The 72089-nt window shown below is 42.4% G+C and overlaps 2 protein-coding genes and 4 long non-coding RNA genes across 6 annotated transcripts in view; 2 read left to right on the top strand and 4 right to left on the bottom strand.

The window, feature by feature from the left end:
• Nucleotides 1–422: 422 nt before the first annotated feature.
• Nucleotides 423–8798, bottom strand: LOC111271927 (uncharacterized; the record flags this gene model as incomplete). Its single annotated transcript, XM_022852984.1, is given in 3 exon segments — nucleotides 423–674; nucleotides 880–1103; nucleotides 7521–8798. Coding segments are annotated over 3 exon segments (1032 nt in total), but the record flags the coding sequence as incomplete, so codon positions are not given.
• LOC147751922 (uncharacterized) lies at nucleotides 1120–4057 on the bottom strand. Its single transcript, XR_015315532.1, has 3 exons — nucleotides 3377–4057; nucleotides 2944–3042; nucleotides 1120–2737 (listed from the first exon to the last, which is right to left on the bottom strand). It is a non-coding gene; the product is annotated as an uncharacterized LOC147751922 (long non-coding RNA).
• On the top strand, nucleotides 4084–10146 carry LOC147751923 (uncharacterized). The gene is made up of 2 exons (XR_015315533.1): nucleotides 4084–4545; nucleotides 9906–10146. It is a non-coding gene; the product is annotated as an uncharacterized LOC147751923 (long non-coding RNA).
• Nucleotides 10147–14782: 4636 nt separating this feature from the next.
• LOC111271930 (uncharacterized) lies at nucleotides 14783–42228 on the top strand. Its single transcript, XR_002687217.2, has 2 exons — nucleotides 14783–15024; nucleotides 41361–42228. It is a non-coding gene; the product is annotated as an uncharacterized LOC111271930 (long non-coding RNA).
• Nucleotides 28398–33126, bottom strand: LOC111271928 (uncharacterized). Its single transcript, XR_002687216.2, has 3 exons — nucleotides 33018–33126; nucleotides 31149–31375; nucleotides 28398–30886 (listed from the first exon to the last, which is right to left on the bottom strand). It is a non-coding gene; the product is annotated as an uncharacterized LOC111271928 (long non-coding RNA).
• A 29832-nt stretch (nucleotides 42229–72060) lies between the features above and the next one.
• Nucleotides 72061–72089, bottom strand: part of LOC111271931 (uncharacterized) — a 1827-nt gene continuing 1798 nt past the window's right edge. The window contains exon 2 of the mRNA XM_022852985.2: nucleotides 72061–72089. This exon is cut by the window's right edge and continues 755 nt beyond it. The gene's annotated coding sequence lies outside the window, so the exon portion shown is untranslated.

Here is a 72089-nt window from a genome sequence, read left to right on the forward strand (position 1 = left end):
TGTATATATATATATTATGGTGAAAGCACGATAATCCATTAACCATATATCCCTAGCATACCTCAGGACGGTATCTATCCTCCGAATTCAAAAACGTCATGCGTAAATCAAATATATGGGGTACACATGAATCGATGTTATTGCATACAAGTTAATATTAATCGTGTGCGCTTTGCCCAACAGAAGCAAAGATAAGTTCGGAGCAAACCAATTCACGTCTAAGGATAATTTACAAAAAAAAAAAAATATGCCGGTTAACAATGAGCCCAGCTTCAATGTTTTTTGTGATCCGTGCAATGTTTGGTGCTTTTTGTGGAGGTTGCAGGTGTTTCTTAGATGCACAAGCTTACTTTACGAGATAAATAGGCTAAAATCAAATCCCAACTACTTTACCCTAGTTGCTTGATTTGTGTTTATCAAACAGTAGGTTTCTCCTCCTTTGGAAGGAGGGAAGAGGTGCTCCACTGGGCGAAATTGTTCGGCAAATTAGGACTCGCTGTGTTCGAATGCGGTGTTGTAGAACCTTGAAGTTGCAACGTCAATGGTAGTAACTGTTCAGCTAAATGTTGCGCTCCTTGGGGTGCTTGCTGCCTGAGGGACATCCGTCTCTTTTCGTCCTCGGCCTCTTTGAGGCGTTTTTCTTTGGCACGTCGATTTTGGAACCAGATCTTTACCTGGAAATAAGACGAAAATTTGACTGCTGCTCTCGCATAGTGAGTTAATAATTACGAAGATGCTGTATTCAGTACAACGTACTGCGGGTGTCCACAGAACAGAGCAAAGGTCCCCTAACAGTAGACTCCGAACTTCTGACGCACCCTGTATGTACGTATGGCAAAGTGAATGAACGTATCAGTGTCTCGTATTGCGGATATATACCTGGGTTTCTGTCAATTTAAGTTCATTAGCAAACTCTGCTCGTTCCGCGATAGACAGGTATTGCTTGGCGCGAAACTTCCTCTCCAGCGTTAAAAGTTGTTGCGTTGTAAATGGAGTACGAGGTTTTCGGTTGGATTTGTGCCGACGAAGTTGACAACGAACAGGTCCTGTTGGACCGCCTTGGCTAAATGCCTGCAATCGCAACTGATTGAGCACAGCGCTACCTGAAAAAATGGTGATCTGTTGCTTAGTCGGGTTGCCAACTCAAGACTACGTTTATTTATCTCTTGATGCTTATTTATGGTCCTATTAGAAAGCAAATTTTCGAATATCAGGATACCCATATCTATATGTGTATTTTCCTATGCGTTCATAAAAACTGACCTCTGTTAGCGCATTTAATTTTATGTCAACAGATAAGAGGGATCTATGTATGTTAAACTTTGTCACGGATATTTTGTATATCCGAACAAATATTGTTTGAATTCTCTAAGGTATTTAAGGGAGGTTTCTGTTTCCTATGCAGGATTGACTCTTTCTTATCTCTGAGGTCATGGTTGCATTATCCAGTTTGCTCGTACCTCGCTTGTCAGATCACACGTGAATAGCGTCTGAATGTTCAATGCAAACAAGACAGATAATTCTTGATTTATTTTCAAGATTGTAGAAATTCTTCGGAAGGAAAAGACTGGAGCATCACTAGTGATCACTTCTCTTTACGGACGTGCTTGACGCCGGTGCAGGCATTTTTATGAAATAAATTACGACACACAGTGAGACAACTTAGTAATTACTTATAAAGATGGTTATACTTTTGGAAAGCTCGCAAATTTTCACTTGCAGAGGTCCTGCATGTTCCGCTGTATGTATGAGAAGGAGCATCGTTGCGTGAAACACGACATTTTTTTAATGAGTGCCGAAATGGCATTGATATCGCGAAGGGTATTGAAAACACTAGGGCTACGTTTCTCCAAAACGAATTATAAGTTGACCACTTTTTATCGTAACAAAAACATCAAGTTAACCGAGATGTAAATATAAAAAAAAAACTGTACCAACGCTATAATAGTACCATAATTACAGTATAAGGTAACTTGATCTTTATTATATTGAATTAAAGTTCAGCTTTGACGAAACTGCGTTTCGAAGAATAGAGTGTAATTTTTATCATACATTGTATTGATTAAAAAGTCATTTGCTTTATATAAATGGCCTAAGTTAAAACACTATTTCATCGGAGGCTATACGAACCAGTAGTTTCGGTAGCATTTGACTATTTAAAAATCGGGTTTCAGGCTCTTCGAGAACCTCAAGGATCATCTGTTATTGACGCAGGCGATATTTTTCACTAGTGAAATTGACGTTTTCGTAACCTTATATTAACTTGACATAACTTTTTTTTGGAGAACCGTCTTCGCGCCATCGTCGTGACTTCACACCAACTTTTTTCAATTATAAATACATATTTTTCTATAATGTATTATATAATTTCTTGTCGTTAGCATAGAAACCTAGCAACCCTAAGTATATCCGTTCCTAACTATCATTCATTAAAAGACGTTTAATCTTTTCAAGCGAGAAGATTAAGGGAAATTTAGTGTAGTTTACTTCTATTAACAATCATCTCGTAAGGATAGTGGAAAGTGCAGCTTGCCCATCACGGAAACTTTCTTTACTCTCAAAAACCAAACGATTCTGCTAGCAATTTGCCACAGCGTCTCAAGTTAATAAAGAAACATATTGTTTAAGTGAGCTTTTTTTATTCTCTGTATTAATGGTTCTTGCCTACAAAACATCCTCGGTTCGCGTCATTTATAGGGGTTTGCGTCATTTTTAAACGGAACCCCTAAGCATCTCCCTGGTGGTGAAATACGGGCGCCGCAAGAAGTTTTCATTAGTTATAAAATTTTTAAAAAATTAAAATCATTAAATTTTTTAGCAAAATTACAAAAAAAAATTATAAATTTGGCGATAAAGCTCTTTGTTCGCTATTATCTTATCTGAATTTATACATTTTTTTTTTAAATATAATGAAATTTATGCTTAAAGTATTAAAAAAATTACCATAGTTATTCGTGAAGTTTTTTTTATGCACAGTTCAATGTGTCGATGCCGTCATTAGGATCCAGGATGCAATTTTTTGCCTGATACTGTGTGGGTGTGCTGTGGCGAAAAGTGAAGAGCGTTTGGAAGATCCAAGAATAAATGGCGGTTAAAAGTTGCTATTAGTTAATATGAAGAATTTATATTAGAGAATCATTACAGCTGTCCTATGACGACCGCGGACACCCCTGAGAGATAACGTTTTTTTCTTGTTAAATTGAGGCTGGGTGAATTCTCGCACGGCGCGGTCAGTCTTCGTTCGAGCTGCGCAAATGGAAGGTTTTCTTTGCGATATGTTCGTCTGGTGGTTTAGATTATACTTCCAGCAATATCTACATAAGAGCCCGTTAGAACTCATGTAAGGCCTGAATTTACTTTCGAGCCTTATTCTAACCTTTATTTACGTTGTGATGAAGTCTTTCCACTAGGTTCACAAGCGCAGCATCTCGACCACAGATACTTCATCAGTTGATTAATGGCTTCGTCGGGGTGCTAACGAAATAGACAAAAAATAAAAGCTGATCAATGGACTTTTTTTTTATTGGCCAATCTTCGGCGACCAATTAACATACTGAAGGTGTATGAGCAGAGTACTGGTAATTTGATTGAATGCTGAAGATCAATTACAAGAAATGGAGTAAATAATTTTTATTACGCACTGCGCATACGGATCACCAGTGCATATAGGTGCTTGAGGTCATCTCATGGGGCTTGCCTCGAGGTGACGATACATGTGCTCTCTCTAACCCATTTTATTATAAGGCTAACTAGCAGTACTGCAATTCGATTCGGAACTTAGAACTATAATCGGAGAGTACGTTCGTCAAACCGGCTGAATCGAAGAATCGTTTTCACGAACTGTATAAAAAGAAACCTCTGTCACACTGAACATTCAGTTTGACCTTTTACGAAGCAAGAGTAAGGAAGATTCGAACGGGAGTAGATCGAAACAATATGTTCAACATTATATGGCACTACATATAGACATATACAGTTATTTTGGGTGCCGTTTAACAGTACGTCGACAATCGCCAAACGGCGTCGACCGTCTCAGGTCTCCCGGCCGTGTTCGCCGATGCCGTCGGCATTCATTGCCCAATTACCATTTACAACCTTACGCTGGTTCAGTAACGTATCATCGGCGTATGTAAGTAGATATGTAGGTGTAATGGAATAGATAGTTTGGCCGCATGATCAACGGCAGTAGCAAAATCAGCAGTAGGAGTGGCCGACCAGCCTTGTCTAACAATCATTTCTATAGCGTATTTTTACAAAGTTGTCTCGCTTCCCGCCATGTCGCTTCGTTTTATTGCTGGCCCATCCCCGAAGACCTTCTTTCAACACTCCCCTTGGCCTCCCCCTGGCTTCTCTATTCCTTCGGTGTAACAGTTGTGCATTGTGGACTCTACTGTCAATCGAGTCGAACGAAGGACCGGCCGACCGATCCACGTTCCGACAGGTTGATTGGCCTCGTTATCTCGCTCTTTTAGACCAGTTATTGCTACCTTTCGATGATGATTCGGAAAACTCACCAGCGGCAAAATACGCTCGCCGCCTGGTACTGTAAGTACCGCATTATAGGTCTGTCATTATCAATAGGCGTTGCGCGTTATGAAATACTAGGAACAGTGGACTGAACTGTACTCGGATGGGCCGATGGCAACGCCGACAGCCACAAGTCCATAATAAAGCTGCTTATTTTTGCAAGTTTTTTTCACGAATCTCTCCTGTATCTGCAGGAAACGATAAGCTGGCTGGCTGGCTGGCTGGCTGGCCAGCTTACTTAACGGCGTTGTTTATAAAGGAGATGCGGGTATAGATTAGCGTGAACAGCCCTTAATTCTGTCATAAATGCATTGTAGGACAATATGGTGAAACTATTAAACTGTAGGAAAATCGAGCAGAATTGAGGATACGCCCGTTACATTGACTTTGCCCGAAAGGGACTAGAGCGAAAAGCAACGATATTCGTTAGTCTCGTATGTGTGTATGATACCTGATGAAGATTTCTAGACTGTCTGTTTACCATAGGTGTCGGCCTTGTTGTCCTACATTATTGATTAGGCATAGTATGGAAGTTCCTATGAAAAAGCAATGAAAATGGCTACAGCTTAACGTAGTTTATCCTCATACGTTCTTGTTTTAACTAGTCAAAACAGCTAAACGTATTGTGTGTTTAGACACATATGTGTTGACCACATTTGTACAACAGCTGATTTTTCAGATCAGTATCGAGAGCGATTGTACGATCGATTTCCTCCGTTCCTCATCTCAAGAAGATATTCTCTGCGCGTGCGCGGTATAGTTCATTAACTACAATTACAGTTTTTCCTTTATGTCAAAATTGAGTTCTGGCTCAATGGATAATTGTTTATTTCAAAGCTTCAAATTGACGCAGTTAACAGAAACAGGGCCTCAAGAAATGAGTATAATATCATAGCTAAATTAGCACACAGTAATCTATGATATCTGCACACAGAGCCAGGTGATTTCTCGTTATAAACTTATACGAGCCTGAGTAAGTTTAGGCTATAATTGAACAACGTACTATTTTTATCCGATTGCCGCACTTAGACAGGCTCTCTCATGTTGAGTATGGACGCAATAATGTGGTCACATCGTGCTGAAGTCGCTTTGGAATCAATCATGTGACGGGCAAAATTATGTTAACAAGTAACTCACTCTTCCTTGATAAAGCGTGTAATAACGCTTAATAATTTTGTAGAAATCGGAGCTTGGCAGTATTTAGAAGTCGTCCACGATAAACCGATACCGCTCAGAGGTTTTTCTTTTCCCATTTAGTTTATCTATTTATTTAGTTTTCTGATTCTTATGTGTATTTGATCGGGCAAAAGTGGCTTCCTAGAATGTTTAATCTACTGCCTATACAGGGGCTTGTCTAATATTTTACAGTAGGATAGGGGTTAGCTGGCATTTTTGATTTGATTTTCGAATGATTTTTGTTTGAGAATTTCTACAGCGAGTCATCTTTTTAGTATGTGATGCCTTTATCTATTTATTTGTCTGTTCAAAAGTGCGTGACTTAATACGCAGCAGACAATGTACAGCACCGTCTGATTTATACGGATGACGGACACAGCACTGAATGATAAGTTTCATTACAATTGTTAACAGTGATCTGTTTTGATGCTATCATCATGCTAGATCAGGTTCTGAGAGTTGGCTAATTTTTGTCAACGTCTGTAGCTAAATTAGTGTCTAGGATGCCCTCTCAGCTGCTAAGTAACAGCTAAGTTGAAGTTTACTCTTCGAAATATAGGGAGGTTGAACTGTGTTTCGGCGTCACAAATCACCGTTACCTTTAGCTCAGTCGTCGAAATCTTAGAGTAACCATCTAATAATTGAGACGTGGTACTGATACAAGGAACTTCTGTGATCGGATAGTTGTTCAAAAAAGATACGTTTGCAGGAGATAGATACATTCCCGATTACGGTACACATTCAGTACCTGTGATATCAACAAATATTTGCAGTCTCTTTCTTGTTCAAGTTATTGTGACGCTCTTACCCTAGTTTACCTTTACTTTACCCTAGCTAAGCCAAACATACATTGAAGAAAAACAAGTAACTAATGCCAGCTCATAAGTCTGAGCTTCGAAAGTGTCATTTTATGTACACCTGGTTTGAACAAAAGCCGCTTAAGGTAGCACCAATCCGCAAAACGTTCTGTTGGCCTCTAGGTTGGAGCCAGTTGCTGCAACAAAGAGGTATCACGCCGTTTTTTACGTGAACGTTTCGCGAATTAGAAGGAGACTTCTTTTCTCATAGACACTTCATTAACTAATTCAGTATGTTCAAAGGATAGCGCTGAACACTGCTGATATTGGCACGAAATGGTTACTTAAGGCTGCTTGTCATAGTGTCTTCATGTGCTTGTCTAGTGCCGGTTTTCCATTAATATGGACAGAAAAGGGAGCACTTGTTCTATAGGCGTTGAAATTTGCTTGCTGGTTTATAGCGCTCGGTTCGTGGTTAGCCCAAAGGGTGGCTTGGATATTTGGCCTGTGAAAAACCTGGAGGGATTGCTTTGAACCCTGGAAATTGATCTAGTTATTTACTAAAGCCTACTACAATCGGTAAGAAAGTAATGCTTCCGGACCGGTAACCCGTGCATACATCATAAGTACGATATGAAACAGGCCTTTTCATACTAGCGCGCGTCAACTAAGTGTTTCGAGTCTTACGCATAAAGCTACCGTTAAGCGGATTGCTTCGTGGAAACCATTGTTTGAAATATCTGGCCTCTCACAGCGCGAAATGCGGTGACTTGTTTACCTCCGAACCCATATTACCCTAAGTTTGCTATGCAAGTGTTTTGCGTTTCATGCCTAGTACCGGCATTAGACGTTCCATTAGATGGCTGGCTCCCAGAAAGAAAACAAGATGTGTCCATGATTGGGCTCGAACCCACACTACCACCATCACATGTCTCTCAAGATTAGCAGATAAACACGCCATTACCGGCACAACTTTAATAAGCAAACACATTATCACTGCACGAATCACTTGCACGATACCTGTCAGCAGTTGACTGGCGAATGGCGAGGTAATCCAGCCCGCGCTGAGGCTCTGTGTTGCCGTTGGAAGTAGTGCGGTAGCGCCGACAGACGTCACGTTCGGCATGCCACTAACTCCTGCGCACATTGTCGAAGGGAGGCCGGCCAGGGCTTGTACGTTATGCAGACCCGACACGCCTGGCAGTAATGGGTAAACATGAGTAGCTAGGAAGGGATTAGAGGTTGGAGGTGTCGGTGCAGGGCTCGGTGTACTGCTGAGATCATCACCGTCATCGTCGACATGAATCTCGGGCGAAGAGGGAGGGTGAGAATGGCCTGAGCGGGCAGACAGTGGAGAACTGGATCTTGGAGGGTCGAGGTTGTTTAGCGTGCACTCAATTGGTGATGACTCGGACTTACGGGCCAAAATAGAATCCACTGAGAAGATGCTTTTTAGCTTTCCAGATGGTCGTTCCTCGGACGATGTTTCACGTTCGGAGATTTCTTTTGGGGGTGGACTTCTAGGTGAAGGGGATTTTGAGTCCTCCTTATTCACTGTCGAACAACTTAGATCCATTATGGCCGAAACGGAACTATTCGATGTGGTCACAGTAACTCTGTGTTGCGTTTCGCAATGGAGGGTGAGAGTTTTAGCCAGATTAATTCAGACTCTCGTTAATCATATGACTCCAACCTACGTTCTGCAGTTTCATCTAAATTTAAATTGCACTTATTTCGCTCGAATGTTTCGCGTCGAGCTTGAAACTAAAACCCAGTTCACGGCACAATATCGAAATCGATGGAACCAACATTTGCATCGGCTATGGCTTGGTACACTTTAAATCATCGTTTAATATTCACTACTCCATGCGCTTCAGCACTTTGCAGGTCCAGATAGAGTGTACATGCTCACACTGTTCGATTTTGTCTGTAATCGCAGGACATTTGCTAACCTGGATCAACAAGTGTAGTTGTGTTTTTTATAAGTTACGTGACATTACTTTTTAACTCGATCGTCTGTTGCACAATTTCTCACATTAGTAGCAACCACGAAGAAGTAAAGTTAATACTAAGCGTAACTTGTCTGTTCTCCGTCCTTCCGGTACCTCAGTTCCACAGTATCCAAACAGTTTTTTTGTTATTGTTCCTGTGGAGAACACAGATCCTTCTCGTATTAGGCCGAGTTGTCTTCCGCTATACTTCGGCGCTTAGTTGTATCTGGCACCAGTTGTATTGGGCCAGTCGAAGGTCTATAACGTGGTTCGGTTGTTTTTCATAGGCCCGCTGCTGCCGGACCGGAGGGAACAGCGTATCTCCTCAACTGGCACCTGTGGCTGCGGCGCTAGTTAACAAGCGCGTCGACATCTTCGCGCCTGACAGAGGTGCCGCCATGGCTTGGTGGGCGGAGCTTCTGTCGAAGCTCCGCCCTCCGTGCGTCAACCCATCAACAGGCGACGTTATACCGGCGACAAAGGATGGACACTAAGGCAATTGAACGAGCGCTATCGACTTTGCGTCATGTTCCATTCGATGTCCCTAGAGGACAAACTGTATGCACAACAAATAAGTGAATATCTTCATAGAGCTCGACTTTCTTAATTGCTAATGCTGACCCGGCGTTTGTCAATAGTAGATCTATATAATTAGTACAGACTCTACGGCAACGATGAGGCTAGGCAAGAGAGCTGTACCGCTGACAACCAAGTATCTTCAAACAACACTCCTCAAGTTAATCAACGATATTATTAGATTGTTCATTAACATTTGTGCTTGTTTGATTTATGGGCAAAGCGGAATTGTGGACAACTCCGTGATACCGTGATGTCACTGCATGTCAAACTTACCCACGAAGAAGCCTAAGATTAACACAGATGTTACCGGGTTAGTATTATATATATATATATATATATATATATATATATATATGATGCTGGGTAAGCAATTTAAGATAACCTAAAATAACGACAGGATTGAGCTCAGGGAGAAAGACGTGTAGACGGCGGTGTATTTAGGACTCGAGGGCCCCATACAACCAAATGTCGGAAACCAAAGACATACAAAATGATCGGAAACGCTGGCGTCGTGGCCGATAAATTCCAGAGGGGTTCCTTTTCTTCAAGCAGCTTGGCTGAAGAAAGTGTTGGCTACAATACGAGCTCATCAACGAACTGGAAATCAACTTCCAGTACCAACAGATATATTCAAAACCGACACGCATAACGTGAATGTTATCGCGGTCTTTTTTGCGGCCGCTCATCCTCATGCGGTTTGTGCTTGGATGTCGACGTATCTTTTCGTTCATAGTTTTTCTGCTGATTGAAAAGCATAACTATTTCTGACATTTATGCGGATCGGAGCAGAAATCACACAAATGCGCGTTTTATTGTTTTTTTTTCTTTTTTGAAGACTTGCTTTCAGCAGCTGCAGTCGAAATAATTGAACAAATTATCTGGTTCAAGTGGGGAGCAACGAATAATTGTATAAGGTAATTTCATTCGTCAATCGTCAATGAGCTGGATCGAGACGCGTAATCGTCGGATCGAGGTGACAAAAGACTTCGTGCTAACAACATGAATTTGTAGGCATATACCTAGTTCCAAAAAATAAACCTTTCGAATTTTTACTCGAATTGCTCTAGATAACGAAATGAAGTGTGTTTTAGCTTGATTTTGAATCTAGACTGCCCCGTTTATCCTTAAGTTTGGTGGGCTAATACGTTACCATTAGCTGCATACTAAGTTAGTGCGATATGACTGACTGTTGGACAAACGTAATCTGTGCTCCCACCGCTCAGCATCACTGTTATGTACGAACTATCGCATTTATTTGTCTAGTATATTTACTATGTCAAAACAGGTTGTGATCAGCGTTTGGAACCGACTGAACTTCACAGTTTTCAGATCCTTAGCTCTCCGACGTCGATTGACCGTCAGTTGCCATACATCGGCCGATTGAAGGCAATTTTTTTGAAGGTGACGACTGCTTCATAGGCTAAAACGATAGCTAGCCTATGAAGCAGTCGTCGCCCGTGGCCATACGATGCTCGCTCAGTAAAAATTATTACAAAGCGTATAATAATAATTGCTCAACTTATATTATGATCATCGGCGACATTTTGTCGGATAGTACGTTTACGGTTAGTACTACAGTGGAGGGCGAGGTGTGTACGCCCGGAACGTGTTGAGGCTTCGTTAGGATAGAATTGTCCAGACAGGGAAGCGGTTCGTATAGGTCGCTTACGGCACTAATGAAGCTAACTCAAACTATGAGTAAAGCGATTAATTTACTTAGGCAGCTATCGTTACAAAATGAGCTGGTGATTACACTGAAACCTGCCTAATTTGGCCCTGCACTATTATAGAAATGAAGGGTTAAATTTGGGATTAGCGTCCTGTCGCAAAAGGACATACCGGATATTCGTCAAATTTCGGAAGCACATTTTACGCTACTGGCTAAAACACGGTTCGGCTGATCTCTACCGGATTTTTTTTCTGAGGAAGAGTAAACATCGATGCGGATCTGTTGCCCTTTATGGAAGCCATGTCGCCAAGTGAGCAGACTTACGCATAGAGAAAGTTAGTGAGAGGCCAGTAAATTACCGATGCATATGGTGGCGCGAGTTGCACAAGGGCGTGCATAAAGAGCAGAGTTTGAAGAAAAATTACCGAAGTGGATTTGTACCCTCTTCTTGAATTTCTCTAATTCCTGTCTTATAAAACCCACAGCAGCTTTGATTTCCCACTTCTGCGGAAACAGTACTAATGATAAGACTCCGGCTATTAGCGCGAAGCAAATATCACGGTCAGGAAATGCCAAATAGATATAACAGCAACGATTGTGTCTAAAAGAATCAGTATGTCTGAGCTCGTTGACAGCTACCTGATCGGAGGAGAGCTATACAGACGGGTTTAGATGATATGCATATTAAAAACATGTGAACGAAGAAGCAAGTAGGAGGTTACGCAGGCTATAAAGAATTAGTGGGGAAGATCGAAAGTATAACCTAACCTTACCTGGGATGCAGGTTAAGTGCTATCGATCGGAAAACTAACAAATCATTTGATGCAAGCGTGTTTTTTGTTCACGTATTTTACGAACAGATTAATTACAATTTTAATTGAGAACGCGTTTCTTTCAACATTTAGCGAGACGCGTTACTATGCGTGGGGAGGCGCCTAGTTGTCAGTCTATACCAGTCAGAAATCCAGTGACTTCTCTGCGCAAGATGAGTAGCAAAGCGTATTAGAATCTGATCACGAAATATGATTGGTATGGATGTTTTAGCTCAGCATCTTCTCGTCGCTGAGATATCCTATAGCAACAAAGAGACCTGGAAAAGGAATTCTCGTCTACACATGCTAGATAGTTTAATACGAAGATTTACAAACCATATAGCAATGGATCATCCGTTGTGCAGCCCGATTAGCTTTGATCATTGGAAGTGAGTATATAATAGATGGACGACACGGTATATTATAGTTCGGATTCAGACATAAGCTTACCTGTTCCTTCCTGTTTCGTTGGAAAGCTGGTTCTCCTGGCACTTGAGCTAATGCTATGAGATTTCTTGCTATTAGGGGGCGCCACTGTCGGAAATCGATACAAACCAATATCTGACCTTTCAAATGAAGGTCCCCAGAAAAGCATCGCTGATAGTTGGTGAAACTCTCTATTAGATCAGCTTTCTATTAAAGCTGATCTGATCCACGTGCACATAGCATTAGCTGTCGTGGTATCTGCACCCGCTGCATTAAAGCAAATCGGAGCAAAGGGGGCCAAAAGTATGAAATAAAAAAATATCGAATTGGTTTTTTTTCGATACATCTTAGATCTTTTACAAATACGCATATGCATTACTCTAAGTCGTTCTTTTAGGGCCATATATACAATCAACGTTTGGTGCTTACCGAAAGCTAGCCCTCTTTGCCAGAGAAACTCATCATACATTCCTACGTGTATACTAGATCTTGATTGCCGTCAAGCCACCCTCAGCCTCTACCAGGCTAGTTGGTACGGTATAATTTGTAGTCACTGACTCAGTCTGTCAAGCCGAGCAGCGATATCCAAGCGCTACGTGTCGAGCCGCTTCATCTATGAACGATATAGTACATTCCTATTTCCCCGTCGCCCCGGAGGGTCGTTGCTTTTTGTCATTTGGCCTGGCAATTGTTACTTTATAGTTTCTTTTCGTTCGCCATCGATAAAGTTCGGCATCTTCTCGGGCGTCTGATGGTGTATCCTCGTGGTCTTCGCTTTCGATTCTTTGCAGCGAAAGTGGGAATGATGGGTTCAAGCAATCTTTCGAGGGCCGTGTCGTTTCGGACCAAACTCGTCCAAATCTTTTGCTTATTCTGCTTTTTCAATTATGCCAGGCCCAGAGGACAATATTGGGTAGAAGCCTGGAGTTGTAGAACCATGCTCAATGACTGGCGAGGAAATCGGCTGCGCAGCCAGCGAACGCTCAAAGTGCTTGTTGAGCGACGAAGCATTCTCGTACCGTTCTGGTGCTACCGTCTCAACTGTTTGACTGACTGCAGTACAAAAACGCGGGCTTATGTCGGTTTGTATGCGTGTGTAAGAGTCTTCGATGCCTATACGAGCCAACAGTTTGCGCATCTCTGCCTGTTCCCTGTCGGGCATGTTAAGGCGGTCCTACTGGTGCAGCCTCCACAACTACGGGCTTAGGTTGGAGGGCGGTGTTCTAGCTCTGCTTAAATCTAGAAAGTTGGCCTTAGCCTAAACAAGCTATTCTGGCACCCTCCGATGAGGGTTACCCTTAATGCGAGTAACAGACAACTCGCGATTAGATTGTGACTCGGATGCCGACGGAAAGAACAAATCATGAACTCATGAGTTACTCCTGTGAGCGGGATGCCGTCACCGTTTCTCCTTCTTATAAGTGGGGTCTGCTGCGGCGCCTCAATCGGGTCCATATTATTAGCTGCCCACTATCGTGGTAGCGCTTCGTATCCTAATATATCCGCTTGTTCTTTCCAGCCTTTAGAAAAGCCATGCCACAGCATGTGACTTCGCAGGTAGGTGTGGTATAGCCATATGTGAGACTATTTTTAGGTCTGCTCAATTTGATAGAAAACGGTAAATAACGTTAGTGCACTGGTGCCAATAGTCTAGCGGTATGGTAAACTTTGAATAAGTATCTAGCCCCGTTCTTCACTGTAGTTTATCAGTGCCGAAGGTTATGATTGGTAATGTTGGGCATTGGAAAAATTGAATGTAGGCTATGCTGAATCCTAAGACAAATAAGCAAAAATAAAGCTGCCGTTAAAAATTATGTCATTTGATGTGATTGATTAGGACTTCAGGGCATTCTTACTCGTAAATCGTTTGTCATTTGCTTGTTGTATAGCGTACGCCGATGGTGGGCTTAAACTAGAGATCCCTAGGTCTATCGCTGCTTGTTTCTTTAGCTATAGGCATTCCCGACATACATATGTATTTGAAGCAAGAGAGCCTAGAGAGAGCTAGGTTAGGCTTAATTGCTTTTCAAAGAGACACAGTTGTTTAGTTAACAAGATCAAGTCGAAAGTTACAGGTTGAATGATGCTAGGGCCCAAGTGTTCTTGATTGGCCTTTTATACAGACATCAACCTATAGAAAAAATTAGGCTAAAAACTAGGGCTCTCGCAAGGCACCTAAATATGTTTTTGGAGACTTAGCAACGTCGTCGACTTGACAAGTTAAATTTCAGGCATGTAGGAGTGGAATGAGCATCTTCTGTGATACGAGTTTCGTTCGCTGTCATTCGTTAGATTGCTATGACAGGAGCTTTCTGGAAGAACGAAGTTCTTGATCGAAAATACGGAAGTCAAAAAGAATAGATATTAGCAAACGGGAGTTGAAGATAATTGTTTTGTCATGTTTATCTTTGTTCGAAAACTTCCTGCGAAACTTACTCGACAGGTGTAAGTTCTGATATTTCTGAAGACAGTACTACCGCAGTTTTTAATCAGAAGCTACATCAACTTACCAACATAATAAGCTGATAGCGAGTGAAACGAAAGGGTAGAAAAAGTATCTTTCAAAATCTATCTATCTATATATATATATATATATATATATATATATATATATATATATATATAGCGTCTCTACTGAAGTTTTCCGTGCCGTTTAACTTTCAGAATTGTACATGTGCGAAGGTACCGCATTTTCTATAGCCATTAACTATCAATATATTGCCTATAGAGAAAATCGCACCCATCTATATTACGGCTATCATCGTCGTTCATTACTTTTGTCACCCATGTAGAGAGGATGGTTAAGTGGCACTGCAGGTTCAGAACGTTAAATACTATTTCAGCTTTGAAGCTAGTTAGAGTCAACGACCGTTGATGGCGAGAATGGGTCGAAAGAGTCAGTTCTGCTACTTTTTCCAAAACAAACGTTCCTGCCTCATTTGCCTGCACGCACTTCCTGCCCGAGCTCAGATCTACATCAACGCATCTGGCAACACCGCTAGCCGTCACAACCAGTATCTTCACCAATGATCATCTTCAAGAACCAAGTAAGTACATTGAGATCAAAGTCTGTGTAGGTAAATGCTGCCTGAGGGTTGCTCAATGACAACAGTAAGCCACAAATCATCTGAAGGCATCCTAATGGGGATCGACCGTGCTGTATTACCAAAGATAATGGACATTCAATCCATCCAGTTTGTCACTTCTATGGAGATTTTCACAAGCAGCTTTTCGGTGCGCCCGCACTTTGGTAACAGCGAGATATGAAGAGAGATGGAATCACTTTACTGATGCCACGGGTTCTTGCTGATCGAGCCCTACAAGTGTTAGAGATTCCTTTAGCTAGCTCGAGCGACGTTTCGGTTACGTAGCAGAGAACGGTTCTATATAGCAACAGCGTTTTCTTACTAGCTAAAGGTTACTGTTTGCTAACGGGCGTGCCCTGGCCGATAGACGAAGCCAACAAACCAGTAAGCGTTGTCACTACGAAGACTGATTAACCGTTGCTTCGACCGTTGATCTGCCTCGAGTCGTTCTGCTTGAAGCCCAGCTCTTGAAAGATGGCTTAACATGCAAAGATTAAATACTTTTAAGTATTGATTCCTCGAGTTAGTATATTGTCGCTTGTGCAGTCATCAATCTCCCGGTAGAGAAAAAAGACAGGCAATCTATTCAGGAAATTTTTGCACTGACATCGTTCTAGGGACGAAATAATAATTGGATGTTACATTATCGCCTTTTTTTTTTTTGATACCATCACCTATCCACCCTATGTCAACAAACCTTTGGAATCACCTCTTTCAGGTATGACATTAAGCACTTGCGTCCTACTGAAAGTTCATCTAGGGCCGGTCTTGGTGGGCTGATCTGAGTTCCGCTAACACACCTATGAAAAGACAAGGCAACAACCTATTAACCTCAACAATTCCCTATTTTCCTTAGTTCCTCATTTTCCTAGTTAATAATTTCTGGTAACAATTTTTACCAGCTCTAACATTTGACCCAGCCTGGCGGCATGCTTATTAAAATAAAACCGCGCTGACAAAGGGGCGCTATCCATACTCTGCCGTCGTAATATTATTGCGAATATTTCGTTTTATTGATTTTCGACCCACGAAAATTTCAAGTAGGTATGCAGGGAACAATTGAGCTGGGTCGCTAAATTAATGACGAATTTCTGATTTACTGACAATACTGCCTTAGATGCAATTTCCGAGGCACCTTGTTTGCGCCAGCATAAGAGCATATATGCACTGATAACTAATTGGCCTGTACTGGCAGAGATAAACACGGAAGGTGATGGTGATAATGGACATATATGTAAATTACACTTGGATTATGTCTTTTTGCTAATGGCAGGAATGACGTAAACGTACAGCAAACTATATCCCGCGTACACAGTTCAACTTAGAATGATACACCATATACACATATATATGTCCATATACGAGTTTCACCGATACCTTTAGATGGATAGATTTATGGGTCCATGTATGCGTGCCCATTAACCCGTCTTGAAACCAACATACTGGCCCCGTTTCTTTGGCATGTGTGTGTATATGGCAATATAGGAGCTGATGGTCTTGCAGGCCCAAGAAAGAAGGCAGCCAGGCAAGCGTGGGTATCGACTCAAGCTAACTATTTTCTTATTCCGGGAACTATCAATCGTGATTCCGCCTAGTGCGTTTGTTTGCTGTTCGCTATACGTTGAGAAACAGTGGCTAACTACTCTTCCTTGTCGATCACCTTCGCCGGGTCCTTGTATCGCTTTTCCGGCCTCGCATTCGCGTCTAGCTAGCTTCAGCGTGTTCAGTTAGAACTGTCATTCACCCACGATCTGAATGTAGTTTGTGAAATGAACAGCAAAATGTGATGATACGAAAATCGGCGGTTGACAGAAGCGAGTACAGGGGCACCCATTGTGCAGCCGTATGGTGTGCAATACGGAGAATGGATCTTAAGGCTCGTTTTCACATATACACTTAACACATGGAGCTTGATCTATTTACAGTCTGATTAAGAAGATCACACGAAGGTGTTTCAACAGGCTGGAAAACATGCGACGGAGCCGTCCATGTGCCCCTGGTCTGTGTTGGTGTTTCATTTCCCCAGGACATCGAAGTTATTAGAAATGTCTTCTCAGGTCCTTAAAGCTATTGACTATTAGTGTTTGTGTTAGCCATGTGTGGCATTGAGTTGATTAGTAGCTACGGCCATTGCTATCACGGTGGACACTGACATACTTTTTTCGAGTCTGAAACTGTCGCATGTGGTGGAACTATCCTGCCGCGCTGAGTTCGGCGCTTGTTGGAGAAACTGGTAGACTTCCCTATTGAGGAGGCACCTCATGCCACTTTTCGCGCGTGACAGGACCCTTGAGTTAGTTTAGTCTGATCTAATCTAAGGCTAACGAACGTTAGAAGTATCGTTCGACAGTCTGAGCTTGTCGACTCCACTCTGTCCGCCTCGCTTACGCAGATAAGTGCAAACATATCCGGAATATATCAAAGTAAATGAAGTCGGGACCAACCACTAATTATTATTATTGCGTATGAGTAAACCTTAAAAGCGGTGGAAACAGGGCACATTGTGTGCCATACTGGCTGGATAAGAGCCTTCTAGATAGAGAAAACTGGTCGGTTTGTGAATTTCTGCGTTTGAAGATGTTCGATGACAGAAGCTACGCAGGTTACTGAGGCGTACGGTCGGCTGATGGCCTGCAATGAAAGTGCCTCCATTTTGCCTTTATCTTATCTCTTGTCCAACGCGAAAAGTTATTGTTAATAAAGTCCATTCAAAGCGCAGAGCTTTTGTTCCTAACGGTTAGGTCGTAAGTCGTCATAGAATAGTAGCTAATTACATGTATTAATATACGCTATTGATATTGCTAACCTAGTACAAATGTAACTAGTTAAATTGCACCCGAATGCTAACGGTTCTTCTTGAGGCATGTTACCGTAATGATTGAGTTTTTCATTGCTACTCGCAGAACCTCAATCAAAGCGGCCCCAAAACGGTGGGACTTTCCAAGCCAGCTCCCTGTCTCCTCGACGTTTACAGAACGAAAAACCTAGGACGAAAACGAAACTTTGGTCGAGAGCAGTGGTAATCTTAAATACGGGACCAAGGGCACTAGTATTTGACAAGCTAACTAAGCGAAACGTTTGGATGCACTTGACCGTTCGCTTGCTCGTTCGTTCGTTCGACGTCCAGCGGAGCCTCGTTTTGACTGAGCTTAATTGCAGCTTATTAAATGGTCCGGCTACAAAAATCATGACGACTCGCCTTCATTGCATGGGAGAGAAGTCAAGTACGTCGTGAGATTGGCACGACATACGTTATTTCTTCTAGAAACTGATCACAAGAAAAGAAAAACAATAATAGATAGCTCTCTAGCAGAGGTTTGTTTGTTGCCGACATTTAAATGAAAAAGTAGCTCATTGTCTCAATTTGTTGAGATCCTCTTCAGGTGTTATTCAGACTCGTTGAATACTGGTTATCAGGTTCCTCTGAGTAGACGCCGCTGTCGGATCGTTTTCCAACGGTGGGTAACCCTTTTTAGACGCCGCCGGACGGTGTTAGTTGAATATGTCACTTATACGTTAATTATCTTCAGACATTGATTTCTTGCGTACGATTTATGAAGTCTGTGCACACAGCATACGCCACATTGTAGTAACAGTGGCTCGAATACTCACTTTAGATCGTAGACTGCTATCTTCCTATTCTCACAGCTTTCACGATTACAATGAATCAGCCTTTTTGTACGCAGCATGTCGCTGCTCAGATCACTTGACCCCTGACGGTAACCACTTTTGTCGATATATAAAGTTCATTTACTCGTACTTTGACGAATCGTATCATCCTGTGGCATGACAATGTGGATGGCGAAAAGGTAGCTGACTGCACAGTTTCGAACCGTGTGAGAACGGTTTATCTACACTACCGCATATTTCCAATCTGTAATAGCTCTAAGCCTAGATTAGTCAAGGGTATCAGCAGCTCACGTAGCCATCACTTGATTGTTCGGTCTGTGACTTTGACAAGTCTACTTCTCGCCCACTATGAAATTAACTTATGGCAGATTCGCAGCTTAATAATTACTAGACAGTATAGATATAGGCATAAATAGAGAAGTTCGTATGCATGGTGTTCGGCCTACGACGTCCTTGATACTGCTATGGAGCATCATTAGCGAGCTGACCTATCCCATACTTTGTTTTGTAAAAGGCTGATTACTATATAATTAGTCCCTAGTGATAAATAGTTCGGAGACCTCATCTCTGCGCGCATTTGTTATGGCGGACGCCATTTCAGTTACACAGTCATTTGGTTTAAAAGAGACCTCAATACAGAGATAAGCACTTCATGAAGTTGTGTATAAAAAAACCCTTGGACTATACGCGTATGTGGCGAGTCGCGGATAAAAACATATGTCTCTTTCAAAGGGGTGTATGGGACTTGTCACGAGGAAAAGATCTCACAGTTTACGTTTCATACCTCGCTTTATTACATGCAATTTCCCGCTTACGGCAATACGCTTTACCTTCTCACCCCCAGCCCCAGAGGGATAGAATCTTTAGCGCCAGACGGATAGAGTCCTCTACCACAGAGTGAATACCTATATTGAGTTATGTCGAAGTTCCCCAAAGTGTATGAGCGTATCGTTCGACAGAATTTCTCACAGTCTTATTTTAGGGTCGTCGATTTCGCTTGATTTCGTGTAACGCTAAAGCTGCGGTTTACCGCATTCGCATACAGACCGCAGATTTGCCTCGATGCCGATCGTGCTTACCCGATACGCCTATTGTGGACTCATAGGTCGCCAATCGACAGCGATTGCGTATGTCATTTCCCATGGTCAGTGCAAATTGGAGGAACCGTCATGGAAGCATCATTCTGTCTGCCATTGTGTCGGTTATTGGCTATCTATCTCAATCCAGTCGGGTAGCAAGCCTCGAGTTGATTATTTTTTTGTCCGTGATGTTATTATTTCGTCGATGTTCGTTATCGTAGCGGTGTCAAAGGCAGGTTCCTGTCGTTGTTAGTGTTAGGGTGCAAATTTCCTCTTGTTGAGCCGCGGCAACCTTATTTACGGGTGGCTCGTCCTAATTCCACGGGTACTGATAGAAGAATTCTACGCAGATCAACTATGAACAGCTGACGTGGTCTGGTAAGCTAGGCATCAAGTGGTCCCATCAATTTGCCTTCTGCAGGTGGCCACAGACATGCATGTTATCTCTGCTTTCGTTTGCTACTGGCACGCGTACATACTCACCTTGTTTCCTGGGGGCTTCTTCGATCCGGCTTGCTCCATATTTTGACAGATGATAATTACGCGATTCGGTGAGGTTTGCGGGTATTGGCTCCGTGTCCCCAGCCGCCCTCCGTCACCGTCTCTTTGTTGTGCGATCGTCATATACATATCTATATATTCGAACAACTCAGCTTTCGTCCCCTGAACTACACGTCGGTCCGGCACTCCGCTCCTGTATACATGCCATATGTAGATTTGTTACGGTATCAGCTCTCATCATTTACAACACCTTTTTGAGAATTGCGTGCTTCTGGTTCCTCAATCGATTTTCATTGCTCTCAATACGACTCGATCGATCTCTTAATAGAGGAAGGAGAAGGAGTGGTGATTATTATGAAGAATAGATCGTCCATGATTGACTTCTGTTGCGATTACGCCGACGATGACGAAGGCTCATTCGGGCGCGTCCGTGTTTTTGTCGTTATTGTTGGTCTCATATGCAGTCGCCGTCGGATTGCTGCCGTCCACGTATCGACATTCAACAGCCAGACTAATAGAGATATGATCTGGTTCTACAGGCTATATACTTAGAACATGCACACATCTCAACCCGGGCATAAAGGAGGCGCAGGCTCTGAAGGACAAAAAGGAGCCGAACAGTCAAACAAGTGAAGTGACTACTGAAGAAGATCAGCAGGCGACACCAAACGACCGATTTTATTCATGTTCTACGGGGCGAGCCAATGGCGAATCGGTCGGTGCCAGTGGCCGCGTCGAACAGTCGATGGATCGATCAGATGATTGAGTTCTCTTGGCTGATCCATCATCGAAGGCGCCGTGTGATCGGTGTCGAACGTTGGCGTCGGTCTACGTTCAGATAAAGTAACGAAAACAATATGTGAGAAAAAAGGAGATGGAGACTTTCGAGCTTCTGTTGCCGCTACAGCCACTATTGCATTGTGACCTATTCGTTCACTATAATAGTTGCCTAGTTCAGTCGGGTCTTGCTACGAGCGCTAGACTGATGTGATGTTTCAATTGTTATTATCACTGCTGCTGGTGACCAAATGACTCTGATTTGATACTATAAAGCTGATCAGTAGTGGTCACAATCAACCACGGCGTTATTGTCAACATGGCTGATTGTCGCCCTGGACCGACTGCGAGCGGCCGAAGTAGAGTCTATCTTCGCCGCGGTGCTCCTCAAATACGTACGCACGTACGCATATACCTGAGGCAACAAGTCCATAGCCCCAGCTGAAATCAGATTTGCGACGACTGCTACTAGCACAGACGCAGAACGATAGCGATTCGAGTGATTAGGTTTCTACCGGCTATGACGTTCGCTGGTGGTAATAATGACGATTTGAAGTTCTGACGCAGCTAAGTACAATTATCTTCTACTTAGCTACTTTGGCAACGAACGAGCCGACACAATGGACAGGCTTGAAATCGAAACTCGATCCTGTAGATGGACCTTTCATTGTGAACTGCACGAAATATTAATCAAATGCTGTTTTGACGAGAAGCGCGTCAACGTGCTTGGCATTACCGTTTATAAATACGCTCTGCACAATAGAGTGGACCCGTGCAAAGGGTTCAACGTCATCCGGGTCGCGTAGCAGTCTAAAATAGGCTAAGTGTATCGGGTATAAGACGATAGCAGATATGTCTCCAGACGGGTTCTGCATCTGAAAACTGCGATAATTCCTTAGCAGTCCTTGTGAGATGTAGAGGATAGCACAGGTGCGAGTACGGCCCTTGATACTGATTTCAGATTTGCGAAGGTTGACGGCGGAACGAATGTGACCAAAAGGTTAACGTGATACGTTTGTGATTAGTAAGTGCCACAAAACGCTGTACGTAGCATTGGTAGCCAATTTATAGTCGTCAGCTTATGGCCATAACTCATACCGCTACTTCAACTATCTTCGCGACAATTCAGTATCGGTAACGATAACATTATTTGCATGTATATTTCTTAATACGAATAACCGACTCCCGCTGAAGTAGCTACTGCTGTTGCCCCACGATACACAAAAACACAATTTATGATTTTGCCCATCCGTATATTATTTTTCATAGTATCCGAAATTCCGAAGCAAGCGAACAGATCGCTGGGACAGCGGGCTGCTGGCCAATGCGCAAAAGTGCAGAGGCTAGAATAACATACAATTATCCATTTACGGTGTACCTTTGAAGAAAAAAGTAACAGTGGTCATTATAATATGGAAGACCTGAAAACGAGGCGACGCGAGATTTCAACTAAATTGACGCGGAGTAATGTTCATATTGCGGAAACGTTTTTGGTTTCGAGGGGTTTCACTGTTCTTATGCGAGATGCGGAATAAGTGCCCGGGTAGACGCGCGCGCAGACGTCCGGTGCTCATTATAACGTGTTCTACGTGCGTCCGATTGTGTTACAATGTATTTATATTTTGAGACACAAACGCCGTCCTGCGGAATGAGCACCGTAAACGTCAGTTTCCCATAGCTCAAAGACGAAGTGTGAAGGGAATGCAACATAGTGAAGAGGCTCAATTAAATAATTGCAGTTTTTTATATCATTTATACATCAATATATATATATATATGAAGTTTACCAAGTGACGTTTTCATTTAACATATTATGTAGACAAATATATATAGACAGCAATTTTTGTCTGGTGATAGACAAAAAAGAATGTGAAGGGGCTTGGCTTGTACATCCGTACGAGCACCGGACCTTCATCGTGCTCGACTTCGATACATTTATGTTCAATCATTTATGCGGGTTAATTGATTGATTAGCAGCTGTTAACGGCGTAGGCGTTTGCTTTTTTGTCTCGATTTCGTTCTGTTCACTGTTATTCATCAACTATATATATATATATATTTCAGTTTTCGAAAACTATTTCCTACAAGAGTCTATTGGTCTGTTTTTTTCTGGCAGTCCCGTTCTCACCATAAACCCCTGTGTACATTCGTTTGCGTATTTTTGTGCGTGTCCAGTCACTGATCTATCGATGGCCGCTATCCGCTGCTACTAATTAACGAACTTCACGATTGGGTGGCCTTCGCTTTTCTTAGAGTTGTCCTATCCGGACCACAGTTTCACCGGACCTATTTCAGCTAGCCCAGTCAATGATGCCGTTGCCCCCGTAATCATAACAAGAATATACTTCGTAGCTGCGGGACAATATTGACACACAGCTTCAGCGTTAATACAAGGCCGACAGTTCAGGCTGTACGAGCAAGGAACAAAACATAGGTCTCAAAAGTGCATTTCTCGAAGGACTAGGGAATGCTTCTTCATACACTTCTCGGATAGTGTTATATGTTCATACGTAGAGAAAATGGAACCGGTGGGCACAGATATGCCCTAGTGAATTGCACGACAGTCATACAATCTGCTCTATAATGAATGTTTCCGCGTAGGTGTAACTAGCAATAGCGAACCGATAGCTGAGCCGCTGAGGAAATTGTGCTTTTGGTGCTTAAGCAACGTCAGTTGAAGACGTTATTGTCGGCACGCTTTAGACTAATTTGCTTTATAACGCTGTTCTTTTCACGTTAATCTTATTTTCCTTCAACGGCACGTTATGCTATTGACGTTGATGTCGCTGCTGCTGCTATTCACGACGAAGTGCGAAATACGCATGGGGATGGTGACGGGCGTCGGCCGCCTTCACTGAAGCAAAGTGGCCAGCGTAGAGCATGTCGACGTCAGTACATGGGCGGTGTCTCATTTTTGACCTCTATTGAAACTTACGTTGTGCTAACCCTGTTTACTTCGTTACTACTTTTTGCGGCCATTAGCAGCAAAAATAACAGCATCATCATCAGCAACCAAAGGAGTGGTAGTGTCTTTCGGGTGCCCACGTATCGTGCGTATTTCGCCGTAGAGCAAAAAAGTCAGATTGAACATGAGGAAAGCAGCCAACGTATGAACCATAGAGGTCCTAACCTGCTAACTAACTGCGAAGTCTCCTAAATCGATGAAAAGAAACCGCCTCCGAAATTGAAAACCCAGCAGCAGCAGCAGCAGCAGCAACATAGAGCGTCGGCACGTATTGATGCTACGTGCAAGACCAGAGTTGGCGGGTCTCTCTGTTTACTTGTCTGTCTGTGTATATAGCGACTTAAAAGGTTGTAACTGCGATTGCATCTCACCTACCCGCAATCCGCAGATCGTGCGTTCGATTAAAGCGCAGCTGAAGAAATGTCCATAGTCAAAAATAGAAAAAAAAAAGCCTACTAAAACAATTCGTGTAGATCTTTACTACTGACGGCTGGCGGGTATTGAACTGGTGAAGCTCAGCAGATACATGTGGAATTACGTGTATCTGTAGATAAAAAAAATTTTAGTCCATGCCTAAACGGTGCAGATTGAAACAGCCAATGTGGACGCAAAAATGTGACCACCTACCTTTGAACAAATCGCGAAAAAAAAAACACAAGAAATCTCTATTTCTTGTGTTTTTTTCTTGTTAAATCTAATTATATTTTCTCGTTTCTAATCATGGAATCACCATTTACATGTAGTTTATATTTTTCGGATAAAGGATTTGCTCTGGATACAATACAATGCTGGGATACAAAAGCTTTTTTTAACTAAAAAAAAAAAAAAAAAAAATAGAACTCCGCCGTAGTATCGAAAAGCATTTACAAAATAGAAAGAGAAAAAACTGAACGTGTTGTGAAATATTCAATTGTGCTTAATGTCTGCTTATTACACCTATTTATTCTAGTATTTCCTCTTAAAAAATTCGTGTCGAGAAATTGAAAAGCGGTATTTAGGTGCAATAGGAAAATGTGTATAATTACGTAGTATTTACTGTGTAAACAGAAGACAAAGAAGTTTCGTGTATCTTTACTCTGTTCGATTTGGGAATTTCCTACCACAATGTTTCTATTCTCCCCTTAAAAATATAAACAATGTTTCGATTTTTTTTCTAAAATCTCCAGGCGAAACGTGGCAGTTGCCACAATCAAATCTACTATGTGATACAGTCTGAATTTTTTTGTCACGTTTTTTCCTGTAAAGTTCTAGTTGTCGTCGTCGTCGTTTGCCATGTGCTTATTGAAGCCATTTAGCGTCCTTGCCTGCAACAAAACCCACATAGGCCGAGCATCACGTGCTCCTGAACAAACTATCATTTTTAAAGCCTCCTGCAATCGACTTCGAAGCCTATTGAGTAGTTAAAAAAGTTAGCTGTACTTGCACACTATCTGCAGTAGGACCGAACTATTCTTTGAATTCGTTTAAGATTTAGCACCTATTTGTAGCCACTGCCGAATCACTTACAGTTCTATATATATATCGTCCGTGCGTTGCCACTCGGAGGCAACAGTGAAGTCAGCCTGAGTAAGGTCAGTCAGTGAACTCGGGGGCAGTGACGCTTTTAGCAATAGCAGACGCAAAAAAGAGAAAAATCGAAATACGGACGAAGAACGAAAATCGCTAACCAATTGACGAACCCACGGATATCGGCCTCAGCGAATCGAAGAGGAAGCGGCTAATCGATCCTGCCCTACAGATCACGGACCAGCAGAAGTCTCAAAGTCCGATCCTCACTTTTGAGGTTTACTCGCTCCTAGGTCTTCCTTCACATGAGCGCCACCTGATGTAGTCCTAGAAGTTTTGTGTAGATGTCGCTGGTGGTTCGTTTTTTTCGTGGATGCCTTTGAAAGAATATCCTAGTATAGCAGCTGATGTCATGTTGTGAAACGGCCGGCAGCAGAGCTGTAGGCAAGTCTCCTTTGGCTTCACCGATGTTTCGCAGGAACGAACCGAAATCCTGCTGTGTTTAGTAACTACCGCTCACTGTTGCCCTTTCTACTGACGCCATCGTTTTTAGAGATATAATCGATATTTATACGATTTCGGTATGCGGAGTTCTTCTTAGCGCTACCATTGAACACGCCAGTGCATCTCACGTCCGAATCCAGTACCAACTGCCGATTTCGGTAGCGATATATGTAACGGTCTTGGATGATACTCTCGTTCCCTAGCACCAATAATAAACTCGTGAACCCCAAAGAATACCTACGAGCTTCAAAGCGAAGTCGTTCCATTAAACGACGACCATCTTGATCTGTTTCTCGCTGTCGGTTCCGGTGGTTTTCTTACGTCACTCTTAGGCGTATTCCAATTGTCTGTGCGCATGCGATATAAGTGCGTGCGTCTCTATGTCCTTGACGCGGCCGACATATAAACAAGGCAGATAAGCTAACGTTTGGAATCTTACGTACCACACTGCCTTGGTTAAGCACTGCTTTAAATGGCTGGCTGTTCCCAGCACGAACCGATGTATTTACGTTCGATCTGAACCCTCGACAATTCCACATCTCTCTAAGTGTTACCATGAGCGCGCGTAACAGCCATGACTACACTATCGCAAAGCTACTAAAGTAGAAGCCTCTAGCCGTTGAATCGCACAACCAGTCGATGTATAGCAACAAATGCACAAACCCACCATGGAAAAAATGAACGCTGATACTTCTGCTGCACAGAACGAACTGGGTAGATCTAAGAAGCGCCGCATAAACAGAACAGCACCGGTTGGGCGGCATAAGAAGAGAATTGTTTTTTGGTACTTTTACGCGACTTGTTCTATGTTTTCTTTATCTATTTGTCTGTATTTGTGCTAGTATTCGGTGGTATGACTTATTTGCCGGCGTTGTACAGCCGCAAGCAACTTCTGCTCGCCCTCTCTGGCCACCTCTATGGTATCCCATCTACGTAGATCTGTTTAATCCGTCTGGTATTGACTGTGCTAGTTGTCGGGCGTGGATGCGTGTGTGTGTGTGATTCATTTCAATTAGAAAGAAGATTAATTAGGTGGGTTAATTGCATTCGGGTTTGCTCATTTCGTCCACGAGTGCTACGATTGCCGAGGCGGTGGTGGCCGCCGTCGTCGTTTCTGCCCCCTTCAGTATCAGTCGTCGAGCCAACGTCAGAAGCAGTGAGCGTAAGTAAAAGGACCAGCAATGGTGACTCGTTTAACGTTGTCGTTACACTGAAGCAAACAGCGAAAGACGGTAATCCTTGGTTGGGACATGAAGAGTTTCATACTGGTAGCAATACAACGATGGCTTTCAACGGTAGCTAAGCCGCTGGCTGTGAATGTGATAGTGGTCAGTCATGATGGGGCAGGCAACAGATAGTTGCGCCCCCCAGATCGTTGTTTTACTTACAATTAGCTTCCGTCGTTTGTGACGGCTGGCACTCCGGTAAACCCGCAAAGTCGGCGCTTTTTTACTTACGCCAGTAAATGGACGGGTAGATACAGATTTGACGTCGGAACGAGCATGAAAGAAAAACTGACAAAATGGCAGGGCCGGCGGACATCGTCGTACAAATGGTCTGAACAGATGCACACATGTATACAGGCACCCCCAGCGTCAGCAACTGGTAGCAGCTATAAGCTGGTAGCAGCGATAGATCAGGCAAACAAGTTTCTATGGGTCACTCGTCGGTGATTCGTTGCAAAGTCATGTTTGATTCGTGTCTCCTGCCTTCAGCCGGCATCGTGTCGTTCGTAGCTGTTCCCGTCCAGTCTGGCGACGGTGCTGATGGCTGTCGTAACGCTGGACGAATTAACGCTAGAAAAACAGAGCTTGAACAATTAACACTAGCTAATCAGAGGCAGGGGTGGCGGCAGGTCCACTATGCGAGCAGGGTATTAAACGAAAAATGTTCATTGCTTAATTGTACGCACATCGAGGTAGGAGGGAAAGAGGAAGAAAGCAGGGTAGGAAAACAGTTTTCGGTTCTCATCACTAACGGATTAACGGCTGAAAGATGTCAGTGCCGGTTTTATATTAACGATGCTAGCTTGAACGCGCCCGTCTAAATCGGCTGGCCTTTGTTCCCACTTGAGGGGTTGTGCATAGCTCGAGTTGCTACTGCACGGTTACAAAAGCAAAGTGTAACCACGGAAAACAAAAACGAGCGCTCACTCATCCCGCTGACACAGTACGGACATTTGTTATGTCGCAGAGAAATCTGAAGCTCTCAGACCTCTTCAGTTACTTCCTTACTACCGCCTCTTCTAATTAGGCTAGGCAGATTATACAGGAGGACGCAATGCTTCTTTTTGAAGATCGACGATCTAAGCTATTTGCGAAAGAGAGAGCGGAAAATTGTTATAATATATGGTTAAAAAAAGGTCCAGAGTGTTGCAACTGAGTTAACGGAACAGTCTTTCCGCTAACGTTTATTGATATGGGCGCTCATTCGACGAAAAACCACAGCAACCGCTTACTTTATCCCTTTTAGTAGCGGAACAAAGTGAACTAGGCTTGACAAAATTACTATATACTATAATTATAACAAGAATATTTAATAATAGCATTTCATGCCGTTCTGCACGCTTCAATTAAATTGAATTGTATTGTTGCATCGTTCGCAGGATCCTTCGTCTTCGCTCGTTCGATGATTGCATCGGCCTGTTAGGTAGTGGAGAATAGAATATAACAGAACGAGGTTCTCAGTGTTACCCTTAGTCAAAATTAGACCTCTGCTCTGTGATTCGCAGCTGATGCTCCATATTCGTTTGCTAGTTATCGAGCGGAATACGGTTCTTCGGTCGGCGTCCTGTTCTCATCTATGGAAGACCAGACTTCTATAGAAACTAGTAGACTTTGCGACGTAACAATCACCCACTGATCAACACATCATCAACGTCGTGTTTTTCATCGTTGACAACCTAAGATTCTATGGCCAGTTGAACCAGCACTGATTTTAGTTCCGAGAGAATCATAGCTAACAAAGTGATAATAATATCTTCGTTCCGATCTGGCTGTTGGTTGGTACAGCAGATCATGGCATTAGGTGATAACGACAGCAGCGGCTGCCTTGATGACATAGTAGAGCCACATTGAAGTTTTCCATTGACAACGGGCACACACGTATTGTATGGCGTAGCGGGCTATTTGCGTCGGTAGCAGCCGCAACGGCAAATGCGGCGCCGGGAATATATCTATGCGCGCATATGGGGAACAACATGGTACATTGACTGTGTGAAAAGGGAACTCAGATCGGGTTTAGATTACGTAGCGACCGTCGTGCCGCCGTAGGAGAAGAACGAACTGCGATGAATGTGTATATGTGTATTACGGTTAGCGCGAAACTGGCAAGATGGAGCCGATGAAGAATCGTTGACCAGAAGATAGAATCGCCGGTGGTCGCTGACACTCGATTTTGTGCGGTTCATCGGATGTGTACGAGACAACTGTCGTGCTGTTATCGTGACTGTTTTATAGAATAATGATGACCGTGTACCCGGGTAACATCACTACGATATGATAGATAGCAATGCGATCCAGCCAATGGCTCCATTGCTGATAATACGGCTGTATAAGTAGCAGCAAAAACAGGACGAACAATGTATTTGGCTACGGTAAAGCGGGGGATCTTCTTTTATGCCTTGAACGAAATGTCTCGTTAGGGTCGGTTGAAAAAACGAGTCCAATTGGATCTTATCGTTGGGGTTGTTATCGAGTTTGGGGTGTCGCTATACGGCTAAGTTCGAAAGCATAGGGCGTGTCACAATCCACACTGCCATATAAAACTTGAGACCCAGTTTCCTGACTGCTTATTGAGGCTTAATGCACCATAAAATATATGTGTGTGTACTTATGCAGATTTGTAATAACATAAAGAAAGATTATGAACGGGTACACCCACTAGCTACGTTTATGCTAAAATATTGACCATTACCCTACACTAGCATTTACATAATGCGTTCCATAAGGCGAAAATACACAATGTCCCGATCCTCCACTTTGATGTAGGTTTTATTATCTGTCGCAAGCCAGTACTACTAAGGGGCTAAGAGAAATCACCAACTCTAGAAAAATGCTCCATAATCATTTTACACGTCCGATTTTTGAACGAGGGCGACGTTACTTCTTGCAAACATAATTTTCTCTCCATTTTAGATGCTTGTGCAAAGCGTACCGCAGCTTTCAGATTATAGTTGGCCACGATTACCAAACACATTTGCCTGCCCCTAAAGTTCTCCGTCCAGCTCTCCTACATTTGGCCTTAGAATGAAAGAAACGTATTCTAGAATACGTTTCTTTCATTCTACGCTCCAGTTGATGGTATCACTATTTTCTAGCTCGCGCTCAGCGCTGCGAACGATACGCTTCTTAATAGCAAATAAAGTCATCGTCTACACGCAAGCTATACACATAAATATATAGTACTATATGTGAATCTGTTATAACTGCAGGTGATGCTGACCGCTAAGAGGTGTCAATTTAGATTTGTGCTGATAGATCTCGAGCTGGCCGTCACTTTAGATGTAGCTGTAGATCTTCATAGAAAGACTCTTTCCATCAGCCGCGGAAAACGCTGCTTGGTCGTTAAGAATTGAGCTTTTCTTCTGCATGATTGGAAATTTGGCCCATTTACCAAGCAATGATTCTCCAGCTGCCGTTCGTTTATTGCTACCACTGAAATCTCCTGGGGTATAGAGGTGTCCAGACGAAGATGGGGGGAAACATTGCTACCATATGCGAGATATAACTTCTTTACATTCACGACTATGGGAACGATATTGGTGTGCAGCGTAGGTAGGTGCTTACGTCGCTCCCTCATATAGACGGAAAACGACACCGCCGGTTCCGGATGAGATCGTGACTGCTCAAACAGTTCCAAGCTATAATATAACCGCAATCAATATTGTGACATTATCTTATATCGAGATGTCGCCAATTGTGACGATTTCGGGTACAATGTTGTTTTGTCATAAAATTATATTCACCATTTTATATTACTCATGTATATGATACAGACAACAGTAACGTCACAGAAATAGCAGGACAAATCGGTGTACGTGTATGTATATAGAAATTAACGGTGAAAGATATTTGAAAAATTGATCGCTTCTGCTCTATCCTCCCTGAAGATAAAATACGTACGTCTGAATAAGGCTCAAGCTGGCTGTGTTGAGTCAATTCGCAGGTCGACTGAGTCGAACGTAAAACGACAGTACATCGTCCTTTGCTTAATGCCACCATTTTTACCGTCGTTTGGAGGCCGGTCCTGGAGTGCTCCTACCATGCAATCAATGGCCTTGATTTCGTTGGCGTTGATTTTGAAGAATTGCTTGCTTTCAGCAGAATATAATGAGACATTTGGCGAAATACTGGAAAAAAGTTAGTCGGCATTGTACAGGTTAATGTATATTACACGTAGTAAAATCCAACAACTTAACGCATTGTGACCATAGATAGAAAATGGCGAAATCGTTAAATTTGCGTAAACGTCATGATGTCCATACGTATCGAGTCGTGAAGATCTGTTTTTCTCGTGCCTAGGTATCGAGGCAAGACCTGAAAGCCAGCTTCCATATACGAATAGCCTATACAAGTTAAACATCGAGATATAGCCAATCTGACAGATGTAAGTGATTTTAAAAGCGTCCTTTCGTCTCGCTTAAAACTAAATTGATTGTCCAATTACGAACAGACGTTTATGCCTTTACAGACTGAGAATAGACCCATCTAGCCATGTGTGCATAGCTAGGTAATGCTTAAATATGCGCTGTTAAAGCCTATCATCGTGGTTCGTTGTCGCTACCACTCCTCGTTGGCCTGTGGTTGCCGCTGAAGATTAAGAAGCATTGAGAAGATGAAAGATAAAATGGCTGATTTTCCTCTCGCACTAGTCATTTACTTGGATCGTGTTAGCCTAACAGTTCTTTCATTCGTCAATTTAAATCAGTGAATCTGTTATCGCCGAATCGTGAATATTCACAACTATTACTTTGGGCGTATAGCTTCGCTGTGCCGCTACCGCTGCTCCAGATGGCGGTCGGAGTCCTCAGCTAAACGAGCACCGTTTACGGAGTCGACGGTAAAAAAATGCTGGTCGATCATCGCCGCGCAAAGGGACAGCTCGCAACTAAAATAGAACTGGCGGCAAATGAGCCTAGTTTGATTAGCTGGCACCCACCCGACTTCGTGCCGGCTCTTGAAGGGATTTTGGACGCGCGGAAAAATTAGCTGAAGATTACTTTTATCGTTGTGATATGTCGCGAAGGCCAAATGCTTGATTGGAGCGTCCGATTTGCTGAAATATTGTATCAGCATGTTTCACGCTGAGAACTTGGATGGAAGTTAAAATAGATGGAGGGTAGGGACCAGAGAAGTTATACTTGAACAGAAATCTGCCAAATGCATACGCATATCGACATGTGTTTAGGAATACGACTCTAGACAATATCCTATTTAGTAGGCTATAAATAAGCATTTTTCGTACAACTACATACACATCGATAATCATAGTGAAACGTTCTAAGTTTGTGAGTAAAGTTCGATTCAAGATTGCGGCATCGTGTCGTTAAGGGATCGTTTGAAGAACGGAGCTCTGGGCGCCCCCAAAAAATAGCGTACCGTTAACGTAGTTGTGTTCGTAAAATGCACAACATTTTATCGAAATCAAACAACCCTAAAAGGTATACTCATCAGTGAGTGAAACTGTTATCCACGCTCTTTACAGGAAGATTGGGTTAGATACCTCGCTCCTTTTTTTGACTGGACACCCGGCCACAATATCAGTGGCTATCGATATTCTGTGCAGTGATTATGCAGCACATACTATGCCCCGTAACAGAACACACGAGGCTGCAATACGTAACATGTATATTACACGTAATAGGCCGACTTTTCCCACCAGCACACGCTTTTGAATTAGGCTAGGTGTGACATTCTTTGACATCAATGTCTACATTTAGTGAAGGATGCCGTCAATTACAAGAATACCGTCATCTGTCTTCGCCCACTTACCCTCACGAGGCTTTCACGTCTACGACGAAGTAAACAAAGGAAATCCTCTGCCTCTCTATTAGTAGCTTTCCTCTGAACACTAAACACGAACTACTCTTTACGCTGAGAAGTAGGCTATATATATATATACACACGCCCGAAATATTTTTCTCCGAGAAACTTGTTACGTTCAGCTATGTACACCTTACGTCGTTGAGTGTTTTTAGTAGGGTTCGTCATTTGTTGAACCCTTTCACCTATACACAAAGACTCTGATAGCCAGTTTCTATCTTTCAGTAATCAGTCTCTTCAGAAAAACAAGGATCAAGAAAATACTTCTCTAAAGCATCAACCTTCCAGTGATACGACCCGTAATACCCTGTGTTTCGTTTCGCAGCCTTTTGTCTGCTGGCTTCCAAATACATCGTGGGACGCCTTAACGCCAACGGCAACACTGTTTTTGTCAAAAATTTTTCTGACGCGAGATGAATGTATTACGGCCATCTTTCAGCCCGCAACGATAACCGCCAAATTGGACAACAGTGAATCTGACTAACGTATAGGACGCGACGCTTAAATGGTAATAGTGACAGTTAGATGATGAGCAGAATGAAGCCTCGCCTTATAGCGAAAATGATAATCACATCATTATTCATTTTTGGACCTTAGTTTTGTTTTCTGCTGGTCTCTTTCCACTAGCGAAATTTCCTCATGTCGCCTTAACGGTCTCATCCTATCCGACTGAATCCTAACCTGTTACAATGGGAATACTAGCGTTTGTTTTTTCATTCTCTTCATTAATGGACGTCTTATCTTCATGTATTTTGGAGAGATTAGCGCTGAGTGACGTACGTCTATATATCAAAGATATAAGCACCTATAGCCGAACATTTTGACGTCTGGCGCACTTGGCCGTGCGAGTACGCGTGAAACGTAGCGATAAAGAAATCACAGACGCGTCGCTGGGGTGTCAGTTCAGACGTGAGTGTATCATCGCCATTTAAACCGCCGGAGTGATTTGTTGCTAGTTCTAAATGGGTCACTAGATAAATGAAAAGGTAGATAACCTTAGGCTGGTAAGGAATGGCCGTATTCGTGGAAGAAAGCCAAGGCTGTCATGTAATTTTAGATGATTCCTAGCGGTCTCGTATGGTTGGGATGCACAATAAGGCTACGTTTACGTACAGAATTATAGGATAAGAAGTGAGTCTAGGTGAACTCTTGCTGAGTGTACATCTAGAGCGTGATAATAGGTTACAGGAGATGACTCATTTATTAAGTCTATTCTCGTCATGTGACTTGAGCCGGCTGCGGCGACTGCGAACGTTTGTTGCTAGAAGTATTTACAGACGTAGGCAGATCCGTATGAGCATGGATGTTTTCCATCAGACAAGCAATAGTGCATAGTCCTAATTAGTCTGTAGCATTGGTTTTTTCCATAGGCTAAAGGGGAAACAATCCTGAAAAGGACTAGTATTAACTAAGCAATATAAAATCCACATGCTATTTTAGGTTTCCAGTGAACCAATTCCATATCCACTAGTCATTTTGGAGTGACAACATCGTGCTATCTTTTCCCTGTTTTAACTGATGCCGGAAAATGTAAAGTACATTCCTGGAGGGCTTGTTGCGCTGCCAACAACAACAACAACAACAACAACCAACTACGACTAGGATGTCTTACTCGATTGTGTCAATGCTTTCAATGTAAGCTCTAATTTCCTGTTAGACAGCCCCATTTCTACCTGAGCTGGGTTGGCTGGCTACGTCCTGAGTGCTCTAGAGCTACAAGCTAACATTTATTTACCTATTTACCGGCAGATTGGCCTTTACGCAAATCTATCAAGACCTATACCACATCCGCCAGCTCAGACACATCAAATGCGATCAGTTACCAAAAACAAGCGTCTATCATATACGTATCATCATCATCGTCGTTGCTGTCGTGGGTTACATGCAACAGCGTCCACTCCGTCAGGGGCAACGATGTCAGTCCCAACACAATAACAGGCAACAACGACAATGTCACGCACAAATCAGAACTGAGCATTGGTCGACAACGAACATCACCAGTTCAATATACCATTTACATGACTCCGTAGGGCCGCCAGCAGCGGAAGTAGTAGAAATAGTAAAACTATTACCCCTTAGATCTCTTTATCCTTTTGTTTGGGCACTCGTTCTCCTACCTGCGAAACCAGCGCTCTGACCCAAGTGGCGACCAATTCGCAACTGCTTGACCGGTTAAGTGCCCATCATTTTTACAAGATTCGACCTGCGATATTCGAATGTTTCTCGAACTGGGGACGGAGGATCATGACGCGGTTCATACACCACGAAAGGCGCGACAACTTCGACGAGGCTCCACAACTATTCAGCCGCTAGAATAAAATACACACATTGGCATCAACAATAGTGACTCATTGATCTTTCACGACGTTGCTGTGAGATGGGAGAAGGTAGTGTATGAAGAGCGATGGACCAATGAAGAAACCTGACGGCGAATCGAAGTTTAGCTTCAATCTAGGTGCATTATTTCTGCGTCTTCACCAAGATGATTTTTACTACAGCTACTGCTACTATTACGACGACGACGACGACAACCGCTTTTGCTAGCCTAAAGCATTAATATGTATTAGTGCCGTTTACGGTGAGTGATAACAATGTCGTTGAAGAAAAATCGGTAGAGCTCAATGGAGAGGTTGTGTGCGATCACGGTATCGCAGTTCTTACATTACGATGGTGACAATCATTGGTCGTTTTAGCAGACAGACATCTGATATATAAGCAGCGTTCTTCAAGAATGACTGGCCAGACAGCGGTCAGCAGACAGAACCAACAAGAAAGAGAGACGGAACGATGTCCACAATGAAAAACCTACAAGTCCTGTTACACTGTTCCATCTAGATCCCGCTGTTATAACTACTGAGATTCGTATGTTAACTGACGGCTATGCGACGATGACCCGGTCGACGCTTCTGTGTTTTGAATAAAGAAAGCAACGTAACGAAATCGCCGTGGGACGCAGGCAGTCATGACTCAGTGAAGCATGGGCCGATAATGGTGGTATTAGTGATGATGGTGAAAGTTGAAGAACCAAGAAACCATCTCATCGTATCGTGAGGTATATCATTGTTAAAAGATGACGTTAGAACTGCTCAAGAAGAGGCTAGTTAGAACTGAGATCCTTGCCAAGGGCGTTACGGGCGCCGGCAGCAATAACGCACGCAGAAGTCACTCATGCCATGAATGGTGATATGGCTCCACCTGAATAGAGCTTCACAGTAGGATCAACTATAAAATCAGTGGAGCACTACATGATGCGATGAGCATGCTGAAAAAACAAAGAAATACATATAGTTCTAGGTAGAACGGAGTAGCTCACTGGAAACGTCCGGTTTTAGCTGCAGGTGGCACTGAAGGTATATACTAGCGAGTATTTTGTTAAATAAATAAAATAAATAATAAAATAAGCAGCGAGCATGTTGATAAGTACACAGGTATCCTGAGAGACTCGAGCGTCAAGCGTACAGCTTATACACTTGCAAAAGCCTTGACGACTTAAAATTGGCTAGCCTTGAAGAAGGAATCAGCTACAATTTTTTCTGCTCGTTTATTCCAGATATTTATCCTGCTTCAACAATGGAAGTAAGGCTATAATAGACTCAGTGAAAGAAAAAAGCAGATGAGTTTCCCTGTCGAAGCCTATGTGCAGGACTAAATTTATAACATGTAACAATTTTATTTAAAAATATTCAACTAGCAATCATGGTCTTCAATAGTTTTTAAGCATTTGAAAATAATAATGATCATTTCAATCCTCTCCTGTACTGTCACACGGAGATTGGCTAAACGTAGTTGTTCGGGACATTATTCGACATGTTCGAAACGGGAATCATTAGTTAGACAAATCCATGTTGGTGTTAACTGCTTGATCAGAACCTCACCTCATCAATGTCTAATGCATAAATTCTACAGCTACGAGAACCGTTACTTGTCTAAAACCTTAAACCTATTCCACCCTCCGTATATGGTACTCCTTGCCAATACATGATTCAATTGTTTTGCTACACAATGGCTCACAGGTGTTCTCGAACCTTATTTTTTCAAATTTTATTTTTATAAGCTCTCTCGAAAAAAAATTTTATTCTTATTTGAAGGCACCTGTGTGCAGTACTTAGCCTAAAAAATCTGTATCTATATTTCCACATGCCTCGTTTCATTCCAAAGCAATGCCAAGGCCGATTACATTATATACATATATAAATGAATCTCCTATATGCCTTCAGTTCTGTGAAACGAATGGAAGCCTAAGCTTAACTGGTGTTCAGTATAATTATGAATAAAGCGAGAAAATGCCACACAAAAAATAATTATGTTACGTTAGCGACTCACACCTCGAATTGATTCACTAGATTAGTCTTCAAAGGAAGTAGATGGTCTTTTCCGAGTCTATAAGACCCTGCAAATAGAAAACTGGGTAAGTGGCGTACAATTTATAAGCGAATAGGTGACAACGGAGTATGCGGACCTTGACGCAATAGTGGGTTATTGCTTGAAACACAAATGGGCTAAAACTGTTTCGGGAAGAAAAGCGGATCGACAGGCCGGCCTGTGATCCACAAAGCTTCTAATCGAGGTACCCTTTAAAAAAGCTCTGCTTTTATTCAATTTACTCAATAGCGCTTCAAATTAATCTCTATAGTTACAGACTAATGCCAAAACTCGGCTAGATAGAACCTATCTGCCTCAGAGTAAAACACCGGAACTAATGAGTCCGCCTCGGCGGAACTTGGCCATTACTTCAATGAAGACTTTTGCCAGGTCTGAAGGAATCCCATCTTCTAAACTAAAACGGAACCGGTATATCATATGGAAACTGGCTCGATTTAAGGACTAAAAAAAAAAGAAACAAGTTTTCGAGATATAAACTCCAATCATAACTCAATGCACCATTTCGTTGTTTACGCAAGTGGTAATTATAATAGGCCAAGAAAGGTCCGAACAATTACAATATGAAGACTATATCTCCATTTCAAAATAGCATACGAATGCCTTCAATATGCCGTCGTTTCAGACATCTCACCTGTACAAAGAGAAACGTTTTACCTATTTGACTTATCAGCTAGCCAGGTAACGTATCATCGATCTTAATCAAAACATTTTAGTATAAGAATATCTCACCTTCTTATGTTAGGTTTTTATTGTTTTTTTTTTTTTTTTTTGACAAGAATAAACTTAAGCGAGTTGAAAGAACATTCAAATCGCTTCATGAAAGTTAAAATTTTTTATGGGCTGTTAAGATATAGATCTCGAAGATTGACTAATGTAACACTTTTCATGGTTCTTTTTTCCGAGGAAAAACGAGAGACGGCATGCAAAAGCGCGCGATGCACTAAAAAGCATTGCATCGAATAAGCTTCATCTACTCATTCCCAGAAGGTACATTAGTCGCCTGGTGACATGTGTGTAATTTAGACTGCCGAGCGTCGTACCATCAGGCCGTCGTACTGCGGGTTTCTGATGCCAAATCCGGCTTTTTCGAACAGGACACGATCTGCGGTTTGAGGTGCGAAATACTTACGGCATTGAAACGAAGCCACATGGCTATCGCCACGAAGTTGGATCCGATGCCGTCGAGTCGATAGCTGTTGAAAGTTGAGAATCTCTGACGTTAATGACCATCCCCGAGGCCGAAAAGCAGAAGCATAAGGCTGTCCTTTGTTAAATGCTGGTCATCTGATTGGCAGGGTTGAGGTCACATTGAAATCTAATCATTTGACTGTATCAGCCAGTAAACTATTGATAATCAAGCTATTGGTCTTGTGACTTTAGTAAACTGTACAGCTTCCACGGAAGCAGAAATATTTATCTTTTCTCTTTATATATATGTTCCATGTGAAATGGTTACTAGTAAAGCCTGGTACACAACAGATAAGAAATCGCGCCCATTCAGCACAGAGAGCGCCAGTTGTCCTGGAGTTATCAAGCCTAATTAGAGCGCACTTCAGACACGACGGTGAAAACGATGTACTCGGTCAAGTTTATACGACAGCGCTTCTGGTAAAGAAAAAATCTCATTTTATATACTAATGCCAAATGGTGGTTGGGATATTTCTTTGAAAACGGAATCAATGCAATCTAAAGTATGGTAACATTGCCTGCTGTTTCGCACTCAAGTCACGTTCATCGTCATACTGCATACTGGCAGAAATTCTAATTAGGCACAAGCATAAACATGTAAGCTCTACGAAGCCAAAAATGGTCAGTATAGGTCTATATAGGACATAGGAATCTTTCTTGTTTAGCTATGAGCATCCTGTAAATGTCCTTTACCAGTTTAGCTTAGGCGCCAGCTACCTAATAGAATGATGGTGTCAGCGGGGCCAACATGAAAATCCTTAAAAAAAAAATTACCGCGGATACGTGAACGTAGCATATCCTATAAAATAGCCGCCGCCGAGCTAAAACGAATAGGTCGTTTTGATGATTCGTCGGTTAACCTGGCGGCGGGCTACGCGCCGAGAGAATAACAATGAAAAGCATCCCGCAATAACACGAGGGTGGTCATTTAGCCGTGATATCATGATGGATAGACTGCTGGTGCCGAATGATGATAAATCTTCATTCGATTGGACTGATGAGGCAAGGCCTTTAGAAACAACTGCTGCTGTGGCCAGCGCAAAAGCAGGCGCAACAGCATTGTAGCCTTGTAGCGGATTGACGTTGAACAAAACAGTTGATGAAAGCCCCCATCAGACGCTTGGGCGCGTCACGACAGCGAGCTGCCCCGAAAAGTTCTGGTATTTTAGCAATTCGCTATGTGATGAGCACATGTTTTAGTTGGAAAGCAAGCGGATTCAGAATTCGAAAGTGATCAATGTATAGTTTTCTTTTGATTTTAAAGATCTACGATAAATGCATAAAGGACACTAATAGATTCTGTTAAAAATGGAAAAAAAACGGTGTGGTGTACTTAATTGAGCTCTTCTTCTGTTTCCGTATGGAATGCAATACCGCTTAGGTGGGTCTGAATGGTTAGAACCTATGCCAATGTGACGTAGTCGTCACTCAGCCACGTCCTTGTTCAAGTAGGCTAGTGGTAGGCAACCTGAATGCCGGGACGCAATATGGATAGATATGAAGATTTTCTTTGTTGCGGATATCGTAAAAAAGCGGAAGATCGACGACAACTGGTGAATATTATTACCTAGCGTATTTGGATAGTATTAAAATGCACAATTCGTTCAGCTTGGAAAGCGTTGAAAAATAGGCATACGTTGGTTGTTAGCTATCGGAATATAACATCTGGATTCAATAGGGCTTCCGATACAGAAATCGAGACCTGAACACGCCATCGAAGCTGCAGTTACTTTGGCTACTTCAACAGAAGGTTATAGCCTAAAAAAGATTTGCTATAAATTTTCGAATAATTTCATAGATTGGTTCGAAATAGAAGCAGCGTCGACAGGCTTAACTTTCTAGGCTACAGGAAAGCCATGATAATGATTCATTAAAATTACTAATATTTTATACTGTTTTCGGTATATCTTTAGGTATCTGTAGTCATTCGAATCGGTTTGCGACGAGGCAGAGCCCTACAAAGGTTTCACCGGTCGAGTTGCAGGCTTGCCAGCTTAATTAACATTCGACTCGAACGTTTGCTATTTGAAAAAACAGGACGATTAGAGCACCAGCGGCTTCCACTGATCACGATTGAAAAGAAATAGAAGGTCACGGGATGAACTTACGGACGAGACGACGGTGCAAAATGCCGATTACCATTTGTAGCTTCCACTGGAACCCACTTTTCGTGCCCAGGGCTCCAGTATAGCGGAATTCGTCTCATTTCATAGGCCATTACGCTATTTTACTACACAATAGTAGAAATACCTTGCTTGCTTTTGACATCTGCGTGAGCGCTAAAGTTTTACTAAAAAAAAAGTTAATTCTTACGTACATCTGGGATGTCCGTTGTGTATATTTTCATGCGCTTTTTTCTGTATTTACTTTACTTAAGCTGGTGTTTACCCCTTCCCCCCTCCCCTCCACCTGCGTTGCGAGCAACCCAACGGAGTTGTCGCACGATACTTCTTCTAGGTGGTTTTAGTGGCCATTCTGAACGCCCACATTGTTTACCAATCTTACTGCGGCTACGGCTGGCGGTGTCAGCTGGCCGCGTTCCTTACAGCTGCCCATATCTTTCAGCAATTCCAACTTCATTTGTTAAGTGAGAAAGTAAACTAGTCTAGTATTAAACGCTTGCCCACACCAGGTATCTAATCGGAGTGGGTCTCGCTGGGTCTATGAAATGGCATATAGGCAGCTTGATAATATTGTCTTATTTAATTACTCACTTTCCAGGCCACTAATTTCCGGTAATATCTTTTGTCAACGCTAAGATTTGAACGAGTGGAACAATATGCTTGTCAGTATTGATTACCATGGCAACGTAGCGAAAAAAATGCGCATTACAACCCAGACCGCGCCGCTTCCCGCCAATCGTTCACTTAAACTGTACTGCGTACGGACGGCAGAGAGCGATGGTACGACGGAGAGAACCATTTCGGTCAGTATCTTCAAAGAGGCGGTGCTTAGCTTTGGAGTCGCCAGACTCCGCCCAACGGCACGCATCGGACTATTTCGCAGCGATCTGGCCGCAGCCGATGTCACCGATCAGACCGGAGTGGCGGCGAATATCTCCTTTGACTCTTTGGCCGCAAAGAAGATGCTCCGGATCTTCAGGCTCTGCGCACAGCCCATAGAAGAGACCTAAACAAACGACAAGAGGAAAGGAATTAGTGCGCCAATTGCCCGATGTCGTTACTAGCTCATGTATAAACAAAGGACCCATTTGGTGCGCGGTGCACCGCACCAGCAGCAACGATCGCACGAGAAACACTGTCGACATAGTGGATAATGGAAATTTAATTAGATGAGGTAATATTATTAGACCCTATTACTGATCGTCGTCGTGTCTATTGTCTGATTTGCTAACAACCATATTTGATATGAGGAAAAAGGCCAAAATGGATAAATAATCACGGAATCGAGGCAAAGCGACAGATTAATAGTAAGATTGACCGTATAATTAGATAGAGAAATTTTTGCAAAAGTATATAAAAAGATATAACATTTTCTGCGATTTTTTCGCATATTGATTTCAAACGAAGTGCGATTACGAAAATTTACGTGCCACAATAAAATTGATTGGAGAATACTGGCGATCAGAGCATGTCGAAATTTTCGAGTAAATATTATAGACACTCTTATAACTGAAGGCACCATTATATATATATATATATATATATATATATATATATATATATATATGCGCTTAATGACTTAACTTCTAGTTACTTTAGAAACGTGACATTCTAATCGCAATCTCGCTATAACTATTGACTATATATCAAAAAGTTGTGGTCGAAATTTGTAACCTATATACAAGATTAATTAGGCTAACCTATTTACGAACTCTGTTGTGTAAAAATTGCGTTTAGTTAACTATTCAGTAGTATTACAAGTATTCTTCCATTAAATTATGCTATAAAAGCATGAAATTAAGGCTCTCATCATATCATTCTATTTAATCGTATATTCTTCTAATGGCCTCATTTCTGAAAGCGAGGTCTGTAAATGAAAATTTAGTAGCGCTTTTTTCTATACTGATATTGCAAACTTTCTTACAGCTAACACCAATATTGCGTTTTAGGCTTCCTAACAGGATTGCCATAACGCGCTTCGCAAACAGTAGTTATACTGGTCTTATAGCAGTACACTTTATGAGTTCATCCCAAATATATCATCTTACGTAGCTTTTTAAAATTGTACGTGTGTACGAAGCTGCTCAGTAGTGACATGGTTGCGTATTAAACCTAGGAATACTTGGTGAGGTGGCCTGGGTTCGAAATCAACTGTAGGCACACTTCATTTCATGCCAGGTGTTATCATTTGAAACAACGCTTAACAGATCAGAGAGACTTCCCAGCGATAAGCACTGCAGCGCATAACGGAGTCTGCAATCTGCCACATCTTGTCCTATCCCTAGCGTCCTTCTATTCTCTTAAAAAAGAAGGTTTTTTGTTCTGCATGACATGTGGTGCAAGCCATATATTGCAATTATGTGCTAGTTTGTTTTGGTCGGCCTCTTCTAGGCTTTCAATGCTCGCCTATAATAAAAGTCACAATCGATTTCCTCTTCCGTTTGCTGATGAACTCTGAGTAGGCAAGGGTAATGAGGAGCTTGGCTCTGCACCCTCAATTCCTCTACGAATGGCAATGCATCGCTTAGACGGTACGCGTACCTGTTCCATGATGGACGGAGCGCGGTTTAAGAGCGAAGATTTAACAACTAGGCGATATCATAGAGAAACTGTCTATGAGCGAAAAAGCATTTTCATCCCTAGAAGATTATTTCAATGTACTATTGTCGACAGACTCTACTTTTTGCACCGCTGAACGATACGTGATCTCTGAATTGCACAGCCGACCACGGAGTATTTTTATCTAAAAAAAAAAAAAAAAAAGCATATGGTCCAGTCCGAGATATAGCAACTCTCAATAAACGGTTCATCGCATCTCAGAATATCGAACAAACAGAATAGGCCCTACGAAAGGCAGGCATCGATTCTTCGCGCAGTCATGCTTGAACATTATTACACTTGTTATTCGTGCTTTGTTGAAAACGCACGCTATAGGTGTTATTTCCCTTCCCAGAACTGAAAAGGACCTCGAAGGAAAACAACAGAGACTAACCAGTTCAATGCATATCTCTAGTTATGTCGGTTAAGAACTAGAGTTACAAGTATATTAAATCTATAACAAGAAAATCTTTCTTACCTATAAACCTATAATTACGGACGAGCGTTGTGCGGGGTATCACGAGCTATTTTAGCGTTTAACCTACGTGTCATATGCATCAGCTGTTCAATATAGTTGCTAACAAAATAGTTAAACCTTTATCTGAATCAGTGAAACTTTGTAGGTCCGGAACCTCGATTTCTTTTCAATCTAATGGTTGCGCTGTCCTGCGAAAGTCTTCATATTCTGTTGTTACTTTTTGGCATTACTGCCATGATCGTTTCTGCTACTTCCACCAGCTTTATGCTTCATAGTATTGCTTTTGCTGTCCATTCATCTTGCCGGCAGCATAGGGAACAAACGAACGATTCCGAGATGAAAATTAACGTCGCGACTTCTAATCCTCTCCCCTCTCTCCCTCTCTCTCAAATAGGCGGGGATGGCGTCGGCAACAGTGCATGAACGCCTTGTTCACGAGGGGCCTATGTGGTAATTAACGAAATAATAAAAAAAAAATGGAATAAACCGAACGAATAAAGGAGTTGATACTGTGCTTGCGCACCCATGTGTGTGTCTGTAGATCATTTTATCACGTTTTGGCCCGACTACCCTAGCGAGTCTTACGGCGAGGGTCAAAACGCAGATAAATTTTCCTGTATTTTTCTTATTGGCTCAAAGAATAGACGGGCATGAACGGGAGGAAATTTCACACGTGTGAATTTCCTTAGATGGGGGCAAATATGGTGGCAAACACACAAAAAACGACGACAATAAGAAGGCTACATATTCGAACTGCTGTGCATTGTTTTACTGTCCACTGAGCACATTTAACTAATGCGAACGAGTGACCTATTAGCGGTAATCTACCTGCAATGAAGACCAGAGAATATGTCTTCTTGAAGCTCAGGCCTGAAAACGTATCAATTTACTGTTTACAACTCCTTTTCAATCTAATAGTGCATAATATGCGGCTCATAAAATAGAAGCCTCAGCAAAGAAGAACTAAGTATAAATATAATATAAATAAATAAAATAAAAGCAAATGGCGAAATTGTACGTTTCCATCTATGTTGCCATTTTTACTATAGTCTACCCCAGAAAGACAGCTCGTGTGCAATTAACGTTATACAATCTACTGTTACAACGGAACGCTCTAGAAAAATACGTAGAAAAACCCATACTAAAGTGCTTGCCTTACTGAACCGAAGGACCGCTAGGCCGTCGATAAACAAGCGATGACTCAGATAATTAACTTATCTTAACTGTTCCATAGATCCTAGTAACTGACAATTGTGCAACGTTGTTGGTATTCAACTTGCACCAGACAACATGTCTACGGGGCGCCTCTAAACAGCTCCGTAAATTGTCAAATGTCGGAAGCAGGTAAATGCTCCGTAGTTTTTGGAAACCTTTTATTATTTATGAAACACTATGAAAACATCCCATGAAATTCTTGCATAGATTTGGAATTACTAGAAGAGGGAAAAAGATCTAATAGCGACAAAAAGATTGCCCGTGTTTCGTAAGCTTATTTGCATTTATTATCTGTGAAGGGTTTATCCTACCCCTTCGCTGGCAGCGAAATTTGGCTTAAAATTCTCTTTCTTTGACTATCATACATTTGCTCTTATTATTATTATTATTAATTCAAGTAGATCCTCATTATTATGTCAGAATTTATAATTAATGGCTTATCAATGAGTGTTTTTTAAAAAAGCAAAATAATATTACGTACGTACTACATAAAAGTTCAAATGTAAAGGCTCTTGTAAAAGAACATAAGGGGAATGACCTGTAAAGACACGACACCGAGTGAATTAAGTGCGGCCATATAAAAAATCTAAATTAAATTTTGATGCGGGTGGTTCAAGTCGTATATCTCTAATATACATAACACACAAAGCTGCCATGTCCGTGCAGTACCTTAGAAGTTTGGTAAAGGTGTATTGCTTTATTTAAAAAAAGAAATTAATTTGCCATCAAAAAAATAGTTTCGTCTTCTCGAATAATAGAAGCTTACACTATCATAACGTTTTTCTTATTTAGCTTACACTAGCATAAGTTTTTTTAAACCTACATAAATTTTTATATAAATTTCCGGTTTTCTCGTACAGCATTAATAGTACACTGTAAGCCCTGTTCGATTCGCATATATATTAGTACGTCTATTACGTTCTATTTGTTTCATTTCCTAACAATTTTTGCCATAGCAGACGATGATTGATCCTTAAAAGGCTGGGTTAAGAACTTCTACTGCACAAACCTGCAGATCCTCAGTACATAGACTGATCATGGAATAATTTCCTTTGATTGAATCAAACACTTACAATCGAACGTTCCACCGACCGGGTTAACTTCAAGGGGACGAAGCATTGCCAAACGAAATCATCATTAAACAAGCACCGGTGAGAAAGGCAGCATTATGCCGAACCTATATACTAGGGCCAAGAGCCTTTATTCATCTTAATAATCGAGTATTTTGCAAAACAGGTTCTGGTAGCATATGGCACCTCGCGAGCGGCTAAACGAGCCTTGGGAAGGCGTTTCTAATTTTATAGCGAAGCCATAATGTAGTTCCAATGCTAGCGCTTCTCTCTTTGAAAGCCCCGTCCATTTTCATACTAAACTAGATCTCGGCAATTAGTAAACGCATTATCATTCTGTGCACTGCCGTATAATAAAGTGCATGACAATCGATTAAGCTGCCCTAATGAAAGCATATCCGTTTTCTACAATCAACTATGCTGTACATTAAGCAGAATAACATCACTGTCTTACGTATCCAATGGCTAAAGGACTGAAATTCCGTAGCAGCCTATGTTGAATTGGAATCAACGTAACGTACGGGTGAGAAAACCTATCGGTGGGCTGGAAGCGCCGTCCTCTCATGCTGTCTCTCCTCTGGTCGTTGCAGGCGACTTCAACACAAGCGTCAACAGGTTTACATTTCTAAATTGAGCTTCATCGTAGCCCTTCAAAGACACGCTCGGGAACGATCGTTACTGGTTAATCAATTCTAATTCGACATCGACTTTCCTAAGAATTGCAGAACTTCGGTTATCGATATACGTGCGATGAAAGTAATCAGGAAGAGGGTAAAATCTCATTTGTTCTTAGAGGGAGCTCACAAACCGATGGCGATAGACCCTACCTTCCAAGCTGCATCTACGTCGACTGTCAAACGCTACGTTTCGGTGCGACTCGTAGATATAGACAAACGGCTGGAAGTTTTTACTGACCTGAGTTGGTGATTAACGAGGCTTACGCGCAGCGCCTTGTTCTTTAGATTTCTGTGAAGCCTTTTCACCTGTGCCGGAAGCACAGACCATAACTTACCTATATTTTTGCTCAGATGGTCTTCAGCCTTCTAGCCGAGGTACAACCTGGGTTTTACTATTTGTCCTATTCCAATTTGAAGTCGATGTGTCGGAAAACCGATCCGTCGAAAAGGCAACAGTGCCTTCGATCGCAATGGATCGGATACGCATAGTTTGAGACGATCTTACAGTGAAGGACCTCAAACAATTAAGTCGCTTTAAAGCTAGGACCACGCATAATGATTTGAAACTTGACGCTTTTTTCGCCTCGGACGCAATGCAAAGCAAACTGAGTAACCAGCCCTGTTGTGTCGCGTATGATTCCCTTATTCGATTCATTATTGCTCAGTCCTATCCTTACGGTAACTGGTAAACTAGTCCGGTCAACTCAATAGAACTCGTATAACCGATATTATGCAAAATGTTTTCTATGCTCACTCTACTGTTGAGGTAATTGATCTTGATAAAATAGACGACAAATGGTCAGTTAGCCGATCCCTTAGTTACATAGTCTATGCTAAACTTCAATTGTTGAGCAAATTTTGAGTTTTTACGATGTGATCCGTAGGTATGCTAATGAAGGATTACCTGTGTACGTACTCATGCTTTCCCGACACAACCTTAAAAATAGCTAGTCTGGAGTTAGAAACTATGAGACTCATTTGGTTAAATGTCGGTCAAAAATTAGAAGCCTATTTCTAGGCTGTTAAGCCAGATAGAGATTCCTACCGAGTTCAAATAGCCAATGGCGCCTATGGAATGCTACTATAGTGGACTTCACTTAGAGCGGAAGCCCTTCGAATAACATCTTGAAAAGCGTAGGCTTTTTTATTTCTAAACGTATGAACTATTTCGCAAGGTGTCGTATGTGTACCTTGTGAGAACTTAGATACGAAGGCAATAGATAGAGCGTATTTACAATAAAGTTATAGTAAACTGTGTAGCTACCAGATGCCTGGTTAAACGCTATACGATAGCACGGTTGCTTACCCTACAGTCCGGCGCATGTCAGACTGACCAATGTCATTTCTAGCGCATCGTAAGCGCTCGATAGAGTCCTCACTTTTTGGCTCACTGTTTGTCTTTTCCAATTTTCGTCCTCGTTGGAGTTCATAGATTCAATGAAATTTGATTTGATTTCATAGCTGGTTCTCAATTTGCCGATCGTCAAATGTTAGGTACCGCTCTGAGGCTTTTTTGCTGCTCCACAAGTTGTTATTGAGGATTTTGTCGAGGTCACAAAGTTCGCCCTTATATCGGACTACATCGAACAGCTCGAAATTATCCTCCACGACTTTGAAGAATGAAGATGAGGGCGTTCCGTAGCCAATCCATATTTTTCTTTAATTTAGCGAGCTTATTTTAAATGGTACTATCAACTGCTCGTTTCGGCAGCTTATTGACTTCACTGAAAATCAAACCGGAATAAAAACATAGCGTTGTTCTTTGTTTAGGAGCATTTTCGCGCTGGCAGAATACGCAACAATCATTTACTTGCGAATAAATGGTAGAGGCTCAATTCTAACGGTCGATGGAGCGTCTTAAAGGTCATGACCTTGCAATGACTGTGTGATACCGTGACAAGCGTTACAAAGACTTTACTACTGCACAATTAAAGAGATGTAATAATACATAACATGTCTAGTACGTAAAGCAGAACGATCCCTGTTGTTGATATTGTCAAGCATGCTTTGACAACGACAGATTCACAGGTATGTTTTTCTGTCCCACAATTGACAAAAAACAGGTTACGACTAGAGTGGATTGAAATAGCCTTGTTCTGACTAGGACATTTTTTTCCTTTCGAAATACCTACTTGCAGCTCTATATATAGCTGAAACATGTTGTGCTTACTTTACTGCAGTCCATATACGTTCCGATCGAATGTTCTACCTGGGACTATTATCATTCTTTTGACGATTATATCAGCTGAGCAAACAGTGTATCATTTCATAACGATATTAATGCGGGCCTTATTCTTTTGAGCTAAAAAAGTTCACTAAACCTAAACTTGAATATTTATGCAATAGAATTTTCTGAGGATGGCAAATGTATAGTTTTTTATTACTAGTGACCTGTTACCTAGGAGAGTTAATTACCATTGCTCTAGTAACCTAGATTTAATATATTACATACGTATAAAAAATAAAGAGCATTTTGAAATCAGATTGGCACTTTCCGAAATAGCGGTTTTCCACTAGCGACCTAAAACTGATTAAAAATGTAAGACAACTAATTATATTCATTTACTAGAAAATAACCTAAGCATCATACTATTAACATATGTAATATTAGTAGAAATTTAGAGAGATAGTTAGTGCTAAATGTCTGTTCCCTTCTGTTAGATCGTAAACATAAATGCTATATTATAATTTGTTCATAACTATATTTGCGGCATAGAAAACATCTGATGCTATAACCCAGCTATATGATGTCAGCTAACCAGGACAGTTGCCCCTATAAACATTTGTTTCTTTATGCTGTTGCCTCAACAATTGGTTGACGACTCTGTATCTAAAAATCACAATACCCTACTGACATTCTGTGGAAATGTTTATTCTGTTTGTCGCACAAGAGTACGTCCGTCTTGATAGCTGAAGAAGACTGAATGGAATAGAAATTACCGCTATTCCGAAATCTCCGCTATGACTAACCACATATGCGCATAAATTGACGCTTTCAGATAGGCTGCCCACGCCACACATCAAATCCCTATCATATCTAGCAATCGATGTATGCCCACCTGCGACCCCAAAAATTCTCAATGGGATTTTGCTTTTCCTATTTCGGCCTCCTAAGGGAAATTGCGAGATTGCAAAGCATCGATTCGTCAATGGCGCCTGTGCTATCAGTTTCGCGCGTAGCCTCTTCCGTATCTTTCAGCCGAGTCTAGGAGAAGTCCTTAGTTGGGAAAGATGCGCCGACAGGACGCAGACTTCATGTTGCCGTTCGTCTAACTTATACCTATACATATCCCGATATCTGTGAACACATGTAGACACCGATTGCAGACCATGCGGGGAACGAAGCTGGATGATTCAACGACTCCGCAACGATCCACGTCAATATTAAGATCGTATTCATAGTCAAAAGCGAGTTGATTTAGGAAAGAAATAGTTAGGTAAACGCTTATGCGTTTAGCATATAGGGCGCTCTCTAATCCGTAATGCCAACAGAGAAAAAAGGAGTCTAAAGCCGTACTCAGTTCATTGTTACCGAGCGTTACAAGTACATCGCTCGACTCGCCCTGTAGGCGACTTTGGCCTATTCATTATTTCCTGTGTCTAATTAGGCGAATTAAGATAATAATTTGCTTAAAAATAGCGCAATATCACTTCTGGGTAGAAGGGTCCGCCCGTGATTCGAAGGCTTTATGTTACTGATGAGATTACCTAACGATAGGGTTTTCATTTTATACCTGCTACCCTTAAGTAAATAAAAAAATAAAGCCCTTCATAGACATCCATGAGCTTTCGTGCTTCAATTCATTTTACATCCCTTGAATATGCCCAAGAATTGTAGTATTTAGTAGTGGCAATAGGACTAATCAACAGTGCAACGCTTCAAGGTTTTTCCAGCATTTCTTTTTTATACCATATAATTTACGAATTTTAATGAAAAGACTCGGCAGTTTAAACAACGTCCGCAAACACTACTCCCCATTTTCTTCCTGACCTATGTAGATATTCTACAAGCGTCTTAACCAGAGATATTTTGAATCAAGTCGATTTGTTAAGGCTGGGCTCAGATCATGATACGTTCCGCAGCTACATTGTCTTCACTAATCAAAACAGTTTTTTTCGCTCCCCTTCTACATGGGAATATATGGGAGAAAAAAGTTGGTGCGACCCTTACTTCGTGAGGGACCTTTAAGCCTTACGAACGGTCAAGGGGTGGTGGCGGGCATGCGATGTTTTTCGTATATCGATGGCGGGGCACGCAGAGCCCGCAAGAAGAATGGCTTCCCGTCCTGGATCTCCGTCCGCCGCGATCGCTGCCACCGTCTTCCTCGCGATTCTCGATCCCATCCGCAGAGGTCGCTACTCCATAAATCTGTTTCTCCATTCTGCCACTACTACTGCTCCCGAGCTTTAGTCCCTGCGCTTCTAAGCATTTTCGTTCTGCTGCTGAAAGCTCCGTCCGGTGGCTGTATGCACATATCTGATCCCGGGGGGCATGAGAGAATGGACTGTTACCGTAAGGCAAAAGATGTTGAGCAAGGCAAACCCGAGAAGGCCAAAGTGGAAGGTTGAGAAAGAAAACGAGACGAACTCTCGGCCTGCTGGCCGGCCGGCCGACCGACCGACTTTCGGAACTGCTGCCGACGGAAGAGGCGATTTTTCAGACGCAGCTTCGCTCGGCTATACTCAGGAACCCTCTCTTACCGAGGCAATGAAGCCAACTCCTACGGAGACTCCTACGTCGCCCGTCTTCGACGTCTCTGCCCGGAAGAGGCGGAGGGTTGCCTTTATCATACGCCACCCGTATAATAACTAAGCCGATCTGAGAATGGCGCCTAGGCAGATTGCTTTCACGTCATACGCGCTCGTATAAAAAATATATACACCGGTTAGGAACGTGGACACAACTCCTTACAATATTACGGGGTTACACAGTTCTGCAAGTTTTTAACTTACTTCTAAACCTTCTATAAAAGATTTCTTTACGGGGTACAGTTATCATGCAATACTATAAAAGACTTATTTCAATTAATTTACTACGCTTCAACCATACCAGAGTAAAATATTTAGATAAAACACCATTATGGGACACATGAAGGCTCATACCCCCATTTGAACACATTATGCGAGCATGATTTTGCTTAAATAAGTTAAAGTAACCAACATTGGGCAGTTTCATCCCTGCACAGGCTAACGTTATATGATTATTCTTGTTTTTTTTTTTATAAGGTCACTGACTTAGGACTTACAATCATCACGTTTTTTTTTTTTGTTTTTCCTTTTCGGAAAACAATCGCGTTGAATTTGCTGAATCAACGATAACGACAAACGTATTATCGTCTCAGCGAAAGCCGATACTGTGGTTCTCTTTGATGAAAATCTAACCGATATTGAAATTATCACGTACTACCCTCTCAAACTTCTAAAATTAAAGAGATTGGACATTTGTATAGAATATGGCATATAATAGACTTACATATGCAAAATTTTATATTTTTATTCTTCCTCAATTAACAATGGTTGTCATATTTTTTTACATTAATATATGGCCAATTGTAAAATGTGCTACGGGTCAGCTCCAGGCTTCACGCAGGCTTAAAGTAATTGTCTGAAAGTGGGAGTCCCAGCCATATCAATACGGCAATTTAATGCTCCAGAACAACTAAGATTATAAAAATTTGAGAAGAGGACAATTGCAGCTCATAGACATGCATACTAGAAGCTACCTGCGTTGAGTTAAAAATGAATTGAGATCATTTGACAGGTCCCAATTACCAATTGAACAACAATATTGACAGTCACCTAATGCCATATAGCACACTTTTCCCACAAGATTACCAGCCGCAGATACAATTAGGTACCCGGAGCATCTGCAGTCAGTAACCTGTGATTGGAAATGAGCGGACCTGAGCTCTGAGCTGAGCTATTATTCGCGTACGAAGCTTTACACACAATACAATCGTATAGTAATTTTCACATGTTTGCAATGGGTAACCTAGTAAGCAAGCAAGCCTCTGTGGCATGTGAAGCTGTCAGAAAGGCACATGTTGTCAAAGCCAATTTGAAGTGCGCCTCTCTGGGTGACGTGTGAGGGTCGCGTGTCGCTTCGAGCCTCTTTCGCCAAACGCAGTAAGACTACTATTGTCCTTTACTCCCAGGAGAGCTGCGACAAGCGCCAGCAGTGTGATGCAGTATTATTCCCCAATATCTAAATCAAATGTGGCCAGTTGCATCTCTGGGCATCTAGATGCACGGATATCGACTAGATGGACGCCGCGCACGACTTAACGAATAGCAGCTGATTTATTTTTAGTGTGCAGCAAACGAAACGGTGCGATTGCACACATTGGATTTGGATCCTCTTGCCCAGGCGTTGCTACTTTGTCGCATGTTGATAATATCTAAAAGGGTAATACGAATTAAAAAAAAGTTCATTTAATTTACAAACGGGAACTTTCATAGAAGACGCACTAAACGTTAGACATTTCTGATACTTAACCATGTATACATACCATATATAAACCAGGTTTTCTTATCCAGATATATTCTAAATATTGCCTTAAAACTAAACCGCCGTATTTTTGCCTGAATTCTACAGCTTAGTCATGGTGCATTCATAGGAAATCGTGTTTTCACTAAAATAACAGGTGTCTATAAGACGATCATACTGTGTCCTTTTGAGCGTTTTTTCTCTGGAAGCCAGCTATCTGGAAGCACCTCATGGTAGCTATGCTACCATCTAGCCTTCAAGGGTTCGGCGGGTTGAAATAAGGCCAAATCTCTATGGCTTCATGTAACGTTTTTTTCGTTTATATCAATCTTTCTATCGGCTCGTTCTATTGGTAACTATGAAAAAGCGGTATGCAAGATGTTTAAAATGTACTTAACTATCTTCCAGAACAATGTTATATCGCCTGTGGCGTACCGAAGACATCAAGTGCTTACTGTTAGTAGCTTTCTTCGCCAGCTACTAAGTCTGCTGCACGATAACCAATAGCTGTGATTGCTTTCCGTCTAAGAGAGAGACAACTCGAGCCTACCTTTCGGTAACCCTACATGTTTTCATACCTTTTTTTTTCTTGACAGAGCAGGCCACACCGAATGAGCAGACGCCGCCAATACATTAGGAAAAAACGTAACTGAGTTTAAAATACAACGAAAATGTAGTTGAGGATACATAGATACCAATAGTATTTGTTTTTATGGGAGATGTATATAGATGGCGTCTAGCTACAACGGTCTCTAGGAACGACAAAAGGCGTATGCGAATTAACTTGTTTATCCACACTTTTATAGGGTTATAAGATCGTGTGGCGAGTTAAGCTAATAGTAGCGGTAGCACCTTGGCCATCAATCTTTCTCCAAATAGGATGCGAAGTCCTATTTAACAAGAAGCGTTGCCGGCTATGCGTGTGTTACCCATCGGTTGTCCAATGTGCCCATCCATCTTTGATCGCTTTCTCACGCGGCCAATACCAAACTACAATGTTACTGAGCCTACTACATCCGGACTCAGGCAGAAGGGACTGGCAGAATCCACACGACCTATGTATTGGCGCAGATAGTCGGTGCTCACGCTGTAAAAGCTGTCCTCTGTTCTTACCTTTACACGAATCTGACCACTCCTTCCGATTTAGATTGAAAGCGAGTGTCCATTTATCATAATCGAAATAATTCACTGATGTAAGCCAACTATTTTATGAGCTTGACCATTTTCGGCCATCTACAATAGATATGATTTCAAGTAGTGAAGTTCTATGAAACGTTTGTTAGCCCTGCATGCTACAAGGTCAAACTAGTGTTGAAATAAGGCCTAGTAGTTGTGGCTTAAAGTAGTGTAGTTTAACCGCTTGTAATTATATTGCAAAGAGAACGAATCTACGGAAAGCCTATCTAACGAGCCACATAACTAATTGATTAATAATTCACTTTTTTTCTAAAACTCGAGCCAAATTTGAACTCTTGAGTCGTCAGTAAATCGTTAGGTATATTGTCAGACCCAGATAGGTAAAAGATGACCCGCCTGAGGTACCTCCCTGAGGATGAATAATCAGTGTTGTTTGTTTTTTCGCTTACTTAATCGTGGTAAATATCAAACTGTTACAAGCCAAATCGGCGGACTTTGAAATTGAATAACTTTTCGACCAGTTAAATTCTAATAGCGATCTTTTAATGTGTTACAAGTACTCTCCTTTATTTCGTACACACTGGTCCCAACGTTACGGTAGCTTATGGATAGTTGTATACTCATAATTCGCCTTGCCCTCACGAAACGCGAATAAGGGCAAAAATATTATCTACGGCTTCCTTAAGGAGGCCGTAGATGTGTGTCTCTATTTATGGCTTCTCGGAGTAAATCGATAGTGGTATATGCTCGCTAGTTGCTTTTTTTAGGCCATAGCAAGACCCGCAACCACACGGACCTCGATTAAAGGAATGAATGGGTTAAAACCAACGTATTCTTTTGCTCAATGCGAGAAGTTCTTGACGCATGGTCACGAGGCCTGATGTAAGTTCATTGTCAGCGAGTAAGCATAGGACCAGATGCCCCTGATGTCCATTGCAAGCATTATCATCACTGTATGTCCAAACCTACTCGATACTGCCGTCGAACTAAATTTCTCTCCAGAACGATACGATTGTCCTACGACTAAGTCTTTTCCGACGGTAGAAATTGCGTTTATGGCGACCGTATGCTCCAGGCGGTTTCTCTATTGATCAAAGTTCCGCATGGAATACATCACACGCATGTCCAACTGACGTCGAATCAATTTATGGGGATCCGTTTTTCATTCAGTTTCCATATTTTCAGTATTTAAGTTATAGTTCTATAATAAGTCACATGAGGAATAGCAGCTTTGGCCGACAAAGCTTTTCGACGCTAGGCATTGCTTTCATGAAGAGGTTTCGAACACGGCAATGTCTTCTTGTCCTCCAGGTACCGACATAACCACCAGATCTCGTTTCTCCTTCTTTTAAAAGATTTGTACCGCTCGCATACAGTAGTTTCGCTTAAGGTCCCTTTTTCTAATGTCATTAATAAGTCTTCGGTAAATTTCCGCAGCGCTGCTGCCTAAGAATGACATTGACCGCCAAAGAGTTGACTACCAATAACATAAAACTCACTACTACCGGATGGCAGTCCGGTTTTTTGTCTAATATTAAATAAGTTTATTTGGCTAGCGGGTATAACTGGAAGGTATTCTGGTGGCGAGTTGAAGCATATAAATGGGCGAATCTATTGATGCCGACGATTAATGATCCCATACGAAACAGGTGAAGCTTGCCGAAGGAGAGAAGAAAATAGGTTCTGTAGATAAAATACAGGTCCTACTCACACTACAAGACTAAGGAACGTTTTTCTTCTGAACCCATTTCTCTTGAAGTAAACCTAATCAATTTTAAATGACCAGTTTCTAGAAGACTGGAGTCCTTGTCAGCTACTGCGTCTGCTAACAGTGCGAAGTTCAAAATCCGCCAGATTCCCTTGTGACGGCTTAATACATGTGAACCTCAACACACAAAAGGTTTTGTCATAGACGTGACTAACGCTGTACATCCCTGGTGACATCGTGTTTTTTGACGCTATAAGATTTTTCGTGGCCCTTTCTAGGCCGTAGTAACTATTATAAGGTCTCTTCTCAGACAGATTGATGCGAATGTTACCTGCGTTTACGGAACTGGTTTGCGTAGGCATACATGTACTTCGGTAGGTGTTATAGTAAAGGCTTTGCCACGAGAATAGTAAACTGTATAATTCATGACTATTATCGGTGAATAAAATGTTCATATATATATATATATATATATTTACTTAGATATGTTTAATATTCATGTCCATTTTATAAGCGGTTATGTGAAAGTAACGTCTGCATTATTAAATCAACGGAAAGTTTTGTTAGATCAATGATCGGCTGATCAATGTCAACAGGATTCTAAGCAAGTTCTCGCAAAATCCTCATAAACATCAGATACATTTCCACTAACTTCTTCTAGAATACGTACACAATGCTGTAATCCCATCCAGTTTGATCGCAGGACGCTGAGAGTTTGAATGAAAAAAAAACTGATTACTTCTTTTCGAGGTATCATTTTATTTGCTTTATATTTTATGTTCTTCGTGCAAATCAGATCTGGATTAATCTGGAAGTTAAAACGGGAGATCTGATTTGTTAACATGAAAAGAAAAGCACGTTCTTCTATTGCACATGTACACAGAAAAAGTAGGAAAAAGGCCTTGTCGTAGTCTGAAAAAAGCTGCTTGGCTGTTTAAGAGCCTTTATTTCATGACTGCTAAAATAGCAAGAGTATGTATCAAAACGAAGAGTACAAAAAAGTTCGGTAAGGACCTTCGAACTGTCAAGAGACTTCTACACCATTCTGTATATATGGGTCTTTTGTAAGTTGTTGTCCAGATCGCTTTTTACTGAGTGGCAACCAAAACTACTGGTTAGCCACACACGGAAATGTTTCGACGTTGTCGAAGCTCGAAACTAGTCTTTCTTGCGCACTTTTATTCCCATACATCTGTGAAGACTGTAAGGGAATGATCTGCCCCCAATACTACGGTCTCGATCTCTCTACCTTCCGTGAGAAACCTAGATATCTTCCTAGCCGCTTTTTCTATCCGCCCCAGCGTCGTTAGTGCCGCTTCTCTCTTTCTATTGAAGCAGAAACAACCTTGCGCTTCAGCCAAATCAGAACACGGTTTTGCTCTTGCTTTTTTACATCCGCTTCTAGTAATACTGAGTAAATGAAGGACTGCCGTGGGGGAGTAATACGAGACTCAGGGGACAAGCAAGCGACTAAATACACCTACCAACGAACGTAGCACAACCACGAAAGAAGAGGTAACCCAATGGGATAAACCCACCGATGAACTCAGAACCACCGAAGAGGGTCGTCTGCAGCTTTGTGCGGATTCCAAGCCACAAACACACCAGCAAGAAGCAATGTGACGCCGTCGAATCTGGAGAACGGATAGATTGGATGGAATCAGACTTTAGCTTCGCGGTGTTTCGGGACAGCCCAACAAGTGCAACGACGTAGGACAGAGATGTGGGGCTAGAACGTACTGATCAGACAAGTTTGCTGCTGCTACCTCTTCTCCGCCTTCTCCAGCTCGTCCCTAGAGACCATCGAACGGAAAGCAACCATCCCTGAGTTGGGCTTGTAGTCGTAGGCTTCTGGAACGACACAACATAGTGCTGCAAACATAAACAACAAGAGACCAAAGGGAGAAAAAGAGAGCGAGGGAGTTCCTACAAAAGCGACGTCATCCGGTGTGTCCTTGCGCATTAGCGGTACACTAGCGATAAGCCGTTGTAGCAGACGAAAGGATAAGCAAAGTGTTCGACGGAGGAGACCGCATAGGTAGCGAAGATTTATCGGATAGGCTGTGTAACAGCTATGTGACACTAGTGAAATAGATAAAGTAGCATATTTAAAAGCGTACTTTTGCTTATATGATTGTGTAGATCTTAAATAAATAAACCACGGTTACAATTTAGGAAGAAGAAACTGTTCGAGGTTGTTCTCTCCATTAAAGAAGAAAAGTATTTCATCGTGATCGTCAGTTTTTGTTATCCATTCTATCCTTCAGTCGTTCGATCGCAGCTTTCGCTTTAGCGGGTGGAGAGCAGCGTGCGATGTATCTACTTAGGACTGTTTATAAGTGTAGTGGCATGAAGAATAAATTATTCGATGGGAAGTCGTTATGCAGCCCGTATATGATAGTCTACTTGATTTTTTGCAAATGCGGACTCCTTTTAGTGTTATACTGTGAATATGCACCCCCACAGTGACTCATTTGATCCTACGGAATTGATAACCACAAACCCGTCGACAGTTATGCACACTATTACATAACTAATACATTGAAACGATGGATCAGCTTCTGCATAACGGGTCACTCTTCAGAACACCTCTAATTTATTTTGATGCATGATGCTTGGACAAATACTACATCTACTACTCCATATAATCTATAGCCACACGATTCATTTTCGGTCGGAGCAGAAGTTTTTGTAGGAATATTTTTCGGACGCTTGAGCTTTTCCGGCGAAAATTTTCGATTAACACGATTTTAATATAATAACTATTACTAATGCATTGCACAGATGTTGCACGTTTCTGCATCTTCAGGTTGTTTTATTTAATTTTTCTCAGCCCTTGATTTTTTAAGTTTATTCTGGGCGAAAATGTCGCTATTTTTATGGGCAAAAAGACAGTACTGTATTGAAAAATCAACTCTTGGAAAACCGTTTACATTGATCACGCTTCTTCTGTTAACCAAAATCACTTTAACCCTTTCCTTTATGAAAATGGTGGCGAAGTCATGCGAACCCAGAAGCAGCACGTAGTTCGCTGCAGTACTTCTCTTGCCGATAGTTACATTATATTACGATATGCTAAATATACTAGCTCGTCGTGCGAAACCCCTAGCCTTCGAGGCTTCGAAGTTGAGCAGATGTATTCGCATCGCATGCACGTGAGTCTTTGTTTCTGTCGGCCGCCAGGAGCTCGGGCGTTCCGGGAAGCAATAACCTGCCTCTCTTTGTGCCTGTCTAGGTCTAGTGTCTCCATCTTGGTCCAATGCCGGTGTTACAGCCGCTGCTAGAGCGGCCGTCGCCGTTCCTACCATTTCTTGTGCTACTTTTCTTGGGGAGTCACGCTTACCCTGGAGCTCCCTTCTAAACGAGTAATGTGTGTCCCCGTCCATTCTTCCCTCTACTTAACTCTAGTCGTCTCTGCCAACACTACCATCCTCCATCTATGCACACACATAGCGCTTGGCTTGCCTCGGGAAGGGCGAGATCTGGCAGTACGACCAGCTCTGTAGAAGCTAACAGAGACGGATCGCTCCCCGGTGACCCACACTTTTCTTCAAGGGCAGACACAGAATTCAGTGCTGGCACAGTAGCTAAGCGCAGTAAGCCAATGGGCAGCCTAGCTGGCCGCATACGGCCTCACATATGTCTTGTTCTCGGTAGACACTGTAGATACAGAAGGCTGTGATCTAAGAGACAATAGTTAGGGAGCTTGCGGAGCTGAGCGAAGCGTCATTGCCTTATGTGGCTGTCGAATGTGAACCTGAATAGATGCCCGAATAGAAATAAAGAGTTTTCATTTATTCGTGCGAAAAACAAGAATTACCCTTCAAAAAATATTGTGCTTTTTTTATGGCCAGCTTTTGTAAGTGCGCTTTCGTAAGTGTAAAGAAATGCACTCAGGTACAATGTCGTGTAACAGGATGAAGACAGATGTCGCGTTGGATGGAAAATGGAGTCGTAAAATCAATGGGTGACCAAGTCCTTCTCATAAGGGAAGCATACATACGTCAGAATAAAAATACCTCTCAGTTATTAAATTGAAAGCACCTATTTTCTGCTTTTTTGAGAAAATTTCCAATACAATAATACACATGAATCATTAAATTTATATTGACGTATAGATTGTTTAACTCTAATTTGTCTTCTCTTCAGTCATAGGTTGCGATATGTAATTAACTCTAATTATAAGGATATCTATAGGAGATAACAGGAAATTAATTCAAGAAGGAAGAAGGAATAAAATTAAGAAGGAAGATATGTAGTAAATAGTCACTTGATTTTCCACGAGGGGGCGGAGTTTTGCGTAACAAGTTATCAGCCAACTTACAAAAAATCTACAGTGATAGTTACATTTTTGTACTACGGTGTTAAATATCGAAGCACATGTTATAGTTTTACTTTCCGAGGGCATTCGAAATATCGCTTTAGTTTAAGCAAGACCAATAGTAAGTTTTTACACATTTTCTCATATCTAAAATTTCAGGCCAGTTTTGACTGTGATGCTTTGTATAAACCTGCTTATGCTTAAGCAAAGGTCCCATAAAAAAATCTCATCGAGCTGATTGTATCATAGTTATTTGGCATATAAATAATGACTACACGTTTCGATGGCGGTTATCTTTGCTCTGTAGTGCAGCATGAAAAGAACTACCGAATGCAATCGTATTATGCGTTCTACGTTAAGAATAGGACATTGGCCAAGAATATAAAACATCTAAATAAATCTAAGTATGTAAATATACTAAAGTAATGAGGATATTTTTATTTAAAATCAAAAGAACGATCGAATAAAATGGGCATCAGGTCCACTTTATTCTAAGAGAATTTTGTCTCTGGACCTCGACAACTATAGCTCTTGAAGAAATCTATTTTAGTGGGCCAGCCTTAAGCTTACCGACAAATTATGTCTTCATATTGTGTCGTTCCATTAAGCCTCACTGCTCCAGGATAAACTCCAAAAAACTGATTCGATATCCACTCTGTATATACGTCCATGAAAACGGGCCTTTACTTCTTCCCTAACGTTGCTAGTGCCGCATCTATCTTCGTGGTTGGGAAAAAACAGGAAGCGGGTTATCCTGCACTGGGAGCGTCGGCGGTAGCCCGGTACAGCCTTTCTGCCGGTCTTCTCATCTCAGAAGTCATTCTGTTGAGAGCGGACTGCTGTAGTCCGTCCTTCTTGTCGTCCCGCTCTCCTTTACTTGGGTGTGAGCCTTCGTTTGGATGTAAAGCATGCGTTCGCTGAAGTTGTGCGCCCGTCGCCGCCGCCGCCGTCGCTCCAGCATGTCCCCGTCTCTTACGTACCGTCGCCTCTGTCTGTAAGGAACCCTCGTCGTCATTCTTTGCTCTGCGTTCGATGTATTTTCCTGTCGCCCTGCAGTGTACCGAGACACCATTATTTTGATGACCGACTAAACGGAAGAGCAGGAGAACTCTAGAGCAGGCGCAGTGAAATAAGACGGCGAAGAGGAAGCACCCCTTCGTGTGAGCCCCCGGGGAGACGACCAGCATCGAGCGGAGCAACCAGACAGCCGGCTAGCGGAGGAAAGCCAGCAGAAACAACAGCGGCAATGGCGTACGGCGAACGTCTAACGCTTTGCCTCACGATGCAACCGCTACTCCGGAAAAATACGCAAACAAAAAACGCGACCACATAAGAACGCGAATGGCGGCGATCGAAAAGACAGGAAGAAAGAAAGAGGGAGGATAAGAACGAGCGAAGTAAGCCAAAAGTGCAAGAAAATGACCAAGAAAAAGAATACGAGCAATAAGTGAACAACGAATAGAGAACTGACTGAGTACAAAGCACGGCCAAGACCGGAGACATATCCGGCCCCTGCCGGCCCTGGCAAGAAAAAAGGCTCGAGTCTCGAGATAGGCAGAACGAAAGTACTAGATAGTCCGATAAAGGGCAGGCGACGGCTAAAAAAGAGGGGGGCCGCGGCGCATGGCGGGATAGAAAATGCGAGAAAAAAGAAGGAAGAAATTGATAGGTTGGGCGGCAAAAGAAGCACGCGCCATCGGCGGTACTGGGTACTGAGAGGAGCTGAGGGCGGCGCAAGAGCTACAGTGAAAAGGGGAGTAGATAGCTAAAGAAATGCCGGGCAAAAGTGGGGGCAAAACCTGGATAGTTGTACCACGTTGGGGAACCGTTGGCAGCAAGCTCATTGGCTGAACGAATATTTTACAACCACCGGCACAATCGGTAAAGTCATGTAGATGGAATGACGATTTTGGCTAGATAGGTTTTAGAGTTGGAATTCGGTGGCAAGAAGGATATGGATGAGAAACAATAGAAAGGACAAGGCAAGAGCGTCCCATTTGATGGTATTTTCTATTTGCTATTGTTAGGAACGTTTTTATCAGTAACTAGTTTTCGCACTAATAGCGCTCGCGTGTAATGGCTGTTATAATAATGGTAAAAGACGTTAAAATTTGGTTCGTTTCATCATAAATACGAAGCTAGTGCTCATATACATCATTGATTACTTTAGCACTGTTATATATTATATAGTACTTATATATAAGTACTGCTACAGTTCATCGCTTTACACGCTAGTGACTAAATCACCTTATACACTTCAAATCAGTAACTATCCTGATGTGTTTGTTGCCTCTAACAAAAACATCCCTACAAGCCACCCTTTCGAGAAACCTCCCAAAATTGCCTTTATATCAAGAAGCGCTTCTGATTAAAATTAGTGAAGCCCGCATAGGATTCTTCCAGGCATGTTCCTCGTTCAGTATAAAATCGGTTTCGGAAGACTATTAAATAAAACTGTAAAGGTAGCGACAAGATCGATTGCATTTGAATTGCCGTATTGCTTTGTTTCATGTCATCTTCTCAAACGAAAGTGATACATTATTATTATTGACTATCACCATTATTTTATTAACTTATTTACTTAGCAATTATTTACTTCAGTACAAACGAAGCCAGTGTTCTATACAATGTAAACCGCATTGATTTTCCCGGCCAAATTCATTCTCTGATGGCCTGCCTTCCAGGAGCTAGCCGCAATGTAATGAGCCGCTGCTGTGCTGTGACCCAGCTGACTGTGCCCTGTCCTAACGGTGAGGCCGGACGTAAAGTTCCAGATACATACATAATTACATAGCATAATTTTTTCCCTATTTTTCAACTAGACATTTTCCCAAGCAAAAAAATTATGTTATACAGGTTTTACCTTAACAATCGGCAGTACTTGTTACACTGATAAGATGCTAACTGATTTGACAGAGTTCTTCGTTCTTTATGAAAATATTGTTGGAGGATAGTTGAGAAAGCGGCATGTATAATTGCATCTCACTTAGCATAGGCATACGACGTGGAAATATATAACTTTATTCAAATATTTGCGCCAGAGTTAAGACGCGGAAGCGGGCGAAACAATGGGGTGTGAAGAGCGTCTGCAAGATTGCTGCCATTATATCATGGACTTGGATTAAAGAACCGAGGTCACCTCCTCATCACAAACTGTTGTTTCATGGTCTAATGTTAATTATGATGCTATTGCACTGTAAATATGCAGCATCTTCTTTAGCTGCGCAGTCTTGTGTGAGGGCTTAGCCCTATCTGTTGGCTCGCGCCACAGACGCTCGCGAAAAGGAGTCCGCAGAAAAGGAGCGAACAATTCAACCCCACGTGGACTTACTACGGCCTTAGCGCCATTTAAGCTAAAATTATTGTGTAGTTTCTGTTCCGATGAGAACATTTTTTGAGCTGTTAATGGTACTTATGCCATAGGCGTTTATATATCAGCAACTGTACCACCTACTGCTGCGCATCTAAAGAGACAAATTTATTGAAAAACGAGTTTCGTCAGAGGGAGTACTATTTTCGTATGTGTAAAGTAACGGTTTTTACAACCTAGAAGTTACATGAGCGTATCTAAGACAAAATGGTGGAAATTTTTTACTTTTATTATATATTATATGTGTACATATATTATTAACCCAACGAAATTTTAACGAAAAAACATCAAAAATAAAAAAATTCGAAGCTGTTAAATCTCTAGCTAGCGACCTGTGTGACATTCTATTTAGTATATATTAACGGCGAGCATTATTAATAAGGTATTGACATCCAGGAGATATTCGGCAAGCCGATGACGTTTTTCGAAAATGGAAAACGTATAATAGTAGTAAGTAAAATATAAACTTTTGCTTGCTTTGTTTCAGACAACTTACTATCTATACATCATTGCGAATCGAGCCATGTCACAAAGAGGTGTTTCTCGATCGGGCGTAAGCGAGTGACAGATCCGCTAATAATCGCATTCACATTTGGCCTTCGAAAGAATTGCTAAGTCGGCAGATCACGACCGGACGTTGGAGCCAAGGGGACGGAAAAAGCGACGGACTGAATTTAGCAGGAGACACTTGCTAGTAAGGACGAGGTGGCGGACCTAACAACGGATGGATCCCAATTAACGTAATGCAATTAGGAACCTGCACAGAGGCAGAAGTCTGCGCATACCCTCCCCGAACGCCTGAGGCCTGAAGGAGTAACTTAGTAAACCAGGTTGTCAATAGGACCATCCACTAGGGAGCTTAGAGGATTTATATCATTAAGAGTATTATCGAAAAAGTATCCTAACGACCGACTATCTATGGATTAAAATTACGCGTTACGGGTTAAGGCACACGGTAGTAAAAAAAAAATCGAAAACCAAACACGTGTGCACTGTTGATCCCTGTAATTTTAGTTCTTAGTTTTTACCGTCTTGATAGACTATGAATAGCTAAAACAAACTACAGAGACTAGAGATAGGAGTTACAGATGTGTCCTATATGTGACTACAGTTTACTTTGGGCCTCAAACTCACTTAGACCGACTGGCCAAATACCTTCGATTATCCCATATGCTAAATACGCAACATTTGCCCAAAATCATCCGAAACGAACATTTTTCACGCTCCGTACTTATGTCAGTGCTTTTTACTGCTTGCAAGATCTATCAGCATCGTAATATCTATAAAATAATTGAACATCACAACCAATTATTACCGCAACAATCCGGATTAAAAGTTTGCATTAAATCTAATAGATAGACGAAAGTAGGACAGGGTGAAGAGAATGAGGAGAAACTATTCCAATGTTGACGTGCCGTGCGTTCGGTTCGTTGTTGAAGTCGTTTCCGAAGTTCTTAGCTCAGCTCATCAGCGTCTCCTGGCAGCCTCAGCAGTTCCTGTCTATCTCAACTAACGACTTCCACAATTCCGTCGACGGTCCTTCCACACGAATCCCCTGTCCCCTATCCACCCTTGCCACCTTTACGTTGTCTTATGGCCTTTTTCCACTTTCATTCTTGGCACTCTTGGGTTTCCGCTGTCGTGCCGTCTCTGTTGCTGTACTTTTTTCCTATTTTCCTTTCGTCCAGATCTTTCTCCTTAGAGTCCTAGTCGTCGACTACGACTGCTGAACGAAGCCGTCGCTACTGCACGAGGCCGCAGCAAGTTTCCCTTGACGCGCCGGCAGCTATTAGGGTCTCTGCGGCAGGCTAGAGGCCGTGAGCGGCCGTACGTACTCTACGTTTTTCCGCCTCCGGCAGAGCCTCTTCGACCAGAGGCGAAGACTTCAGATGTCTCGCTCTTCAATCTTCCATCGTCGCTCGTCCTATACCGCTTCCTCCCTTTCTCTCTCTCTTTGGCTGTCAGGTGTTGGGCAAAGCAAGACGAGTGCGTGTGCGGGCACGTCCGCTTCAGAGGGAGCGGCGAGCACCCCAAGGTAGCGGCTGCCAAGCCGCGCTTCGTTCGGTTGGGATTTCCGCCGGCTACCTGGTGGGGAGACAGAGAGAAGGAGAAAGAAAGTATAAGAGAAAAAGAAGACAGTGAGCGAGTGAGGTTCGCGAGAAATGGTAAGGAAATGGCAAAGAGGAAGCCGGCCGGTGGATGAACACTTTGCAAACCCTAAACCACGGTCACGTTCGCCGTCACGCCAAAAAGGGTGAGTTGCAACGAGTTGCAGCGTCTAATGTTCGGTGAACGAGCGCCGTCTTCTAGACGCTAGAGAAGGCACTCTCTTGGGGGACTACGTTCATGGTGGTGACCGACCGTCATTGGCAACGGTGGCGGCTAGGGGGTTTAGGGCCTTTGCGAGTGCCGAGGCGACGACGACGACGCCTAATTAGCACAAACTCACAAACTCCTTCGTGCTGCCGGCGACCGCCGATGAGTAGTGAGCGGCGGACTAACGCCACACGGCGGAGCAGGGTCAAGGCACCAATAAAGGCGATGCCGCCGCAGCTGCCACTACTGCACCAGCAACAACGCAACCGGCATCACACGTTGTTAGGGGACGGCGTCAGAGCTAACTCAGTGGAGCTACGTGATTATCAGCAGTGGCTGGCTGGCTGGAGGGAGACGAGAATGCGAAAAGGTGAGGTGAGCCAATGGCAATGGCTTTGGTGTTAGCGTGACGTGGTGACGTGCTTTGCCACTTTAGCGTAACACGCTACTGTTAATAATAGTTAGAGCAGTAAAGCTAGAGGAAATTGATAAACACATATTTGCTTTGGATATTAAAGTATACAACATACAAGCTGAGTAAAAATACTACTATATAATAGCCATATGTATGGCCTCAGGTTGAAAGGGATCAGAGTTCACTGCTTCGACTTCTTCCACCGGAACATAGTACACAACCTATTAAGAGAAAAGAATTTCATCTTAGATATGCCAAATTGCCGGGCTTCATCCCAACAGAACGAGGGCTGGCAGTGGTGCTACATTTATGATCTATGAAATCTCAGTGATCAGATTAATTGCGCACGCATTTGTTATTGGTTAAACAGAAAGCTCTTGATTTCATGACTCATTTCGATTACTTGATATAGCTTTAAGGCTGTACACACAGTTGTCATAGGCTTGTACATATATCTAACATCCTTATAATTTCGATTGCAACCATAGAACACTCCACAGAATCAATCAATCAATCATCGGCATGCTACACTAATTTACCAATATGCATCAAATAGTTTGGGAACAAGTTCAAGGTAACACTGAGAAATCGTAGCTCACCGATCACGTAGTTCCGATCATGGGGTTCTTTTATCTTAAAACTATAATCTCTACTAAGGGGATTTAGCTTCCTTCTTGCAGGAAATCTAGAGTCACCTAATTTCCGTTACGCGCGACTAGAAACAAAATTTAAATTATGGTTCGATGCAATACGTAAACGTGTGAAATTCAGGATTATTGATTTAATTCTGCCAAATACTTTTATAAATATCACAGCTACTTCTTCCAAAAATAGCTAAACGATAAGGCGTTATTTGAATTAAAGTCAAAGGCTCGATTGATGTATTTATATAGGTTGGATACAATTAGGCCATTATACCTAACATTACGATATAATAAATGCACTTAAATGAAAAAGTAGAAAACGTAAATAGAAATAATTATGATAAACATTTAATATACGAATAACTTTTATATGACAAATTATTTTTAGCGATATACCTTGCCGAAGACGCTGTTGAAGAACCGCGTTGTTTACGCACAGACAGGGCAAAGCAAGCGCTAGGGTATCATCACTGATTTAAGGACCTAGGTCGAAAAATTAAACCTTGCCTTTTGTTTAATTACAATCATATTGGACCTTTAGTTACTATTTCAAGTTCGTTAAGAAGGCTGTAAGAAGCTTTCTTGTTTCTGTCCCCTATGGAAGGAGTTCGTAATTAATACAAACTACATTGCTAGTACGACAAGAGGCTGCGTTTCGCCAGCTTTATCGACCGTTCGTCCTTTCACAATAGAGATACGACCAGGTGGACCGTACCGGAACTTCCGCATTGTCATAATGGTTAATCTTTTTTTTAACAAAGTGCCAAATAAATAAACTTATTGTTATCTAATTTTTCGAATTAATTGCCTCCAAGCATTGAACATACTGCTTGTCAGGCACAGCTGCAAATAACAATCTTCCTAAATATCGGACTACCTATCCTTGCGTTAACTAGGATTATTCGGTATATATCCCTGCGAATATACCTGGCAAACCCGATCTGTTCTTCCTTGAGAAATCAATATTCCTACGAGGCATATTGTTGAACTTCCAACAATATACTCCCAGCAGGCAACAGTGTCGTCGTCGCACGCAGATCTCGTCGCTCGAATGGATCACTGCCATATCATTAGACATTGCACCTTCCTTTTACCGCTGCCACTACTATTATTGATCATTAGTGTTCATTCTTTTCTCGTAGTTCATCTTTTTTTTTCTCGTTTCTCGTTCCCCCACACGCAGCTGTTCCTAAACCCCGCCATAGTTATGTTGTGCCCCTCTCCAATTGGCCTGTAGTGTCACGCTGCGAGACGCGGCACACGTGCGAGTCATTGCTCGATTGGATTCGAGATGTCCATAGTATAAGAGGTGAAAACGACCAAAAGGAAAACGAAAGGAGACGTAAATCATCTCGACACAACGCGCCCCGAACAACATTTCAATGAGAAAGCTTGTCGTTGACAAAAATCGTTCGCGCCCTCCAATCATCGACAAAGGCAGATCGCTTCGTTTGATTCATCCAGTCAGTAATCTCGAAGACCGGTCGGTCCTCGAAGCGCTATTGTCGTCCGCTTCCTATATATGGCCGTCCCTGGCGCCGCCAAGCGAAGCACAACGTTGCTCGCGTCGGAGGGTGATCAATGGATAGTGATCGGGCCATTGGCAAAAGACATCTGAAACCCCCCGGTCGTTTTTCGCCCGACGCGACCAAGCGACCGCCGGAGAACAGCACCACAGAGAAATACACGAAAGAGACGAAGAAGGGCCTTGCGAAAGAGAAACTTCGGATATCCCGGAACCCGAAGCGACGGTTGGAGCGGGACCGGTAGTGACGCCAACGGTGACAGCAGCGCCAGCAGTCGGCGATGGATAATCTTCGATGCCGCACGATACTACCGGGCGTTCTTTTCCGCCGCCGCGGTTATAACCCGAGTAGATGGCTTCAAGACGATCGAAAATGATCAAGGGTAACCGATCAATTTCTTATAGTGGTGCCTTGTAAACTGCGCCATAGAAACGTCGTGGAACTCTTTGTGTTTTGTCTGCGTCACTGACTGATTGTCGTTGGATGTGAAGTGTTACTGACTGTGCTGATTAGGGATTAACAATACACACAACCTGATATAGTTTTTGTAAAGGACAACTCGTATTTTATCCAGCTCAACTGAGAGCTCGCCTTTTTCCCAAAAATGCGCATTGAAGGCTCCACCAGTTCATGCAGCGGTACTGCCCTGAACATACACTGCACTACATTACCCATTTAGTTGAATACCGGTTGAAGTTAATGCAAACAGCGAATAAACAGCGTTTTTCATCATTCCAGTGTTTCTTTCCGTAAACTGGCTTGACTCCATCACAACGACTGCAGTAGTCAGTCCTCCGGGTTAAGTTGGATACACTTTACTTGCACTTCTGTGCTTAGAGAACGTTACTTTGGGGGCTAGCGACGATGGGCTGTTTTCAATAAACGCAAAAGCATTGCCCCTCTTTATCGAAACACGCGAATTCACCGCGTTGACTGACGGCTGCCATTCAATTGAGGCAGAGACACCATTAACTTGGGCAATTGTATTTTCCCATTGAAGGGAGGCTACACTGTTGAGTCGTTCACCGGAGAAGCTATTTCCCTGATTGACTCCGCCAAGGCAAACTGAAGAGACAGGAAAACCGCTCTGAGCCAACCCCTCAGAGGACCACAAAAAGAGCTATTTTAACGCTGTAAAGAACCGCTTATTAGCACTTTAGAGTCACTTCGGTGGTGGGTAAACGATAATTTAACGAAATAATCTATTTAATAATAGATGTTTCGGCAACAGTCCTGTATTATAGTAAACTGACAACAGTAAGACGTGCACTACGAGGTTTAGCACCAAGAAAAGATCTAGAGCAAACGTATTCGCTATTCATTAGGAAAAAAAAACCCTATACGACCGAATGTATAACGTATTATAATATTGCATTTCATAAATAAAATCGATGAAATTTCAATTTTATTTCAACGTTTGCCTATTTCAATGTCTACACATAGCAATATAAAATAACGCAAGCGAGTACAGAATTTCCATACCGAATTGTATGCGTTTTGTTGCACCGTTTAATTTATAATTTAACCCTCTATAAGCACAAACTAAGCCATGTCTGTATTCTGTTAATCTACCAACATTAAAAAATCGAGGTTATTCCAGCAGTAGAGCGATTTTACATAATATTTGATACTTCCTTTGCAAACGCATCCTATCGTTGTTGGTGTCACGTCTGTGCGTTATGTCAGTGATGCTATCGTTGGCCTGAGCTTTAGATTGGAAAAGCTCGATTACCGGCAATAGCAAGAGCAGTGTGATTGTAAACAGAACCTACCCAGAAGCCGTTTGGTCTTTGCCGCAATGTTTTGCCCCTGGCCATATCTGCGTCACGGTGTATATCTCGGGTAATCCGTGAAGCTCCTTAGCAACTTAGCCAGCCTGGTCGTCGTTCATCCTTTCCTTAGGCTCTTCGCCGGTAGCTATCCCGTCACCAACTTATAGCAGCCGGTCCCGGAGGGTACTGCCCGCCTTCGGCATCGGCCACTTGCCGCACCCTAGGTTTCCTTAGCTCTGCTCTCGCTTCAGTCCTGTAAGCCGGTTCAGTCTGATGGCTTTAGCTCGTCGTCCTAGGGATCCAGGACGGGTGGTTTGGCTGGGCCGTTCCCCTTGCTCGACTCCTTGGGCTATCCGCTGATCCCCTAGGAGATTGATTTAAACGTCTTGCTCTCATCGTTCCGTTAGCCTTCTCTTTCGCACTTTGCTGTGTTACCGTACTCTCTCTAGACACAGTGGCGCTCAGCCGTCTCTCTCGCTTCACCCCCGTTTCCGACACATGCACCAGCCTAAGGCATCTAGAGCCTTGGAAGCAAGACTGAGCAAGAGCTTACGGTAGTAGGCTGTACAGTTTAGATCGGACCGTACGTACCCGATTGGGTGCCCAGTGCTGCTCTTTAGCCGCCCCACAAGAAATCCTGCAGAAGTCTTTCTCATACAGGCCCTGCCTTCAGGAGGAGCGAGTCCCTTGGTGGGCTTCGCAGTCGCAAAACAACGAACGACTAGCCTCTGGGCAGGATCAGATGCTGGCTTTTAGTCTAGACTTCTTTTTCTTTTTCGCCGTGTAGCATGCGAAAGGAAACCTGTCAGCCAGCAACCTGAGGCGAACTGACTTTGAGGTGGGAAGGCCATAAACAGTATCGGCTAGAAGTTTGGGCAGTTTTCATGCTGAAGGCTGGTGGAGGAGATTGACAGCCAGAGATCGATCACAGATCTCGGTTCGCCACGTCCCATAACGCAAGCAACACACATAGCGCCGTTGTTGACGACACTGGGTCCCGCCCAAGTGAGATGAGGCAAAGCTTCTTCAGGCTGCTTCACGTTGGAGTCACGGTGGTTGCGAGTAGCCTGGAAAACCGCATTTGCTGGCTGACAGCGACAAATTTTGCCCACAGATTGCTTAGGACAGGACTTGCGGTTAGGGAAGCCATTAATGTGTGATCAGCACGGTACGATGAGACCCATGAGGAAATCGCATGGTATCAACCTAGACTATGACCCTTAAGATACCGTTATAATGCTTCAACAGAAGAGCAGGTGATTTCGCACGTTAGTTTCAGATGATACCTTCCAGATGCAATACTATTTTATTGTATGCCGTATTAATAAAGCATAGCGTTTTGACTTAACTTTTTAATAAAGTTAATAATAAAGCACTATATAATATAGTGCTTATTTTACAATCAGGGAATTAAGTTAATATTGTTTCGGCGTCAACCGATCTCCCGAAGTATAATGAGTTAATGTTTGTTAATATTGTTTTCATTTTACGTATCCATCTTTTTACCTTATTCCTTCCTATTGAGACAGAAGCAGATCAGTCAATGATTGTTTCTAAAGCGTGATTTACGTTTAACATCTTACTTGTTATAAC

The sequence above is a fragment of the Varroa jacobsoni genome, unplaced genomic scaffold (assembly GCF_002532875.2).
Source record: "Varroa jacobsoni isolate VJ856 unplaced genomic scaffold, vjacob_1.0 contig01276, whole genome shotgun sequence".
In the NCBI taxonomy this organism is placed as follows: domain Eukaryota; kingdom Metazoa; phylum Arthropoda; class Arachnida; order Mesostigmata; family Varroidae; genus Varroa; species Varroa jacobsoni.